The 72089-nt window shown below is 40.4% G+C and overlaps 1 protein-coding gene across 1 annotated transcript; it reads right to left on the bottom strand.

Annotated features, from left to right (window-relative positions):
• Window positions 1–37367: 37367 nt before the first annotated feature.
• Window positions 37368–64932, bottom strand: si:dkey-85k7.12 (interferon-induced very large GTPase 1). The gene is made up of 5 exons (XM_039769692.1): window positions 64883–64932; window positions 64024–64122; window positions 62965–63013; window positions 54276–54401; window positions 37368–43340 (listed from the first exon to the last, which is right to left on the bottom strand). Exons 2-5 carry the CDS (start codon window positions 64108–64110, stop codon window positions 38620–38622), a joined length of 4983 nt encoding a protein of 1660 aa, XP_039625626.1. The 5' UTR covers window positions 64111–64122; window positions 64883–64932; the 3' UTR covers window positions 37368–38619.
• Window positions 64933–72089: the final 7157 nt, after the last annotated feature.

Here is a 72089-nt window from a genome sequence, read left to right as displayed (position 1 = left end):
TCTTTCCTCTTCATGCTTGCTAACTGATGTCTTTTTTGCATTCATACTGTTTTCCATTGTTCTAGAAAAGACAGTGAAAAGACAACTTCTGCTAAGCTTGATTTTTTGAAAACAGTGATGTGTTCACATACACATGCACATTTCCAAAGTGATTATCCCCATTTCCCAGGGTCACAGCAATTTAGTAATACCTGGCATCATAGGGTGCTGGGCAGGGGACCCCCTGGAAAAGGTGCCAACTTCATCACAGGACACACAAAAACAGAGAGACACTTGGTGACACACACAACCAGTGTAGCCTCTACATGTCACCAAACATCCATATCTTTGGATTATGGAAGGAAAGTCATGCAAGAACAAGGAGAACATGGAAACTCCACCCAGACCGCATTTTACCCATTAACTCTGGCACTGAGGAGCTTTAGTGCTAAGCAATACACTGAATAATACTGAACTAAAAACACGAGTAGTGATGATTACTCTGCTTCCATTTCTTTCACTATAAAAAAGTGTTTCCTATATATCTTGATATTATTAGTTGCCAAATAGGCATTATGGAATACTAAATTGGCATTTCATAGAATGATTCAAAATTGTAATAACTTTAAAAGTACAAAAGAGAAATGGTGGCACACCATCTGCATAACAGGGCCTCAGTGCGTGGCAAAGAGGACCAAAGCAACGTGCAGGCACAAACTAGTGGCGTCACAGAGCAGTCTAAAAAAGGTTTGCAAAAGTGCATGCTGACAAAAAGGATACAGATTTGTCCTATTTTCAAGTACTAGAAGAAAAATATTTTAAACGTCCAACTATATCAAAACTTTTTGCGTCGTCCACTAAACAAGATAATGACGGATTACAAGCTTCTTATAATATTTCATTAATAATCGCAAAAAGCAGGAAAACCACACACAATTGGTGAGGAATTAATCTTAAAAGAAGTAATAAACACTGTGCTTCATAAGCCAGCTTTAGATATCATTAGGAAAATTCATTTGAACAATAATTCAGTGCAAAGAAGAATCGATGAAATGGCTGAAGACGTTGAAAAATCATTGTGCAATTATTTGAAGATAAGCCAATTTTCCATTCAACTCGATGAATCAACTCTCCTAAATAATGAAGCACTACTCTTATCATATGTACGATTCATACAAGAAGAAAAAGTTTGTCAAGAATTATTATTTGCTAAAAATTTGGAAGCGGATACAAAGGGAGAATCAATATTTAATACCATGAATAGAAACAGAAAGACATTCCTATTCATAATATTTTGTCTACGGCTACTGATGGTGCTCCAGGAATGACAGGGCACCACAAGGGTTTCATAGCACATTTGAAACAAGCAGTACCATATGTACTTGCTATATATTGTGTTCTTCATCGTCAACATTTGGTTGCGCAGAATTTAAGTGAACACCTACATACGTTGCTCCATTACGTTATTAGAGCAGTCAACAAGATTAGAAGCAGTTAATTGAGTGGCAGATTGTTTAGCAAACTTTGTAGTGAAAACGATGAAGATTTCAATTCGTTTGCTATTTCGCACAGAAGTTCGTTGGCTTTCAAAAGGTATTTGTCTGAATCGATTTTACAATTTGTTTGATTCAGTACTAGAGTTCCTAGAAAACAGAGACGATGGATTGCGGGCCAACCTAATTACATCCAAAAAATGGCATCACTTATTTGACAGACCTCTATAAAATATTTAATGAAGTCAATCTACAATTACAAGGTGATTAATCAAATTTAATTAAAACAAAATACGTTATTGCCGCTTTTGTGGGGAAACTTCTGTTCAAGAGGAATCTAGGCCGAGGGGAATATAGCCACTTTTCAAATTTATCAGCAGTGTTTCTTAAAAAGGAAGATTTACTTACATACTGTCAACACTTGGAGGTTCTCCATGCTGATTTCAATGAGCGATTCAAGGATATTCTAAACATGAATACAGTTATCCCTCACTATATCGTGCTTCGACTTTCGTGGCTTCACTCTATCGCGGATTTTAAATGTAAGCATATCTAAATATATATCACAGATTTTTCACTGGTTCGTGGATTTTTGCGGACAATGGGTCTTTTAATTTATGGTACATGCTTCCTCAGTTTGTTTGCCCAGTTGATTTCATACAAGGGACGCTATTGGCGGGTGGCTTAGAAGCTACCCAATCAGAGCATGTATTACGTATTAAATAAAACTCCTCAATGATATACGATGTGCTTCCCGAGCGGTGCTTGATTGTTTGCTTTTCTCTGTCTCTCTCACTCTCTCTGACGTTCTCTGCTCCTGACAGAGGGGGTGTGAGCAGAGGGGCTGTTTGCACAGAGGCTGTTTGCCTAGAGGATACGGACGCTACTCTAAAAATGCTGAAAGACTACCTTCACATTGCTCCCTTCTGTTGCGGCTGCTTTATCGCGGTGCACATACTTAAAAGCCCAACAGCACGTATTGATTTTTTGTTTGCTTTTCTGTCACGCTCTCTCTCTCTCTCTGAAATTATCTGCTCCTGACAGCGCTCCTTTGAAGAGAAGATATGTTTGCATTCTGTTAATTGTGAGAAAGAACTGTCATCTCTGTCTTGTCATGGAGCACAGCTTAAACTTTTGACTAAAGGGTGTTATTTAATGTCTAGAGGGCTCTAATAATGTTAACAGTGTGGGAGAGTTTACTGTATATGGGCTTAAAATATATAAAAAATAACCATACAAACATATGGTTTCTACTTCGCGGATTTTCACCTATCGCAGGGGGTTCTGGAACGCAACCCCCGTGATTGAGGAGGGATTACTGTATACCAAATTGGGTTCTAGATCTTTTCCCACATGTAAACACAACAAAATCATCAAATTTAGAAGTGGAACTCATCGAACTCACAACAAATGAAGAACTAAAAGTAAAATTCAAAAGTGGATACCAAAAGTTTTGGCTTCAGAAATCAGTACTGACACTGTACCCTGGATTATGGGAAATAGTGCAGAAATTTTTAATTGCTTTTCCATCTTCTTATTTGGCTGACCGTGGGTTTAGTGCTGTAGCGGAATTACTATCTAAGAAAAGGAACCGATTGCATATAACTGATCGTGGCGATTTATGACTGTTTTTAATGAAAGTTGAACCTGATATTAACTTTTAAAAATGCATCAGGTTCATCCTTCACAATACTTTGTTATTTTTTCTTTGTATTTTTACTTTGTAAGTTCGAAATAAACAATTTTTTAATACATTTGATGGTGTTTTAATTATTACAATAAGATTCTTACTAATGTAATACAATGTCCTAATATGAATTCCAAATATTTCATATTTAAATTATTGTTTGAAACTGTGCATAATGTTATTCGAGCATACACTTTACAATCTTTACATATGGGCTATGTTTCATCAAAATCAGTATAGCAATAACTGTGTTCAAGATGAAGCACATATTAGCCACTACTTTTTCAATAATTTAATGGCATTAGCAGTAATATATCATTAGTTGCTATTTACGTCGAAAATATAAAACGGCTTGAATGCGGAAAAATGTTATAATGGGGGGGCGTTACAAAATGTATGTCTTGCAAAGTGCGCGGTGGCCCGAAAAACTTTGGGAACCTATGACCTAGACCTACAACCAAGAGCTCTATGAGACAGTTTGCGCAAAAAGCTACGACTCCAGTTAAACAGAACACAATTGATAAGGAATTGTCTAAAATGATTGCACATGATTTCCAACCATTTTCAGTCGTGGAAGACAAAGGATTCAGAACCTTTGCTAATGCTCTCAATCCAATTTATGTAATTCCAAGCAGGAAAACTCTCTCCCACAAAATTATCCCAAACCTATATGACAGAAAACATGCTTCACTGCAAGAGAGAGTTAAAAAAAAGCCCCAGGAGTTTGCCTGACAACTGGCTGTTGGACATCCCGCACCACCACATCCTACATGTCAGTTACTTGCCATTTTATTGAAAATTACAAAATTGTGTCCTGTGTTCTGGATTGTTTTGTGTTCAGTGACAGACACACTTCTGAGAACTTAGCAGAGGAGCTGCTCAAAGTGGCAAAAGAGTGGGATGTGGAAAACAAAGTGTTTTGCTGTGTCAGTGAAAAATTCAGCTAACATAATTAAAAAAATTAAAAACCTGAAATGGGCCCACCATTTATGTCTTGCACACACAATTGACCTGTTTGTAATAGATGCTCTGAAGGTGATGAAACCCACTGTGGACAAAGTGAAGGCGATAGTGGAATTCTTCCACAGGAGCACAACAGCCACAGAGAAGCTCAATTCTGCCCAACGACAGATAGGCATGCCTGAGCTCAAGCTCAAACAGGAGTGCATTACAAGGTGGAACTTAACCTTTCATATGCTAAAACGGATTCTGGAGTCCAAGGATGCAGTCATCTCTACCCTGGCTGTTATCAGTGCACCTGTTGATCCTCTGAGCCAAGCGGAATGGGAGATCCTGCAGGAGGCATGCATGGTTCTGGTGCCATTTGAGCAAGTCACTGTGAAGATCAGTGCAGACAGGTACACTGTGCAAATGCTATTACATTATTATTATTGTTATTAATATAATTATTATTCTTATTTTTATTAGTTGTTGTTGCATTATTGGTATGAAAAGTAGATTAGACACGAATGGAAATAATATATACTGCTAAATAAAACAAAGCATCATTTTAACAGTTATTCTTTACTCATTTTCAGCCATGTTACAGCCTCCAAAATGCGGATCCTGTGCAAGGGTCTGCAGAGAGTGACAGCTGAGCACCAGACCAGAGTAACCACAGGGAAAGTGGCAGAGGTAGTGGCTGCTCTCTGTGCATCCATGGACAGAAAGTTTCAGAAACCACCATACTTGACCCAAGATTTAAAGGGTTGGCCTTTAAAGAAAACAGAGCAGTTGATGAAGCTCTTCAGAGAATAAGAGCAGCAGCAAGATATGGCCAGCCAGCTCCACTGCCAGGGGCCCAAGAGGCAGAAAAGGAAACAAAGGATGAACAAGAGGAGCCACAAACATCTGCTTTTTGGAGGTCCTTTGAAGAACGAGCAACTGGTCCTGGAGACACTCAGAAAAGAAGGAATCCCTCAGCAGATGCCATACTGGAAGTGAGATCGTATCTTGAGGAGCCTCTTTTCCAAAGAAGTGCAGACCCGCTGAGCTGGTGGGAGACCAAGGCTTCAGTTTACCCACATCTTACGCATGTGATGGCACGAAGACTCAGCATTGTAGCAACATCAGCCCGCTCAGAGAGAATCTTCTCCAAAACAGGGGAGATAATAACAGAGAGAAGAAACAGGATCAACCCCTCAAAGGTGAGGCACTTGGTTTTTCTTAATGCCAACCTTCTTTAAAGACTAGCTAAAACTGTTTCCTGGATGCTACTTTTTTGTTTTACACATTATTTATATTTTGTTTTTTGATTCTCAAAAGCTTATGTTCTTTCACTGTAAATAATTAAAAATATTGGATCTTTTTCTCAAATTGAGATGGTTTTGTTTTTGTGCCTTAACATTTATTATTCTATACCATGTTATCAGCCATATAGATAATAAAAATTTGATACAATGTATGTTTTGTATGTTAGTAATTCATTTCACTTATAATTTTACATTATTTTTGGTAATAAATTAATTTAAGCACCAAAAAAATCTGAAGAGCCACTTGGGAGCCGAAAGAGCCGGCTGTTTTAAGTGAGCTGATCCATAAGAGCCGACTCTCTTAAAAGAACCAGAATTCCCATCATTTGTGTGCTGTGATGTGTGAGTACCTGTCTTGCACCCCAAAACACGAAGCTGAGTCTCAATACTTTAGTGACACCATCTTTATTCAGCTTGAAACAGGAACAGCGTGATTATTTATTGTAGCGCGATCTGCCACTCTCCTATACATAGACACAGCAGTCAGGCAGTGTCTGTGTCGCCACAGATAGCATATCTATGTCTGATTTGTGAAACGGAGCCATGTGATTATTGTTACTACATCTAATTGGTGAAACGGAGTCTTGTGATTACTGTTGCTACATGTGATTGTGAAATAGTCATGCAGTAGATCCACGGGCGCTTCTCACTGGAAAAAATATAGTGTAATGTGTACATGGAAAAGAGTAACGAGTCGAGTGTCGCTCAATGTAGTGGAGTAAGAGTAGCATTTCTTTTTCACAAATGTACTCAAGTAAAAGTAAAAAATATGGTGCAGTAAAGCTACTCTTAGAAGTACAATTTTTGGGACCTGGGGCCTCATGTATAAATGGTGTGTACGCACAAAAATGTTGCATAAGAATGTTTCCACATTCACATCACAATGTATAAAACCTAAACTTGGCGTAAAGCCATGCACATTTCCACGGTAGCTCATACCCTGGTGTACACAAGTTCTGAGCTCGGTTTTGTAGACTGGCGGCACCCAGCGTCAAAGCAGTGCTACTGTTCCTGTGTGGTTACCCTTTCTTTTTTAGATCCACTTCTCTGACACGGCTTTATAAATACACTGAAATTAACTGCATATTGTTTATTAGTTTAATGCATGTGATTGTAATTAACCTGTAACAATATAATGGTCCACAGAATGGTCAAACTATTCTAAATACAATAGTTGCTTTAACGTTGTTACTCTCACTGCACCTTCTTCTTCTTCTTCTTTCAGCTGCTCCCGTTAGTGGTTGCCACAGCAGATCATCTTTTTCCATATTACTCTCACTGCACCACTCGGAGTATTTATATCATTGTATCTGAGTGGGGAACCACAGCTCTACAGCAGATAAGTGGAAAGAGATTATCAGTTTACAGCATCAAGCACATGCTGCCTCAGCCATGCTGTCTATTGAACAGCTCTCACACGGCAAACACTTCAGAGCCCTTCCTGTACTGACCTTGCGGTTCAGGAACAGTTTCATCCCAAGAACTATAAATGCACTCAATCAGTCCATCAAGTGCTCCTTGTAGAACTGTTTGTACTAAAAGTATAATTACCTCACTGTAAACTTGCGATACAGCTATAATATTGCACAACCTGAGCCACTTTATAAAGTGCGTATTTACATATGATAATGATATAATTTTTAAGATGAAATGTAGCAAAATATGTTTATTATATTATACAGATAAAACTTTAACTTCATTTAAATAACCTGTATTGTTAATAATTAAAAATGTGAGGACACGGTTCTGCAGCGCTAGCGAGGTACTGGCTCTCCGTTCACGGATTGTTCCTGCCTCGCGCTGTATTCCTGCTGGTGCTGACGTGACACTGGAAGGATAGATGGATAGAATAATTAAACACGTACTACGAAAATATTTCAATGTTCCTTAAAAGTTTTGAAGAATCGGCATTCTAAGCTTACAGATGGCTTAACATCTATTACAGAGCTGATTGCGTGGTGATTAGGTATTTGGAGAAAGAAAAGTAAGGAAAGGAATTGGGGATTGGTACATTTGAAAGAGACAGTACTGCTGCAATAAAGGATTTCATCAAAGGTCGCAAATGGCACAGCAGCATCTTATGTGTGACATGAACAATCACTGCGCCACCATGTTCCCATGTTTAATAACATGTTTTAACTCTTATCATCATGAAAATGATATCACGTATACATCTCAGTATTTTAATTATTCAGAGAGCTGTAATATTACGAATGTAATGGATTCTGTGCCCTGTCAGAGGAAGAGAAAGCCCGGAAGCACATAGTGATTCACACACATAGAGCACATAGAAGATCAAATACAAAACAAAGCATTTAATGTGCTACTTTAGTTACAATGGGATTTGAGAAACTAGTAAATTAAACGATTTTAAGATGAAGTTTATGATGTTCTGCTTTAACGACAAAATAAACTATGTGATTAAATTGGAAATTTTGAGATTAAAGTTGACATTTTGTGCTTTTTTTCCTACTGTGTGGCTTTTTTTTTTTTCTCTGTACCATAATAAGCTTTCATTTGACACTCAGAGGGTGGGCTATGACTCGCCTTTTCACTGCGACTTTGATATGGGACAATTTTTTTTATTTTGGGCACTGTGCGACTTTGTGAACTTGAGCTTCGCGTTTCTCTGACACTCTGTCACTCGATCAACTTCCTTTTGTTCTTTATACCACTGTTTAAACCAACAAATAGTACATTTTTCTTTGCCTCCACTTGGTATTCGCTGAAATTCTATTTTCCCTCGTGCTTTTGCCATTGTCTTTTCACAGAAGGCTGAGCTTAAGGGCTATTTATATTGATTTGCATATTCAAAGAAGCTTAATTCTGGGAGGAGTTGGGGCAGTACAGCAGGCGCGTGCACTTGTGTTACTTCTGATGCTGACCGGGATTTATGGAGCGGAAGAACGTGGAAGTTAGCATTCGCACAGATTTATGATTCTGGATTTTTTTGTGCTTGAGCACAATTCCGCATTTGTCCATACACCATGGTATAGTGTGAATTCTACGCACGGCATTATGCATGAGGCCCCTGGTTAGTTGGGCCCCCCCAAAAGCAGTTTTTGCAGCAAACCAGGGTCATCTTAATTCATGGGCACATTAGGTAGTTGCCCATAGGCCCACAAGCATAGGGGAACCATATTACTCTGTTTGTTGTGACTTGCTGAATGGTTGTGTAGGTAGGGGCTCCAGGGCACTGCTTTGCTCTGGGGCCTATAATGCTGTTAAGACAGGTCTGCGGCAAACTTGGTGGGTTTGGTGGCAAATTTTTCAGAGTTATTTCCTGAAAATTCACCATTCAGTCAACTTAGGCACACATTCTTTTTACTCCTTTTGATCCTGATGGTTTGTGATGCTAATGTGACACGTGTTGAGTATTTCTGGGTAGTGTTCTGGGATAGTTTGTTATAGCAATGGCCAACAACCACCCCAAAACCACAAACAAATATGTCATTGTGCCAAGGTGGTAAATTTAAACTTTTTTCATGTTTCCTTATAATAGTTATTTGTAGATTCCTTTAAGATCAAATGTATTGGAAAAATAAAGAATACTAATTGTAACAATAATGGTGATCAGTCCCTGTAGTCTGGTCATAGTGACAGAAGCCCGAGAGATGAAGGGTTCATACTAGCCGGGGTCCCCAACTCTGGTCCTGGAGGGCCTCAGTGGCTGCAGGTTTTCATTCCAATTCTTTTCTTAATTAGTGACCTGTTTTTGTTCCTAATTTAACTAATTTTGAATTTTATTTGACTTGCTGTTGAAGACGTAGACCCCTTAATTGTTTGTTTTCCCTTAATTATTAGTCAAACAATAATGAGATACAAAATAAACCAAAGCATGACCAACATTGTTGATCATACAATATCTGAAAATAAAGATGAGGGTCTCGGGAGTACTGATCTGCTCAGATCCCCAAAACATTTTAACGGTCACATTTCTGAAGTGTATGCCATTGTACATTGAGAGCAGCAACAAGCCATGAAATTAAAGATTGGGTTTAGTTAACAACGAGAATCAGCGCCTAATTAAGCAAATGATTGGAGTTTAAGACCCTGACTTAGTTGGTCTGCTGTAGGTTCACTGACTTTACATTTCATTTCTGTTTGGGTACCATTTAAGGAAAGAAATTAAACAATTCAGAGAAATGATAAAGAAATTCAGGGAACAAATCTTAAAAAAAGACAATTAAAATGTATTCAAAATAATTTAATTTGCAGCAAAAACAGATCACTAATTAAGCATTACAATGAAAACCTACAGCAACTGGGGCCCACCAGGACCAGAGTTGGGGAACCCTGGTTCATAGTGTACTGCTGTGCTATTTGGGGCTGTGTGTGTGTTTTTTTATGTATATGAAAGACGCATATTTTAATGTCACTGTTCAGTATTCTCCCTAGTATTTAAGTTGAGTGTGTTTTATTAACACAGCTTGTTTCTTATTTCCACCATATCACGCCTTGTGATATAGTTTAGAACAGGCAGTAATTGTATTTTATCTTTCGGTGTTCCTTCTGTTTTTCATTTTCTGACAATGGTCTTGCTCTGGGCAAGTAAGTTAATTCAGTACTAACCTCTTTATATTAGAGAAAGGAAAAAACACAAACTTTCAGAACATCTTCCTGAACATAGACAATATTTTCAGGCTTTTCGTAGTGTTGTCTGTAACAAATGCAGTGCTGAGTGATTGTCATCCAAGCTCTAGCTGGTGAAGAATGGTCTCAGACCTCCATGACAGACTGAATCATTTGACTCTGATGTCCACTGAGAGTGACCTGCTTTGCAAACCGTGAACTGTTTGAGGACTTTGTCAATTTTCTAACCTGCTTAATCCAGACCAGGGTCTTGGGAGGGTGGGGTTTTTAGGTTGGGGGTAAAGCTGAAATTTATTGAGTAATTGAGTAATGCAAGCCTTGTGTTCCTATACAGTATTTGCCATTCCAATGAAGGAATTTGTATTTGGGTCTGTAGTGGGCTTTTCAAACCTTGGTTCGTAACGGTCATCTGTGCTGTGATGGCTAATGAAGATCTCCACTTTGATGGAGCACAGATTGTCTCATTTTGGAGAGAAAGTACTTTATTTATTAGATTTCTGCCATTAAATCTAAAGCTAAGGCTCTGTAGTCGTCATCATTGACTTTACTTGGTGTGATTCTGAGACCTTGATGTGTGGAGTGCTCAGTGTTTTGGGTAGGTGGCTCCCCAAAAATGTATGCAGCCCAGGAGCCCTCAAACCTCCTTAATGTGGCTGTAAGGACTTCTAGAATGTCTATTGGAATGGCTGTTCTGTGTGCATTAAATTCACAGCAGATGTTTCTTTTGTTCCATTATGGAAGTGGTGATTTGGTTGTAATTGGCAGGGTTTATTAATGAGAAATATTTGAGATATTTTATGTTCAGTAAGTAGTTTAGTTTTTTTTTTTTTGCTATGAGACAATCCAGCTTCTCTTAATTACAGTATTTACAGTGGGGGAAATAAGTATACGATCCCCTGCTGAATTTGTAAGTTTGGTCACTTACAAATAAAGTCTCTGATTTTTTTGGTAGTTTTTATTTCAATGGAGAGAAACAGAATATCAACCAAAAATCCAGAAAAAACACATTATGTAAGTTATAAATTGATTTGCATGTTATTGAGAGAGTATTTGATCCCCTACAACCCAGCCAGAAATCTGGCTTCCACAGATTGGCTGTGTGCCTATATGGCACACAGATTACAATGAATCAATTACAGATTCTCCTGATCTCAACTAGTTATGTGTATAATCAGTTTCTTCCATTACAACCTATCCACCACCATTGGCAAGACCAAAGAGCTGTGAAAGGATGTCAGGGACAAGATTGTAGACCTGCACAAAAGCTGGAATGGGCTACAAGACCTTCAGCAAGAAGCTTGGTGAGAAGGTAACAACTGTTGATGTGATTATTCAGAAATGGGAGAAATGACCATTACTCTCCCTCAGTTTGGAGCTCCATGCAAGATCTTACCTCATATGATGAGGATGATCATGAGAAAGGTGACCTCCTTTGGTACCCCATTGGTAACACACTATGCTGTAATGGATTGAAATCGAATGTTCACTGGCAAACTCAAGATGGGGCTATACATGTACCACCTTGAGCAAGGGAACCTTGTTGGCGCTGCAATTTCAGTCCATTAAAAAGAAAAGCACCTATGTACAGTTGTGCTTGAAAGTTTGTGAACCCTTTAGAATTTTCTATATTTCTTTCTATATTTCTGCATAAATATGACATAAAACATCATCAGATTTTCACTCAAGTCCTAAAAGTAGATAAAGAGAAACCAGTTAAACAAATGAGACAAAAATATTATACTTGGTTATTTATTTATTGAGGAAAATGATTGAATATTACATATTTGTGAGTGGCAAAAGTATGTGAACCTCTAGGATTAGCAGTTAGTTTGAAGGTGAAATTAGAGTCAGGTGTTTTCAATCAATGGGATGACATTCAGGTGTGAGTGGGCACCCTGTGTTATTTAAAGAACAGGGATCTATCAAAGTCTGCTCTTCACAACACATGTTTGTGGAAGTGTATCATGGCACGAACAAAGGAGATTTCTGAGGACCTCAGAGTTGTTGATGCTCATCAGGCTGGAAAAGGTTACAAAACCATCTCTAAAGAGTTTGGACTCCACCAATCCACAGTCAGACAGACTGTGTACAAATGGAGGAAATTCAAGACCATTGTTACCCTCCCCAGGAGTGGCTGACCAACAAAGATCACTCCAAGAGCAAGGCATGTAATAGTCAGTGAGGTCACAAAGGACCCCAGGGTAACTTCTAAGCAACTGAAGGCCTCTCTCACACTGGCTAATGTTCATGTTTATGAGTCCACCATCAGGAGAATACTGAACAACAATGGTGTGCATGGCAGGCTTGCAAGGAGAAAGCCACTGCTCTCCAAAAAAACATTGCTGCTCATCTGCAGTTTGCTAAAGATCACGTGGACAAACCAGAAGGCTATTGGAAGAATGTTTTGTGGATGAATGAGACCAAAATAGATCTTTTTGGTTTAAATGAAAAGCATTATGTTTGGAGAAAGGAAAACGCTGGATTCCAGCATAAGAACCTTATCCCATCTGTGAAACATGGTGGTGGTAGTATCATGGTTTGGGCCTGTTTTGCTTTATCTGGGCCAGGACAGCTTGCCTTCATTGATGGAACAATGAATTCTGAATTGTATCAGAGAATTCTAAAGGAAAATGTCAGGACATCTGTCCATGAACTGAATCTCAAGAGAAGGTGGGTCATGCAGCAAGACAACAACCCTAAGCACACAAGTCGTTCTAGCAAAGAATGATTAAAGAACAATAAAGTTAATGTTTTGGAATGGCCAAGTCAAAGTCCTGACCTTAATCCAATCAAAATGTTGTGGAAGGGCCTGAAGTGAGCAGTTAATGTGAGGAAACCCACCAACATCCCAGAGTTGAAGCTGTCCTGTACGGAGGAATGGGCTAAAATACCTCCAAGCCAGTGTGCAGGAATGATCAAAAGTTACCAGAAATGTTTAGTTGAAGTTCTTGCTGCAAAGGTGGGGTCACACCAGATACTGAAAGCAAAGGTTCACATACAGTTAGGTCCATAAATATTTGGACAGAGACAACTTTTTTCTAATTTTGGTTCTGTATATTACCACTGTTAAACAGTGCGTGCATCAAACTGGTGCGTGTCTGTGGCACCAAATCCTAATCCTTGATAAGAAAGATGAGGCAGACCAGAATTAAGGTAGAAAGATCTCAATTAACTGCTGAACGTTGCAAAGGAAGGAATAGTTTTAATGGCTTTGTAGAACTAAATGTTTATTTGCAGCCAAATATTTATGTGTGGTTTCTGAAACAGAACAAATACAATAACATAAAATAACTCATAAAATAAAGGCTCAGAGAACGCTAAACAGGTAATGCCCAAAAAGGTCAGTAGATGGCAGCAGAAATTAACAGAGCTATGTTGACACAAGGCCTGCGGTGGGTTGGCACCCTGCCTGGGATTGGTTCCTGCCTTGTGCCCTGTGTTGGCTGGGGATTGGCTCCAGCAGACCCCTGTGACCCTGTGTTCGGATTCAGCGGGTTGGAAAATGGATGGATGGATGGATGTTGACACAAGGCACTAAATAAAACAAGAAATACGTTAGCACTGTACAGACTCAGACAAATCACTATTTAAGCAACAATTCCCAAGTCTGTTTTCTTGAAGCTCTTATATATTAATAAAGAAGCAACATTTCTGAATGTACTTATACAGTTTTGAACGTTAAACTGAACACACTTTGACATAAAGGGTTGTCTGAACTTGTTAGTAAAACAGCGTTACGAACTTTATCATTACTTGCAGAAAATAATTTCTAATAAAATAAACAGCAAAGCGTAACTTACATCAAACAGGCGCACACAAAGTCAACAAACAATTGAATAAATGTGGGTGGGTGCAGACTCCTGAAAGCGCTTATCAGAAACAACACGTGCGCATGCTCACGCATAACCTGTGAGCGTGTTGACGCAACAGTCAGCGTGCTCAGACTTTTTTGGAGGAAACCCAGCATCTGGTGATGTCCATGAGTTCAAGACTTCAGACTGTCATTGCCAGCAAAGTGTTTTCAACCAAATATTAGAAATGAACATTTTATTTCCACTTATTTAATTTGTCCAATTACTTTTGAGCCCCTGAAATAAAGGGATTGTGTTAAAAAATGCTTTAGTTGCCTCACATTTGTTTGCAATCTTTTTGTTCAACCCACTGAATTAAAGCTAAAGTCTGCACTTCAACTGCATCTGAGTTGTTTAATTTAAAATTCATTGTGGTAATGTACAGAACCAAAATTAGAAAAAAGATGTCTCTGTCCAAATATTTATTGACCTAACTGTACTTTTGCCACTCACAAATATGTAATATTTGATCATTTTCCTTAATAAATAAATAACCAAGTATAACATTTTTGTCTAATTTGTTTAACTGGTTTCTCTTTATCTACTTTTAGGACTTGAGTGAAAATCTGATGATGTTTTATGTCATATTTATGCAGAAATATAGAAAATTCTAAAGGGTTCACAAACTTTCAAGCACAACTGTAAATATCATAAATGTATATTTTACCACCAAAAAGCTGTAGTGCAATTAATTATTTTAAATTATTAAAACCTATAGGTGTATGTATATTTACATTTTAGCAGCATTTTATTGCCAATATCAATAGATTTTATGAGAAAATATATCTCTATATTAAAGTAATGGTGAAAACTACTTTTTTAATTAAGCCTTGTTTCAGATAGCCACATTACAAAAAATATCTAAACAATATGACAGCCATAAATTATGAGCTTTTTATTTTCTTTTATGCCATGTGTATTATGCATAAATTTTTGTACATTGTAAAGTATGTTGTGGCTTGCAGAGGTCGCTCCTGCCACCCAAAGCCTACAAAGACAGACGCAGGAAACAAAGTCAGCACACACGTTTTTATTTGGTTTTTCCCCCAGTAAGGAAATGCCTTCCGCAGTAGTGGCAGCTGGCTTCTTTTATAGAACACCCGGAAGTGCTCCTTGTGTCCAGTGATCTCCTTCCTGTGGCATTCCTGCCATGCAGGGCTCTGCTGATCCCACAGCTTCCCCTGGTGGCCCAGAGTGACCTGCGGGAATCCGTGGAACCACAACAACCCACAGGGCCTGCCCTCTAGCGCTCCTGGAGAGATGTCCTGAGCACACTATCTTCCCTGGTCCTTCCAACAAATAGGCAAGGGTCTCAGCTGTCAGCCACAATATACAGGATGAGCCAAAATTAAGTACCACATTTCTCAAGGTCATTGCATGAGAAAGAGGTAGTCGAGGGGTTGGGGTGGGGGTCCTTTGATAGGCGATCCCTTGTAGTTTAAATGATTCTTCAAAAACAACGAATCCATCATCACTACGCAATGCGCCTTCTGAATGCACTTCAGCATTCCTCCTAACAGTGACGTCCTAAATCGGGGAAAACACTTCTTCAGTGGGTGGCTAAATTTAGATAGATGGGTACAACATTGAAAAGAAAATCTCCAGGCCGTCTTCGGACTGTATAAACGGCTGAAAACATCCAAGCTGTAAGGGCATCAATTTTGTAGACTCCTAGATGTTCAGCACACAAACATGCGTTCTGCCTTAGGCATTTCCAAAACATCTTTAAGGAGGATTTTGCATGAGGACCTTAACTTCCATCCATACAAAATGATGGTAGTGCAGGAACTCACTGGGCGAGCCATAAAGAGCTGTGTGCAAACATTCTGCAAACCATTATCAAGATGCCACCATCATGTGCAGCAATGAGGCACATTTCCATTTGAATGGTTACATAAATAAGCAAAATGTTCGCTACTGGGCTGAAACCAAACCTCATGAACTTCATCAGACACCCCTGCACAGTGTGCGTGTTACAGTTTGGTGCTCCTTTGCAGAATTTGTCATTGTAGACCCTTACTTTTTTGAGATGGGGGACAAGGGTCACTGTCACTTCAGAAAGTTACATTGAAATGCTAGAGCTTTTTTATGCGGCCCCAACTGGAAGAAGTGGATGTGGTGGATGCCTAGTTTCAACAGGATGTAGCAACAGCTCATACGACGCGGAGATCCATGCAAGTTTTTTGCAGATGTTTCTGGGGAAGCTGATCTCCCTGTGCTGTGATGTCGGGTGGCCTTCACATTTACCTCATCTTGCTCTGTGCAGTTTCTACTGGTGAAGCTATCTCAAGTCGAAGGTATACACACACCGACCTCAAAATCTTCAAGCCCTTAAGGACGCTGTTCCCCTTGAAATGGCTGAATGAGTCATGCGAGCATTCAGAAATCATCTCTTAGTGTATCGCTAATGATGGCCACCACCTTGAAGACATCATTTTTAAAACACAGTAATAAAAATCTATTTTGTATACCCTTTCTTGTGTCATAATGAAATTTATTTTATCTTGTAGTGTTTTTGTAGACTAAACGTTTGAAATGTGGTACTTCTTTTTGGCTCTCCCTGTAATTTAAGAAAATTTTATTTTGGTATTTTATGGTTACTGAACAATTAGTCTACAAAATTTAGTTTTGTTAATAAATGAACAGTTAACACATGTGGTCTATAAATTAATTATAAAAATTAACTTTAATATATGACATAAAACTTCTTTTTGTCTGGTTATGCAAGAGATTAGTGTAAAGTTTGTTCTTTTTAGGCATAAAAAAAGTCTGTGAAATTTGTGATTGGTATCGGCCTTAAAAACATGATCGGAGCATTCTTATCATCAATACAGTGAAGTGCCTTTATAGCTGAATTTTAAGTCGACATTTCATCTGCTTTATACTAGCCTAGGGAGCCTGCATCTCAGATACAGTGAAATCGCTCATTCTTGCTTTTATTTCCTTTTTTCTTTTTGCAGATTTCCGTTGTGTCATGCTTGGTGCCTGTGTGCTTACAGTTTTTGTACTGATGTGTATGATGAGGTTTTGTCTGCTTCTGTATGTTCCATATGTGTTTAAAGGTGTTTTAGTACATTTTTAAATTTGTGTTATCAACTGATGAGTGAGACTTAACAGGTTTGTTATATTGGTCTACACTTGCATGTTTAGCTTAACACCCAGACACATGTACAGATCTTATCACACAGTTATAAATGAGTGACGCTCTACCTCCTGTCTCGCTATTATTCCACATAGGATCCTGTCCGTATAAGTACGTATGTGTGAGGACTACAATGCCTATCACTCCTCTGTACTCCACACAGTGACTCACTATCTCCCGCACTTTTGTTTTATATGCCTTATGCCAACCAATGATGTCTCACTTCTACTACTCTTGTCCAGTCTATGGGGGTGTGACCTCTCGGCCTTGATAACCCTGCAGGGATGAGCAAATGGCGATCTCTGCTGTACCTAGTGCCTGAATAATTGCTTTATTTCTTCAGTTACTGAAGCTATAATAACAAAGTTTAGAAATGTAAAAGCAACATGGTTATAAAGTATAATAACACCAACAGAAGAGTTTAATAGAAAATAAAATGGATAGCAAAGTGTGGAGAAATGGAGTCTTACTGAAAATCAGCATGTCCAGTGTGGATGCTTTTTGACTCTGCAGTTGGTGTGATGCATATGTTATGTTCTTGGATGTCTGCATGAATCCCCTTAAGAAGACGAAGTGGAACACTGGTAAGGAGTTCAGTGTCATTCTAATTGGGGTCAATGAAGACTTCACCACCACCACAAGGAAAAGGACTGGAAAATGCTGAATATGTAGCCCAATAATGGTACAGGGTGAGATTTGGTATAAATGCAAAATAAACCATGCTCCAATTCGTGGTGCCTATCAATCATGGAAGTGATTCTTTGGAACCATGCTGCAATGACAGCCATCTCCAGATCCAGGTGCCACCTTGAGTCAAGGGATCCTTTGAGTAGAGGTTTTTGTGCTGCCGTAGACAAATTCCTATTTCACTGAATGAACAGTATGAGGGTTGAGGGAGGGATCAGGAACATTTTGGCTTGACCCTTCCATTGCGGATCCAAAGAACCTTGTCTTGGGTAAACGTTGTCAAACTTAATGCTGGCTGTGAGAGAGAGAGAGATGTCCGAACACACCATGCCTTGTAGCAATCAAATGGGCACCATTTGTAAATATTTTCAAATTGTTGTCTAAGTTTTAACCTGTTATTGGAATCAACTGAGAAGGCATGTTTAATGTTTTCTTGTGAAAACACAACAAAATAAAAAACATTGAACTCTGAAGTTCATTCTATGCAACTAAAAGCAACTCCAATTATTGATGTAGAAGGGCGACTGTCCCTACCATCATAGGGTGTTTGGTTTTTAAATGCACTCACTTCAGTACACTTTTCAAACATTTCCTTCGCAAACTACACTATACTGTTACATGTAGCAAAATAAAAAATTAACAATCATAGAACAGTATTCCACAATCTGTACTGGACATTAGCCCAAAAGAACGCAGAATGGACTTTAAGAACATGGGAGGTAGACAGCAGATGAGCTGAAACAGATATTACAGTGCTTTGCCAACAGACAATATGCTAGGAGCTTTAGAGAACTCGAAGATGATACACAAATTGAACATTGCTTAGATCGAGATGCAGGCTTATCTGAGGGTGTTTCAGTTCCTCTATAAAGGATTAGGGCAAATCACGCTTGGTAACCAAGGAACCAAGTCAGCAAGAGACAATAGGAAAAGATCCAATAATAAAAGTAAGTTTAGATGGTGAGTTCCATAATTTTAAAATTGGCAATTATAAAAAGGCCTGATTCTAAGTCAATAAACCTGAAACACTAAAGTAATAGAAAATGTCAATGTTAAGACCCTCTAGGACCAGCACTGGTATGCTGCCCTCCTTGTGTTCATTATTGAGCTTTTAAAGCAAAAGCCAAAAAAATTAATAGAAAGAAAGCCGCTGGTCATTTCTGAGGTAGGACATGTCCTGATAATATGAAGATGTATATTGTATCATAATAAAGAGTATCATGTTAAGCAGGTTCATTTGCACAACTCCATATTTAATTATTAGGCCTCTTCTTTATTAATACCTTTTTATTAGTAGTAAGATATTAAAGATACAAAATGTTCTGAGGGTCTTCTAGTAAAATTTGAAACACTCCTAAAAGCTGATAAGTCTGGTCAGGCACTGGTCTTGATGATTTTATGTTTGTGCTTTCATTCAGTGTATTAAAAGTCTTATTTTTATCAATATTTAGTTGAAGCCATAATGTACTACGTCATCGGTCTGCTATAGACTTCTGCGCCACATCTCCTGGTTTCTCTTTTGTGTCATTAAAGATCAAATGTCTCATCTTGATCAGCTGCTGAAAAGACCGCCATTGTCTATCGCATGTTTTGCTATTTTATGACAGTCATATAAACCTTTCCACATTGTCCAATAACATACCATACACCCATCAGCTTCATGCTTAAAGTTGCAGGCACTCAGTCTTGACATGTTGCTTTCGGCTACTGTGACTTGGTTTTATAAGACTAGACATTTGTTAAACAATAACACAAGTTTTTGAAGAGCTGCTGACTTGTGGTTAAGTTTTGCTCTGCAGTTCCTCACGCACGATAATGCTTATTTCTACTGAGTTCTAATTTTTAAAATGGTGTACATGTCTGGTGGACAAGAGCCTTTCATTTCACTTTATACTGCTTGATCGCTCTTTACAGGCTCAGAATGGCAAGAAGTCTCATTTGTTGACAAATCTGGGATGAATTGGCAGGCTCTGAGTTGGAGCAGACACAGAAGGGAAGAGCACACTTGTGAGTAACCTTTTATGATTTTATAACGGTTTTATCAGCTTTGTCATGAGTGACACAAACATACGATGGATAAGTCAGCTGCTCATGGTCATTAACAGGTAGGCGCCATCCATATGATTCTCAACAGCACAAAGGGCAATGACATTTTTCAGATTGTTTCTTGGACACCTGCCTCGCACTCTCCACCTTGCATCTTTTAACTTGCACTACATTTTTATCACTCTTTAATTAATATTGTTTTTATCAGTATGCTGCTGCTGGAGTATGTGAATTTCCCCTTAGGGACTAATAAAGTATCTATCTATCTATCTATCTATCTATCTATCTATCTATCTATCTATCTATCTATCTATCTATCTATCTATCTATCTATCTATCTATCTATCTATCTATCTATCTATCTTGTACTTCTCTGTTGATTGCAAACTTGTCAGGCAGAATGAGACTATAGATATGAGTAGTGAACTATCAAAGCTCCAGAATATTCGACTCCTGAATGATCACACAAATTAGAAAAATATATCATAGTTTGAGTACAAGGTGTGTACAGCAGTCAGTACTTACGACAAGAACAAACACATTTATTTCTATAGCACCTTTTCATATAAAGAATGGAGCTCAAAGTGCTTTACAAGATGTTTAAGAGAAAGTTACAAGAAACAAAATACAAATAAGATTAAATAAGAATATTAATGAATAACTGTGGTGGGCTGGCAACCCACCTGGGGTTTGTTTCCTGCCTTACACCCTATGTTGGCTGGGATTGGCTCCAGCAGACCCCCGTGACCCTGTAGTTCGGATATAGCGGGTTGGATAATGGATGGATGGATGAATGGATTAATGAATAAGTAACAAATAAAAAAAACAAATCTATACAATCTTTTAAAACAGATATAGAACTAGTAGAAGAGAACCATCCTTGCCTACGGTATCATTATGTGAGTCTCTGAAAATGAATCGGACTGTTACAACAGCTTGAAGTGCTAATTAAGTTAATCGTATTTATCCTGCCATGTGTGGATTTTTTATTAAATAATGGCCCTTTGTTATAGTGCTAATACAGTGCACATCTAGGAGTGAAACAGTAATTTAGTCATTTGCATTTATACTGCTCTGTCCAGGTTTATTTTTGTTAGACAAAGTTCTGTTGTTATAGTTCTAATACGTGCACATCTATAGGTGAACCCACTACAGAGTTGTCACATTCTAACATAGATAGATAGATACTTTATTAATCCCAAGGGGAAATTCACAAGGAATTCACATGGAATTATAGTAAACATTAGGAATAAAGATACATAGTCTAAAAGAACGATTGCCTTTGAGATAGCTTCTGTCCCCGGTTTGACACTGTTTGGATACAGGCTTTTATGTTTGGGGAAAAAAGCAATCTCTCCCAGAAGAGGTCCCCGTTCTCAAAGAAGCCGATGTTTCATCTGCTCACTATGGACAATCAGTGGGCGAAACAGCCACACAAACCGACAGACAGGCAAAGAACATGTGTAGGTGCAACGTTCGGGACTATAAAAAAGCAGAAACACAGTTATCTTCTACTTTTCTTTCTTTCTTTGCCTCCACTCTTCCTCCAAGAATTTGTGTCCTCTTCCACCCAACTCTGGCTCTGGGAGAAGTGCCTATTATGATCCCAGGATGACAACTTTGATATTATTTTGAAGCCAATCATACCTCCATTAAAAGAAACTAAAGAAAGTTGTCTGAATGTTTCGATTCACCAGCAGGAGGAGACTAATTAGGGCTGTTTTGTTTTGCGCTCCCATCACATGCCGTCCCGTTTAAAGCAATAATGGCCAAGTTTACTCTAAAGAGCTAGAACCCAGAGCTAAACGAACCCATTCCTGTTGTTGATCAACCTGCATCCTCTTATTTAAATACTTAGGTTTAATTGTGAAGTCGATGAAAGAAGCGGAGCCTTCCTACACGTGTTTTAAGGATAAGCGCTGTGAGACTTAACACGAGTGTCTATTGCTATTTTGCGAAGTCTAGAACTGCCCACAAAACACCGGGAATGATGCGTTTGGGTTTCATTTTGAAGCCAGTCATACCTGCTTTAAATTGAACCTAGAGATACGTTTGTGGCTGTTTCAATACACCAGTAGGAGGAGACTACTTAATGCTATTTTGTTGTGCATTCCCGTCTCATGCCTTCCTGTTTTAAGCATTAATGACTGCGTTTACTGTAAAGAACCAGAACCCAGAGCTAAATGAACCCATTCCTGCTCTTGACCAACGTGTCTCCTCTTAATTAAAGGCTTAGTTTTAACTGTTAAGTCGATTACAGAAGCTGAGCCTTCCTAGATGTGTTTATGGGATAACTTGCTGTGAGACTTGAAACGTGTCTGTTGCTATTTTATGGATTCTAGACCTGCCCACGAAACACCAGGTATGACGCGTTTGGTTTCATTTTGAAGCCAGCCATGCCTGCTTTAAAATGATCAATCTGCAATGTTTAAGGGAACAGTTGATCAACCTGAGAATTTTACACATCACCCAACTCTACCTCATGCACTCTCTTAAATTGATAGTAGTTACCAACAGATACTTCAGAGATGGGACAGTAACAGTAATGTACCAAGTCTTTCAGGATGATGTAATAAAAGAAAGGCTGTATTCTCTTTGATATGAATGAGTCTGTTATTTTTAAAGAGTAGTTAACAATGCTGCTTCATGGTTTAATTCCTGTCCCAGGAGTTGGCACATCCTCACTGTCTGTACAGACTTTTGTTAATTTTTCCAGTTTCTTCTCCCATTCTACAAATATGTGTTGCATTAGCAACTAATGCTGTATTTTATAGAATGCAAGTGTGCTACTTTTAATAGGCAGCTTGTGCAAGGTTAGCTTCACCCTTGCAACTTATGTCGCTGTAACAGGGTCCATCACACCAGTAATGAAAAAAGCAGGTGTAGATATTTAATAAATGTCTCCTATATATAGTATATGGTAGCTACATAAAGCTACATCTGTTCATTTTTTAATTCCTGACGTCTGGATGCCCCGAGAATGTTCAAATGCACTTCCCTTGTGGTACTAGCAGGCTTATTGTCAGAACCTTCACCTGCAGGCTCCAAAGACTATGAGGCCATGCTACCCTGTGGCTTTGGTACCTGAGACCTCTTTCCTGGAATTTGAGACAAAAAGTACACCATTTCATTGATTCATTAGATTTTTAAGCCTGCTAACCCCTTTGTATAGCTGCAGGAACCTGGAGTATTACATGCAATGTAGCAGAGCAGCACAATGTCAGTAAACCAGCATACAATCAGTAGCCTATAAATGATTCCCAATCTTGAGATGTTTTACATTAGTTTTTTTTTTTTTTTTGTTCCTGAGCAGAACTGCAATGCCAAGGAGTGCATACTCTACTGGTGTCACACTATTAGACTTTTCCAGTGATTTTAAATCATAGTCTTTATTTTACCATAATCATAAGAAAATCGGTGTGTTAGAGATAGTCAGAGCAAATGTTCATTACTATCACTTGTGTAGTGCAACGTCACCAACGTGTCCATCATAGTCATCTGTGACTCGCAACAACAAGATCAAATTAGTTTGATTTTCTAATACCAAGTTTCAAGTCTGCGTGGGTTTCCTCCGGGTGCTCCGGTTTCCTCCCATAGTCCAAATCCAAAGACATGCAGATTAAGTGAATCCTAAATTGTCCCTAGTGTGTGCTTGGTGTGTGTGTGTTCACCCTGCAGTGGGCTGGGATTGGCTCCAGCAGACCCCTGTGACCCTGTAGTTAGGGTATAGCGGGTTGCATAATGGCTGGATGAAAGTTTCAAGTAGTAGAGGTGGGCTTTGTGTCAGTGAGAGTTGGAATAAGCACTCGGCTGAACGTACAATACATACAATGCCCAAAAACAGTGAACATCACCAACAACGACAAAGAAAGAAGGAAAGTGAGTGTTTTGGATTGGCCAAATGGAGGAAAGGATCATCAAACTTTGGAGGGGGCACAGATGTCAGCTTAGTCTTTCATGTTTGTCATATCATGCTAGACTAGAACAGAAAAAAGGCTGACCAAGTTCACAGTTCTTGCTTGTTTGACTGCCCAAAATGGGTGACGCTGCATTACTTTCAAAGTACAATACTAGACTTACATCTTTAATGAAAACCCATGAGGTAATGAGCCACCTCCTGTGATTCCTAGTCATGTAGCCAACACCCTCAGAGGCAATGAGATTCAGTAACTGTAGTTGTTTCTTTTCACACATTCTTTTACTATTAGTCAAGTCGAGTCTTTCAATTTGGAATCATTTTTCAGATCTGTTCTTGTTTTGTGATGCTGCTAAAAGCTGTAACTAATATCGACATGTGTAAGACATTCAGTTATCATACATTTGTTTCTGTAGTCTGTTCTCAGGGAGACAAACTGAGTCCAGTGGTGAACTAATATGAAAACTATAGATTTTTGCATTTTTGTTTTCAGCAGCCAAGCCCAAGTCTCCATTTTGGGCCATGTTCCACGCCACTACCCCATGTCATGTTGCTCCTTCTTGCAGATTCAACTCCTGTCATCCAACCTAGCATCACTATTCTCTTACACATCCACCACCTGCACCAGTTCTGTCTCTCTATTCTGCCATACAGTCTGAGATATAACACTTCTTTCATTCCCCAACTAGTCTTGCCAGGCCAGGATTCTTCCCAAGACTCCATGAGAACCATACACAAAAGGCGAGAGATTTTAATGGAGAAGGGCTTAAGAGGAAGGTGATCTTCTCCTGCCTCTCATTTCCATGGTCTGCAGTGGCTGTTTTTGTGGCCAACTTCCCATCATGGTTTTTAAAATTTCTGATAGTCCACAGACGTCAATGTGGGAGTCCAGCTTTCTCAGGTCCAGTCTACATACATTAGAATACAGTCTATGCCTAAGTAATTTCTGCAATATTACAATTATGTGGCAATGTGAAAACAAAATATTTTAAAACTTAAACATTGATGTGGCATTAATCCTGATCAATAACTTGAAATATGTATTTTTATTTTTTGTGTACATTTTCATTACACAAGGATATGTGTAAATGTAATTATCCTGAAACAATAAAGTATTAATTGCTGGAGTGTACTGCATGTGAGGAATAAAGAATACATCTTTTAAAAAAACAGGAATCTATGGGACAAGAGGTTATTACCATAGAGATTATATTAAGTACCAAAATGCTTATCTGAATTTTTTTTATATTTGAGGGTTTTTTTTTTCTCATTAGCCCCCCAGATATGGTATGCTTCCTGAGTCTCCTCACTCCAGCTCGGTAGGTGGCAGTAATGTACCATTTATGTTGGTCTTCCAACTAGCATAAAAAGAAGAAAGGGGGAACAAAGGGAAGATTAAAGAAGTATGAGAGAAACAAACAAACAGAGGTTAAGGAAGGAGAAAGAGGCAGGATGGTGAGGAGCCTGTGTCTTAAAGAGAGGTGGCCGGTATTTGGGAGTTTGCCATGAGGAAGCAAGTGGCAGGCCTGCACCTGAGTGTGGGGCTTTAGAATAGACTCTCCTTAGTGAAACAAAGAGGAGTAGGAGTGCCCCTGTTGTGCAGCGTCTCCTTCTTGACGCCGAAAGACTGACTGAGGAAGTGGGATGTAGCAGGGAGTCCTAAGGGCGCCTATGGACTGGTGGTAGGACTGCAAACCTGAGAATTAATTAACTGCACTAGTCGGAAGGCGTCTCTTCATGCTGCAAGGTTCTGTTGGGATAAGCTGAGGAGACTCTAAATTTTAGGAAGAGGCATTGAGGTTTGTGACTATTTAAATAAGGAAACCTAATTTTTAATGGATTATTTATTGAACATTCTGATGTCCATGTTTTCACATTTTAGTGGATTCTTTATTTATAGAAGATCTTGCACTGCACTATTGAACACTGTTTTTTTGTAGGGTTTTATTAAAAGCACTTGGCACTTTTGTATCAATCCCTTCCTGATTCTGTGTGTCCTTATTTGCCCTGATCATGTTGCTTAACAACAATCGATGGTTCTGGGTTTAGGAAGCTCATGGAAGTAACCAGGGAGCATGGAGCTGACATAGACCATCACACTCTCCAATGACTGAGTCCCTCACTATCATTATCTGTCATTCTGGGGACTGATTTTGTAGTGATCCATTGCGGCTTGTCATCCCATACCTATTACCTCAGAGTGATCAGAACCATCACCCAGGAAGGATGTGAAAATGGTTGGAAACCTCAAACTTTGGGGCTGATGCCCCCATATAGAGTACACCTCTTTCCTTTCACATATGTATAACTGTGACCCACCTGTATTTAGATCTGGAATCTCCTCCCAGGCACGTACTTTGAGGCACACTATCTCTTAAAGGACATCTGGTTGATTTTTTTTAATACAATGCATAGACTTACCAATACCAGGTTCATAAGTAATAACTTCCAGAAATGTACATCATAATATGGTTGTGGCAAATGTATGTAAAATTGTAATCAATTAACCAGTAAAAAAAAAAAAAAGGTAGAAACACATTTTTTTTTTCACTCTTTTACTTACCACAATGTCTTTCACCTATTTTTGTATTGTAATTTGGAGTCTTTGGCCATCTGACCATAGCATCAGAAGAGACGAAGAAAAGTGCAGAGTTGTTAATAGCAATAACATGCTTAACTCTGTTAAGAACTCTTCCTTTTGTATTTATATAACTGCTCTTATTATTTTTATCTGTCTGTTTATCTATTCTGCGGTGGGTTGGCACCCTGCCTGGGATTGGTTCCTGCCTTGTGCCCTGTGTTGGCTAGGATTGGCTCCAGCAGACGCCCGTGACCCTGTGTTCAGATTCAGCGGGGTGGAAAATGGGTGGATGGATGTTTTTCTTTTTATTTTGTTTGTGATTTTTTTCTTTACTACCTATAATGCACTTTGAGTTAAACTTTTTGCATGAAAATGTGCTACAGAAGTAAATATTGCAGTTGTCTTTCTTATCCACCTTATTATATTGTAAATACTAAATACGTTAGAAAATTGCAAGAAATTAGCAGAATTATTTTTGTATTAAAATTTTGAAATAACAATTTCAAATAAAAGCTTTGAAAAAAGTAAGTGTCTTCTCTTCCTTGGTTCCTCTACCACCAACTGGCACAATGTCTAACTGGCATACGGCAGAGTTTAAGAAATAATGGCTGAGGAACCTATCTTAATTTCTACATTTTAAAATAAGTGTCTATTTTTAAACAATAGGAGTACTATTGCTCACTGCCCCCAAAAAAAAAAATAAAATCTGAGCATCTGTCTGTACATATTCCACCTATTTTTATGCTAAGTTTTGCACTGGAGGGGTGAGAAAAAGTATGACCAACTGATTTTCCTGTGTGCATTATACAATGGGCTATTCTGCACCAGGATTATGATATTACAAAATTTAGGGTTAATATATTGGTTAAAGACAGATATTTGGAAAAACAAAATTTTCTACACATATATCATATGACTTTTTAAGCCTGCTTAATCGAAAGCAGGGTTATTGGCTGTCTGCACCTACACAGATATATTTATTTATACAAGTATATATACATTTTTTATATCGCACCACACTGTTACCAATATTATTCAAATATGCCATTTATTCTGTTAATTCTGCTGATGTGCATTTAGAGCAGGGAGCTTCAGCTGGGGCTGTTGCACATTTTGTTTTGGGAAAGCAGCCCAGCGTCATAGATAAATTATTTATACACAAACAACGTTATCTACACATACCACACCATTCCATTTTCTCGGCCTGCGTAATCCTGAGCAGGGTCACAGAAGTAGGGGTTCTACACATACAGTGGCCTCTATAATGTATGGGACAAAGACCAATTTTTCCTTGATTTACCCCTTAGCTCCACAGTTTAAAATTACAGATCAAACAATTCAGACATGGCCAAAGTATACATTGCAGACTTTAATTTAAGGGTATCAGCATACATTTCCGTAAAACCATGAGAAATTGTGATGTTTTTTCTACCTTGTCCTCCCAATTGGCGTCACAGGTATTTGTGATTACTCAGGTGTGTTAATTTCCTTCATTAGTGCGGACATAAAATACCCCAGTTTGCTTTTACAATTTGGAGTCTGTAGCTGCTATTGTTCAACATGAGAGCAAGAGCAGTGCCAATGAAAACCTAAGAACCCATTATGAGGCTGATAAGCAAGAATAAAACCATTAGACACATCAGAAAAACCTTAGAATTGCCTAAATCAAATGTCATTAAATCAACTATCATTAAGAAGAAAGAATGCACTGGTGAGCTCAGTAATCGCATGTATCAGAGACTTCAATCTGTAGACAACTTCATGAACAGAAATACAGAGGCTGTACTGCAAGATGCAAACCACTAGCTAACCACAAAAACAGGATGGCCACATTACATTTTGCGAAAAAGGACTTAAAAGAGCGTGTAGAATTCTGGGAAAAGGTTTTGTGGATTGTAATGGATGTCCGGCGAGAGTTCCCGGCCCTCATCCCCAGGCCGCCAGGAGGAGCTCTCCCGACAGCATGGATGTGCCCTGAATTCCAGCAGGGCCTCATTGACTTTGTAGTTTTTTTACACAGCCCTGCTGGATACCTTGGGGACCACAGGGAGTTGCTGTAGGGAGGCTCTTGGATTCTTATGTGCCCTATAACCTGGAAGTACGTCCTGGTCACGTGAATAGGAGAAATGACGTACTTCCAGGTTGAAGAGAAAGACTTTTTACCCTGACCCGGAAGTGATAAGGACTGGTGGACTGTGGGGCAGGAACACCTCCGGGTCAGTGGGTATAAAAGGACTTTGGGAACTCCCAGACGACGAGCTGAGCTGGGTGGTAGGAGGGCAACGCGTCTGGGATTGGAGGATTGATTATTGTTGGTATTATTGTGTTTATTTGCGAGTATAGTGTGGAGCGGAGGGTGCTTAGTGCACATAATTATTATAATAAAAGAATTATTGCACTTTTACCTGGTGTTTGACATGGTACCTGAGGGTTCAAGAGAGCAATAGCGCCCCCTACTGCTACACTGGCGTAGCTGGCAGGATCATCTGGCCGTCTGTTGGCAGGGGACCTGCATTTAAAACAAATATTGTGTATGCAGACGATCCTAAGAAGGTCCCGCTCGAACGTACGGAGGTGAAAACGCTACCCTCTATAAAGAGCGCTGTGACAGTGAGCCTGGTTTTACTTCGGACTATGATGGGGAAGAAATTGGCGAAAAAGAATGGGCATACCCAAGAAGTGCAGGCCCTAACAGAGGCCGAGAAGGTATGGACTTACCTAAAAGGCGGTGAGGAATACCGGGTGCGGTTTAAAATCGAGCAAACCCAAGCGGGGTGACAACTGGAACGTTGTAGGATGGCGACTCCAGAAGATTATTATAATGAACTGAAACTGGATCGTTTACTTTCCGAGGTAGGTGCTAAAAACACACCCAAAGTGCCAGGAACATTTTTTTCATGTTTTGCAGAGACCTGTCTACACAAAGCAGACGAGGAATCGGACGCCTGCCTCATACCTAGGGAAGATGGCCACGATACAGAGAAATCGGACCGGTCTAGGAGTCTGCAGTGGAGAAGCCCATACGAGGAAAACAACCAGGTGACCTCGCAAGATAGAAGGTCACTTTGGGTCCTTCGGTGAGGTCATACTTACCCCGACGGTTCCGAGCTCCCTGAAAGGGAAGGGGGAAGCGAGCAAAGCAGCGCCAACAACAAAAAAAGGTAAAGAGGTGCAGGACATGACTGAACGGTCCGCCGACAAATTAGAAAAGGCAGATCGCAGTCAGCCGGTAGCGGCCACCCAATCCTCTAGAGACTCCAATTCCCAAGAGCCTCCATGAAGCCCTTCAGAGCACATGCCGACAACGGACGTGCTCATTGGCTCCCGGCCGGTCGGTTAGGAGAAAGTGGAAGTTAACTTGCCTCCGGCCGAATTAAATAACTTTATGGACGTGCAGGTACTCGAAAAGCTAATCGAGCCCGTGCATAGTTTCTTGCAGACGCTGATGCCGATTAAAAAGATTATGGAGGAGCTGGGAGCGACGGCCGAAGCGCCGCTGAAAAGGGTACAGGAATATCTACAGCGTTTTGGTCGGGAGTCTCCCGTCATGATTGATGCGGTGGTACAGGTGAGTGGGACCTGTACCATACATTATAAAGGGACGCAGTGAGATCCAGGCCCGCGATTAATAAGTTGTGGGTGCCAAGTCACTGCAAACCCAACAAGAGAGTGTGGCGTGATGACAGACGGAGCGAGGGAAGTGCCGATCGAACCGGTACAGCTGAAAAGTGCTGTTACCCGGAGTGATGAGGTGCTGATGACGTCGCCTCCTAAGAAACATAAATCAACGGGCGTGCAAACAGCAAAGGGGCTCTCTTTTCCCAATAGAGAGACTCGAGCTGTGCACCGGCACCAGAGTAAGGAAATACACCGTGGGTCTCCTGACAAGGTGGAAAAAGGGCAGAGTATATAGAGATGGCCAGTAAACCTCCCTTGGCGGAGGAAAGGGTGGAGCTGACGGAGTTCCCACGGTGTTTTCAGCCTCGTGGAGGAAGACTACAACGTCGGTGCTACAACTGTTGTCGGCCGGGACACGTGTGGCGATGCTGTCCTCAGAGGACAGGAGATCGGTGGGACAGAAGATACACCATTCCCCCAAGGTTCTCTGGGGGGCCTAGACAACAGAGCCAAGGTCCGACTGAAGTGTCCTCCTGGAGGAAGACGTCCCTCGCGGGAATACATGAGACAAAGATGAATCTGTATTAGAGTGATGGCAAGAGCAAAGTAAGGAGACGAAAAAGAACTGCCCAACATCCAAAGTATACCAACTCATCGGTTAAACATGGTGGTTGGGGGTATTATGGCTTGGGTATGTTTAGTTGCCACAGGTACTGGCACACGTATCTTCACTGATGATGGAATTGCTGACGGCTGCTACACAATGAAGTTTGAGTTTGCAGTGTCCTCAAGTAGTCCTTTAATGAAAGTGTTTAAAAATAAATGAATATTATGAAATGTTGTTCCATTGTGATCGCTGTCACAAACTCCACAAAGAGCCATAGCAAGGTTTGGGGCAGCCACCTGTATGTTAATTTCCTGGCTGCAAAAGTTGCAAAATAAATGACAGCACTGCTGTGCACAAACTGGAGTCCAAAAAAGAACTGATGGAAAAAGGAAAGGTAAAGGCTTTTAAAGGTCAGGATAGGAAGTGACATCAAAGGGGTCGGGATCGGAAGGGTCTTCAGCCATAGGCTCGAGTCCAGACGTGACATCAAGGGGTACGGAGTCGGCAAGGCCTTTCTCTATAGGTCCGGACTCGGAAGTAACATCAACAGGACCAGGTGGAACTTCCCATGAATGGTCTGCAGGAAAGCGAGAAGAAGTGTCAGTGCACTCTGCTACATCTGGTCAGATTCGGAATTGCCCTTACTCAAGCCCTTTAGCTGCCTCCCATTTGCAAATCTGTGACATCACTTATACTGTAGGTGCTTCACCAACCAGCACACAAAATCTTTGAATGAATTTCATATCTACAAAATGTACTGCCTCGCTTATTTTAAAACAATAAATGACAGACCAGCCACAATATAAGCAAAACTATCACTCTGCTTTCATGGTAAACACTCATGCATTCTGTCGCCTTTAAGCACCATGGCCACTTGGCTTTGAAGCAGGACTCATTTTATAAGATACTGGGGGTCAGCTGACAAGAAGAGGCTCTCCCCAGAGCCATCTTATCACATGGGCACGCTCGGCAGTTGCCTGGGGGCCCCACAAGCTTTGGGGCCCCATGCTAATCTGTTGTGACTTGCTGAGTGGTTGTGTAGGTAGGGGCCCCAGTAGACTGCTTTGTCTAGGGGCCTATAATGCTGTTAAGATGGCCCTGGCTGTCCCTTTTCTGTTTATGACCTCATTGGGCTGGCAACCTCCTGGGCATTTCTTGGTGCATCCTCAGTAAGATACTACCAGTGCTCCTGTAAAAGAGAAAAGAGCTTGTTGTGACACATCTAAAGTTTTTCACCCTTTCCTTTAATGATTCCTTTATGCTCCTGACTTGGAGAAGATGAGGTGAACTGTAACAAAAGGAAGAACTACCCTGGATCTGGCTAATGACTTGAAAAAAGTATGTGAACAATGTGATATGTTGATGACTTTCATACTGTATAATACTAAATGTGATGCATTTTTACTCTCATATCAGTGGACATCTTCCAAAATGGTTGAATTTTCATCATGATTGTTTGCACAGTTACAGTTTGCACAGTTGTTTGCCTTGAAGATGCACAAAAAATCAAGTATAAAAATTGCAATATTATTTTCCGCATATGGAAATACAGCTGAAAGAAAAGAAGATATTCTGTGAATGGAGAAATAATATACAACATGTGAGTGGTTCTGAGCTGTCCAAAAATTGCCTTGGACAGGGGCACCACTAGGGTGGCACAGTGCAGAGTTCAGTCCTAGAAGCAACCTCAATGTAAAGAAGAGGACCATAATGTTAGCACAGTGTCCGTAGTAGGAGAGATGCTAGAAGGATGCACACAACGCTCCTTCAGGACACTGGGGATAGCAGTTTTCCAGATTTTCTGAGAGATGTGGCAACTAACTCCTTGGGGGCAGATGATCCAAAAATGTAATAAACAAGATGGCGTTTCACTTCTGATAATGCAGACTAGATGGAAAGTTGCCTTGGGCACTTGGCCATTTATGGCCAGCAAAAGTCTCCATAGAGCAGGGACACCAGGATCTGCTAGATACATTTCTAACCTGGTCTCCTTGGTGCAAGTCAAAGGCCTCTCTGATCCCAAAGCTGATTCCAGGACTAGGCTGAAAGTGAACTCAGGGTGGGGAGAATGGGAATTAAATTGACACAGCCAATTGCAAAGTTCAGACACGAGTTTGATGAACACTTGGGTGGTTAGAAAAAGAGTCCAGGATCAGAATTCAGAGAAAGAGAGTCTGAAAAAGAGGCCGGAGATAAGAAGGCAATGATGGACACATAGTAGTCATTTAGGTAGTCTGTGTGAGGATGTAGATCTGATTTTCCTGCTACTTTATAGTTTGTGTACTGTATATTCTTCCTAGTTGTTAGTTTTGTGTAACACAGACACATTCCTACTTCAATTCAATCTTCCTGGTTTTGCCATAAGGTCTCTTCTTTTATATAAAGAACTCATTATCATCATAAAATGTCAAAGTGTTACAATGTGTCCATTTTGTCATGCCTGTTTTTTATTGTTTAATTTTGGCTGTTTGTTTAGTTTTAATTGTGGTACTTATAGCAATGAATGGTTATGGCATCATCATGAGTGCTGTACCTATGAACACTGGCTTGTGAAAACAGGGTGTCATTTTGTATATAAAGCAGCATTGTTGGGATTTTGTCCTCTGAAGGATCTGGTAGATGCTGCTCTTCTGACCAACAACCAAATTCTCATTTAATAAAGCTATAACTGAAAGAAATGCTATTAGTTAAAAGGGAAATAAAATGAAAGCATTTAGTATTAAGATGGGTTACACTGGGTGCAGGTCACAAATTATCCCTGGATAAGGTATTTACCTATCACAAACCACATTTTGAAATATATGCACACATAAACAGCATAGTCACTTAAAGATCACAAACAGCCTAACATGCAAATCTTCGGAATGTAGAAGAAAAAACAGAGTAGCTAGAGAAAAGCAAATGCAGACATGAGTATGACATGCAAATTCCACTCAGACACACAAACCATAGTGCCTAGAGCTAGACCTAATAAGTTGTATACATTTAGCTATGGCCATAACTGCTGCTTGTGCACCATCTTAGACACAAGGCCAACTGTGAGATGTTCTGCCGTGAACTGCACTAGCTACAGTGCAATAGAATTGTCAATTTAGACAAACATCATGTCTTTAAATAATGGAACAATCCTTGGAAGTTTCAGTTTTGTTGACAAAATAATAGTAGAGTGACAGTGAGGGACATTAAATGACAAAATTAGGAGAGCCCTAAGTTAATGGATTGCAGAAGGCAGATTTGTCAGTTTATGCAATTCCATCTGCTACATTTTGTGTAAATTGGGCCTCTGCAGGACTGACTGGAGAATTGCAAGAGGGAGCTCTAGGTGGATTGCTGCAAGAGTTTCCAATTACTGTACATTCCTGACCCAAGAAGGGATCCAGGAAATTAAAATGGATTTGTTCCAGTCACAGGTCTATGAGCTTGGAGTTGGATATTTTATAAAAGTAATGACAAAGGTTAATAGTATTTTGGATTACACAGCGTGCTGTGTTTGACTACAAGTCAACGAAGGTTGTGCTTAAGTTATTCAATGCACTTGAAGCAGTAGTATTGTCACATGTAAAGATTACACTTGAATGTTCACCCAACATGCAATATGTGTCCATTCTTCAGTGCCATGAAAAAAATGTGTGACCCATTCAATCAATTTTAGATTTTTTAAAACACCCAGAGGATCATTTTTGGCAACTTAACACAAACAATTTTGTTCTTTTTAAGTGTGATGTTTTCCCCTGGGCAGCCTGCCATGCACACATAAGCAAAATTAACAACATCTGTAAGTTTCAAGATTAAAATCCCTTGGGATCTTTGTATATTTGGTAAGAGAAGAGTCTCAGTGTTGCTCTGTGTCATCATTTTGCAAACTATCTTGATTTAAACTATCTTAATTTTGAGCGTGATCTTCCGTGTCTCACCTGTGAGACACATCTGGACTACTGAGTGCAGTTTTATCCACTGTATTACAAAAACCGCATAACAATATTAGAGATTGTTCAGAAATGTAAGACTACATTCTTTCCAGGACTGCAGTGTATAAACTACAAGGAAAAATTAAATAAGAAGATGAATCTTTTCAGTGTTAACAATCTAAAATGAAGGGATGTTATGATCAAACATTCAAAACTCTGAAGACGGTTCTTTGCAAGAAATCTTTCATATGATACTGCTGTTACTAGAACATGGGTGCACAAGATGGTTATAGTTACAGTAAACGTCACACTTATGTTACAAAGGATTTGTTCATGAAGAGAGTGATAGATTTTTATATTTCAAGCAGTTTAGTAGACAGAAGAACTTTTGGAGCCTTAAAATCTTAAATCAATAAAATTTTTTAAAAAGTTAGTTTGTCAATCCATTTGCACCTATGTTGGGCCAATTGGTCTGTTCTTGTCAACACTCTTCCTGTTTTTATGCCATACTCATATCTGCAACTTATACTCGTGATCTCATTTTCTTTTCAATTATTACTCACAACTCATGACCATAGGTAAGGACAGGGATATAGATCCATCCATCCACTATCCAACCTGATATATCCTACAGGGATGCAGATGAACCAGTAAATCAAGAGCCTTGTCTTTAGACTCAGATCCCGCTTCACCACCATGGACTGGTATAGTATCCACAGAACAGCTGCCACCACTCCAGTCTGTTTGTTGATCCCACAAATTATGAACGCCTCAATTAAGGGCAGTTGTTCTCCCCTCACCTGGAGGGAGCAATCATCTCTTTTCCAAGAGAGAACCATGACTTCATACTTTGATGTGTTGATCCTCAGTCCGGCCACTTCACACTTGTCAGTAAATCACTCGAGTGCTGGCAAAGATAACATTCCAATGAGGCAAAGAGGACAAAATCATCTACATAAAGCAACAATGGCCTGCCACTCCATGATAGGGTGAGAAGCTCAGCGATTCATGAGAGCCTAAAAGTAGAGTCACTGCTCTTCTGGTTCAAAAGGAGTCATTTAAGGTGGCTTGGGCTTGTCATAAGGATGCCCCTCTGTTGGTTCCTCCTAGAGCTGCCCTGGACATACAGGGCATAGACCCTGCAGCAGAACCAGGACATGGTGAAGGAATTATATGAGATCAGCTAGGAATTCCCCTGTAAGACCTGGAATCTGTAGCTGGGGACAGGGAAGTATGGGCTGACGGCTGACTGCCACTGCAATCCTCACCAGGAAAAGCAGCTTCAGAAAATTAGATGAATTGACAAGATTACATCATTGCCTAAGCAAAAAGCAGAGCACTCTCATTCTCTTTCTACCATAGGTAGATTTGTATAGATATGGGCCTGTACAGTATACTGTACCCTACTATTAGAGAATTCATTAACTTTTATGAGATTGTGTCACTGTGAGCTACAGTCTGACACAGGAGCGTAGGAAAAAGGTATTTATCTCTGTCAAAAAACAAGTGTGGACACTAGGGTGTGCTCGAGCTTTCCAAATATCCAAAATAGAGGCCTGCACACAAATGTAAAGGCACTAAGAGTCTTTATTGTGGGTAATTCCATACAGGCCAATGTTTTCCCACACCACAGCCACAAGTACAACACTATTGTCTTCTTCTCTGTCTCAGTCACTGCCTCCTCTACTCCTCCTCCAGCAAGCTTCATCCCCGACTCTGACTCCTGGTGTAGTGGTAGGCAGCTCCTTCTAAGTAATCCCCAGAAGTACTTCTGGTGTTCCAAAGGCTTGGCCAGGAAGCACTTCCCGGGTAAAGCTGGAGCCCCACAAAGCAGTGCTCCCCAGTCCCAACAGTAACCCCTGGCGAAACCCACAGCACCCAACAGGGCTGAGTTACAGAATTACAATTCCCATGATGTCCTGTGGGAAACCATAATGCTGCTGCCACAGGGGGGTTGCCAAAGAATGCTCCAGGGGAGGTACTGCCTTTTGTATGTCCAGTTCCCCCAGTCCTTCCATTATGGAGGCGTCACATTTCTTACTGATAATTTGCTATATTCTTCTTTACATTTGCATGCTTGGCCAATCAGGAACAGACTCTTATGTCCTTCTTTAAATACATTTAATTCACTTTCATACTTTAATTAAGGCCATACTGTACATGTAATTTATCAGTTGGGTGGTGTTCAGCTCTATGTATACTTAAATAGCAGAAGTAATTTGTGACAACCCTTCTTAAGGAAACTAGAGGACAAATTTTGTTCAGCTTTTACCCAAAACTAGCCTGCTATTTGACTATTAACTGTTCTTCCAACTAGTGATTTGATCTCAAAAAAGTCACATTCACATTTTTATAGTTTACTTCCACTGAACAGTGCACTTGAAGGGAATCACATTTTCCAAAAGAAGTTAAATGAATGTTGATCATGTTTTTTATATGTAAGAATGAAGCTTCCATTTATATTTACTTACTTTATTGTTTCTGCCACCATCATAAGAAATGTGAATAATATTTTCAAAGTACTAGGTATACATAAAAAATTGACATTGAATAAAACAACAAATATATTCAACATATGAGTAACATAATATAATTCTAGAAAATTGATTCTGTTCATCTGGACATAGTTTTTTTCCGATACGTTTCATCACTCCTCCTAGTGACTTCCTCAGTCTCAGTTGACTGCAGGTTTCTCCAACCTTACAAACAGTACCTTGATCGAACTAGCACCAATAACTAACAATGATGTGCAAATAACTGAACAATGATATGCAAATTGTCCATTGATCAATGGCCATGCGTACCATTCACAGAGAGTTGGGGAATGGCTGCAATCTCCACATTGTAAGATGGTGAAAGATGTACCCTTAGGCCCCCTCCTCGGTTCAGAGATGGTCGTTCCTTTTTCACGTAAATGGCCTTACTATTAGGCCAAGGTACTGTTTATAAGGTTGAAGAAACCTGCAGTGAACTGAGACTGAGGAAGTCACTTGGATGAGTGATGAAACATATCAGAAAAAAACTATGTCCAGATGAACAGAATCAACTTTCTAGAATTTCCTTACCTGGATTATTGAGAATGCATCGAGACAACATAATATAATGTTTTAATATTTCTTCCCCATTAAAAAGACATTATTACATGATTAGAAATGACAAAGATTTGCCCTTAAAGTATAGGTAGTATCAAACAATAAACACAAGCACATATTTCATTTTGAAAGAACCATCATTCCATTTCACTAAAATAAGGTTTATAATCGCTAGTGCTAACAGTACAATATACTACAGAAAACAATGTTTAATCCAAAAAGCTTTATATTGCACATAAACTACACATTATTTGTAATTCCAGGAGTCATAGGCAGCATTGTAGTCCATTGTTTAGTGTTGCTTATTCACAGTTCTAGGTTACAGAGTGCAGATCCCAGCCTGGTCATTGTCTGTGTGGACTTTGTTCACTCTCATTGTATCCTTGTGCCTCAGTTTTCCCCATCAGAAAATTGTGTGTGAAAGATTAATTGGGAACTACAAACTGACCTGCTAGGTGTGTGTCAGTGTGTATGTGCATGCATGTAAAATGTGTCCCGTAACTGATGTTTTCTAGGGTTTTTTCCACTCTTTCTTCTAATACTTTCAGGAAATGCTTTGGTTCCCCATTAAATCTTTTTTACATAAGCTGGTCTGTTAGATTATTTTTTGTTTTGTAATATTATTTGCTAAATTATTACAATTAGTTGCAGAGGAGTTAACATTACAGCACAATATGATCTAAAATGCATTTCTTAAGAGTAATAAACAATGGTTTAAAAGCTTATACAGAACTGGATTAGTGGCTGAGCAACTGTACAAAATTGATGCTTATCTGTGATGTAAGATTTTTCTATGGCAGTCGAAGTCAGTCACATGGTCATTCTGTGTTTTGTTCAGCATTTTAATGGAATTTTGATTAATTTGAGGTTGAGGTAGGAATGTAGAATTTACAAAAATGAGGTGTAGGTTTATCAAAGTTTAAATAATCATTTGATATGAGTTGTCCTTGTACCTTAGCCCACTAAAATATCTATGAGTGAAATATGATGTTAAAAGAAATAAAAAACTACTATGAAACTACTAAAAAACTACTAAATGAAAATTGTTCAGTAGAGTGCATTTTGATATGGTTTACTCTGAATGATTGCAAACACTCAATCATTTAGTTAAGAGAAGCCATACAAGCAAATGAATGATGCTGGTTAGTGCAAATGCTCCATAGCATTTTAATGCAATTCGGTGATATTGCTGCTTTTATTAAAGTTGAACGAATCCTTTAAACTCTCCAGAGCCTGAGAATGTGTTACTGTTTTCCATTGGTCAGGTATATTAGCTGGTTTAGCATGATACTCCTTTGCAAACTCGTCATTGTACAAATGCATCACATACTTCCAGTATTTAGATGCCTCGATGCTTGTGTCTTGTGGGATGTTCCAGTTTGGGTAATACGTACGGTAGTCTTTGTAAGGATGATACTGCCCCTTTGTATCAATATTCCGAAACCTAACTGTTTCACTAGCTACATCAGTTGTGCATATATTTTCCGCAAGCTTTTCATTTGTCTCAAACCTGTACCTTCCTAACCCTTGGGGTCGGTGTACTGTTGCATGATGCTCTGTGTGATCACCACCTCCTGCTTCACAAGGCACTTTGCAAAATGGACATTGCTTTCCACAGCCAAACACTCTCCTGAACAGCTCATCCTGTGGTTTAAATAAAAGATTTTTAATTTTCTTCTTGATATTTGTAGATTGGTCATATTGATTCAGTTCCATATATTCTCTTTGTAAATGTTCTCTTAATTCAGGTAAGGACAATTCTACACGTTCAATAAATTCTTCTACCTTTGCATCATTAAGAGTGAGGGTAGCCCTTATGTTATCAATGGGTATTACAAGGTCTGTCTTCAGGTGTCCACAAATCTCTTCAATGAAGTCTGCTATGCCTGTACTGCTGTTAGGTAAGATTGTTTCGAGAGTTTTGTTCTTCGCTTTGAGGAATGCATCTTGTATTTTAATCATTATTTCATTGAGACTTAATATCTCCAAATCCCCAAAACTTTTCTGACATGAGAAATGTTTTTGAATTAGATCTAAAATCCATTCTTTGACAAAATCTTCATATTGGTTGATATACCTAACATATCCTTCAAATTCTTTTTTATTTAGAAGCTCTTCTAAAAGTGTGTATTGGAAATGCGTACGAGAGCTGAACTTCACAGAAGAGCCACTTGACAGAATTTCATCGACAATTTTTACACCAAGATTCTTCTTTATATAATCTCTAATTGCAGGTTCCAGACACATCTCCATAAAGTCTGTGGCTTTCCTATGACACTGATTTTTTTCCCGGTAAAGATCAATGAAATCTAAAAAGTAGCTTGGTTTGAGTTTCTCAAGATGTTTCTTGGGGTCATTTTCTGCAATGAAATCATCATGAATTTTTTGAAAACTTTTGGCAGCAGTCTTGCAAATGTGAACCTTTATGTCCACTTCAAATATATTACTGGTTCCGCTGTCTTTCACTCTTTCATCGATTATACGCAGCAGTTCTTTGGTGTACGTGTCATGGTAGTCAGAATTACTCAGATGTTTCTCAGTGATAAACTGAAGACAATCTGAAATTACTCGATCTGCCAGTTTCTGAGTTTTCTCCTTATTTTGAGTAAAGAAGTTCAAAAATTTTCTCCCCAAATGCCAACCCTCCATGTGTAAATCTTTTACATTAAATGTTCCATCTGATTCTGTATTGTTTGCCATATTCAGTCTCTCTGTGACGGCACTTCCATGTCTTTCTAAGTTAACTCTTAGCTGACTGAAAACATTGGTGAAAATATCTTGCCTCTTTAAACCTTTGAAATCCAGCTCCAATACAGTTTTGCCCCACATGCGTTCAAATTCCTCCTTTAGAGTCTCATCGGATAGTTCCATATTGTTTTCTCTGCATTTTTTCAGCAGCTCCAGAACTTTCCTTTCAATTGTCTGTGCATGTTCCTTGTGTATGTCAACCAATTTTTTCATCCCTTTCTGGATTTTCACTGCCATTTCACATTTCTTGTTTACATCACTTTCAATTTCAGACTTAAGACTGTTAATGCTGCAGATAAAGGTTTGCCTGTACTTCTCCACTAGCTGAATATGCTTGTCTTTACTCTTATAATAATCATCCAGATGCTTACGAAATATTTCCTCTTGGCTTCTCAGTTCCTTAGTGGCCTCCACTTTAAGGATGTTCAGAAAATCATCAAGATCCCCAATGTGGGGATCATCATTGTCCAAATTTTGAATTCTGTTCTCTGCTTGCTGTGTCCACATGAGCATGTGCTTCCTGAATAACCATTCCCACTGGTTAAACTCAACACACAAGTTATTATAAGCATCAGCAACTAAACAGTTTCTAAAGCTAAAGATGAAATTCTCGTGTTTTACTGCTCTCCATAGACTCTCCATCCATTTGGTGAACTCTTTAATGTTCCCCAGAGGTTTTTTATGGTTGCATCCCTTAAATACCTCAATCAAGCTCTTTTTAAACTCAAACACAGTCTCGCTGTACCCGGTTGACACGGGTGCCATAGGAGGCGTTCCGTGCCACAATCCTGGGACATACCAGTTGTTCTCCTCTGCATCATATTCAATAACATCAGTGAATCTCACCTGCTGTTGCTTTTTCTCCATTCTTGCTGCCACTTTTATCATCTCATTCAACTGTTCAAGCAAACTTCTCCTGTCCCGCATGTTTTTTTCATGAGCTGATACATCTCCTACATTCTGATGCACAAACTGGCATTTTGGTTTTTTGCCAACATCTTCCATTCTGAGAAAAGCATGAACAACAGTCTGCAGAATGTCCTTCATCTCCGTGGAGTTCTCCATTGCAATGTTGACTACAGTTACATCACTTAATCCAACAACCAGTGTGGCCAATTCATTGTCATGTTCATAGCTGTCCTCTAGCTGGGCAAGTTCGGGAGACTTCAAGCCCTCAGTGTCTAACAGTAGTATAAAATCACAATTCAGGTCTTTCTTGAGGTCTTCTTTAATTTTGATTAACTGCATGAATGCCCCACGTGTGCATCGACCACTGCTGACAGCAAACTGGACTCCAAACATCGTATTAAGGAGTGTAGATTTGCCTGTGCTTTGTACCCCTAAAATTGTCACCACCAGAACTCGACTGTTTTGGTTAACTTTGTTGTGGAGAGTCATCAGGACATCAGTTATCCATCTTACAGGGATATGTGAGGCATCACCATCTACTAGCTCCAGAGGAAAACCATCCAGCAACAAAGTGGCACCCAGACTGGGAAGGTAGCTGAACTGTTCACAAAACTTTTCCATCTCAGGACGGGAACAAGTAGCTTCATAAATCTGACCCATCTCACGTATAAAATGTTCAATTCCTAAGGAACAATTAGAAATGTCTTCATCCAACTTTGCAATATCCTTTATGTTTTCTTTTAAATTGGAGCACTTTGCTTTATATTGGTTTTGAAAACCTGAGAGATCTTTTCTTGCCCTAGCATCCAAATTTAACCTCATCCATTTTAAAAAATAAAATCGCCCCTCTTTATCCAAACTTGACAAAGCAGTAATAAACCAACACATGGAAGTAGCAATTTGATTTCTGTTTTGCTCTTCTCTTAATTTGTTCTTGTCTGCACTCAGTTTACTCCTATAGTGCTCAATTGGCTGGTCTCCTGCTTTTAACAATCGACATTCCTCTTTCTCTAATTTTGCCAGTTTTTTCAGAATATCCCCCTGCCGCGGAAGTTCCGATTTCTTGTATTGGGGAATATCTCTGATTTGGCAAGTGATTTCTTCTGCCAGTTTCTTTCCATTCTGACAGGCAGTTCTTTCCTCATCTAATGCTATGCCATATTTGGCTGCTGTCTTAGGCATGTCACTTATTCTCACTTTAGAAGTATTTTGTAGCACAGACTTAATTGCTTGCTGCAAGCTCATCACAAACTGAGCATCATTCATCTGTTTGCTTTTAAAAATGACTGGGTCTCTCCAAGCCAATTTTGTTAGATGCACCATTGTGTCTTTCTCAGTGTTTTCATAAGAAACAGCAATCAGAACTACTTTTGCCTTTATGTGTTTCAACTGGGATAAAACCTTATAGTTTTTAGGCAGTGTGCTGTCAAAAAATATGAAAACACCTGAAGATACTTCACCTAAAAATGAAACCTGGGAATGAAATGAACTGCTGTCTCCACGCAAATTGGCAATGGCCACAGGTTCTGTAAAGATATCGATGTTTTTCTTTCCGCAGGGCAGGTACCACATGATCTCCACAAGTCCATCTGAAACTGTGCGAAGAACATTCCCACCGTCCATTTCAGAGTGAACAAAGAAATCATGGTGCTGCTGGGAATTACTGAGAACCTTATTTAGAATTTGAGACTTGGAAAGTCCACATTTACCCAGTCGAACAAATGACATTAATGGCATATTGGCAAGAACAATACCTTCTTCACAAAACCCTCTCGTCAATGCCAACGAATGGGGTCTCCACTTTTTCACTATATCTCTCATAGCCCATAGCATCAACATACACTGGTTAGTATCATTGTTTGGCAGCAAAAGAGGGACAGAAAACTGACATTGTGCCATTTTATAAAAAATCTCCTGTTGTAGCAACCCGTCCGAGCAATGTAGTACTGTTATGATGAGATCCAGAGGATGAATTTCGCAGTTGACTTGGCACCTTGGGAAATTAGTGTCCCTTAAAGTTTCATGATTGAATTCAGTGTGATTTTGCATATATCTAGTATCTCTGGCTGTTGCACTGGCCATCATGAGTCTTCTCAGAAAGCGCCATGGCAGATCTTTTAAGGATTGTGCGGGTTTGTCTTGTAAGCAGACCAAACCAATATCAAGGATGGAGTGAAGCTGAAGTTTATTTTTCATGTAACTTTCAAGCCCCAAGGCTTGTAATAGAACAACTGGAAAGAAAAAAAAAACAACTTTTAATTTCAAAGGTGACATATTTCTTCATATCTGTCAGTGAAAACACACTAAATAAACAAACAATTGTATACATTGTCAGGGATGCCAGGGGCCATGACCCGGCCGGGACGACATGAAGGACCGGATGTGGGTCTGCACCCACCCTGGATCACGTGGGGGTTGCCTTCCGGGTTGCTTTGGGGGCCACGGGTACAGGGCATGGAAGCCCTACCCTGTAGGGACCCGTGGTCACCGCCAGGAAGCGCCCCAATGCCTTGGGGACCTGTTACCCCAGCACTTTCGCCACACCAGGAAGTGCTGGAGGGAAGATTTATGACGGCGCCCGGAGAGCAGCCGGGAGGACAGCTGGCACTTCCGCCACGCTGGGGCGTGGCCAGAGGAGGAATGCCGAGAACACCTGGTGCTCATCCGGGAACTATATAAAAGGGGCCGTCTCCATTCATTCGAGGCTAGAGTCGGGAGGTGGAAGGACGAAGCTCAGGAGAGCTGTGGAGGCGGCCCGAAGAAAAGGCATTGTGAGGCCAGGACTGAGTGTTTTGGGGTTTGTGCACAACTGGGTCTTAGTGACCATTATTTGGGTCTGTATGACCATTGAACTTATTGTTAATAACTGTAAATAAACGTGTTTGTGGGTGACATGAACGTGTCTGTCTGTCTGTGTCTGGGTCAACTTCCACAACATGTATTAATAATGTCAAGTAGATGCCCCACTTTGCCATTACCCACGTGAGCACCTAATTCCTAGTTCCCAGTAATCCCAGTAGTTTATATATGTCCTTAATAGTGGCATATTTACCATCTCTAAGAGAGACATCCTTCAATTTCCTCAGCCTACAAACTCAATTATATTCCATCAACATTTGGCTTAATTTAGGAATAAGCCCAGAATAGGGGGTAGTTCCAGGCAACACACAGTCGCTCAAACCGTTTCAAATTGTAACATCCACTTAGGAGACAGGCCCACATTGACACAAGGCGGAACATGCTAACTCCACGCGTACAGATTCTAGGTTAGCACATAGGGTTCCCTATGGTCACATGAGCACTATGCACTGAAAACAGTCTTATGGTTTGAGAAGATTTAGGGAACAAAAGTGAAGAGCTCAGTATCATCTCTGATTTGAATTATAACTAGTTTTTGCAGCAGCATGAGTGAAGGTACAGTGGCAATCAAATTACCTTAATGACTTTCTTTGCAATTTGTAATACTAAACCACTGAACTAGATTAATCAGGTACTGTCCTGTTCTACCCTACCTTCTTATAGGACAGAAATAGGCCACAATGGTCCTGATTTACTGAACTGGCATGATTATTTAAAAAATAAGAATAGCATTAAGGAATTCTTGCCAAATTATGAAAGAAAAAAAGCTCTCACGGAGAATTAAATTTTTTCAGTATAAGACAGTATAAGGCACCAGTTTCCTACTGAATTATTGTAGGTGGGTTTAAATTCTTCAGTTATGCAATGAGTTTTCATACATGGAATATAGTGTAGGATACCACTGTAGATTTTCCTGTGAATAACTAGGGGGCTTTGCCCCCTGCTCACTTCGCTCGCCAACCCCCGTGTTTGGTTTTCCAGATACACACTTTTAAGATTTTTTTTTCTTTGAATTGTTGCTATTTCATTAGTTTCACTTTTATCTCAGAACTTCTGTAAAAACAATATTTGGAATCTTTCGAGTCCCAATGTGCTGAATTTTTTAAATAAGGTCAGTGAGACATGTGTTTAATGACTTTGTACCATAATTCAGGATAGGTTTCTCTATTTGGAATTTCAGCACAGACAAAACGATCTACATCATCAGAAGTTAATAATTTTTTTAACAAAGTAACCAATAAATGCATGTGAGGTAAACCATGTTTTCTGACTTAAACTTCAAAGCCTTACAATATTTACATACTTCTGACATATCACCTATGTCCATATATTCAATCTCTATTCGCCTTTTTGTTATTTCTCCGAGTAATAATTTCTCTTTTTTTGCACTAATTTACTTTCTTTACTTTCTTTGTTATGACACTGTCATTTTTTTCTGCTTTCATATTCTGTATCTTGCTCAGCATGTGTGTCACGCCTGTGTTTTTTTTTAGTCTTTTGAATTCCAGTTTTCATTATCTCTAACCTGCTCTGCATGTGTTTGGCCCCCTTGTTTTTTAACCTCTTTATGATGTTTTACTTTGTTTTCTACTCTGTCTTTTATTTCTGACCTCGCTTTATCCTGCTTTTTTTTCAATGACAACTGGTCCGTGGTGATTATTTTCCCTTTTTTAAGTAATAATTTCCATTTGTTTGCGCTACTGCGATCTTTAATTTCTTTTTTATAGTTGCTTTCATATTCTTTAACTTTCTCCACATGTGTATCGCACCGTTTTTTTTTTTGAGCCTTTCGAATTCCACTGCTTTCATAATCTCTAACCTGCTCTGCATGTGTATAGCGCCAACATTTGTGAACGTCTTTATGAAGTTCTACTTTGTTTTTTACTCTCTGTCTTTTAATTCTGAGCCCGATTGGACATGCTTTTTTTCAATTTCACTTGTTCCGGGCTGATAATTACTTTCCTTATTTTCTAAATTTGCACCTAGATTATTTTTTTTCTTTTTTGTTCTTTTTCTATCCAATGCTTTTGAGTCTCTTTTCTCCACGCTGCTTTCTTCTTCGCTTAGTCATCGACGTTTCATCTATAACGTATTGCCCTTATACAGTGGAACCTCGGTTCACGAACATCTCGGTACACATTGTCAGGGATGCCAGGGGCAACGACCCGGCCAGGACACCTTGAGGGACCGGAAGAGGGTCAATGCCCACCCTGGATCACGTGGGGGCTGCCTTCCTGGTTGCTTTTGGGGCCACAGGTAAAGGGCTTGGAAGTTTGTGTGCACTTGTGAACATTGTATATATTTCTAAATAAACGTGTGGTGGTGGAAAACAACATGTCTGCCTGTCTGTGCCCGGGCCACGTTCACATCTGGCATAGTCGGCAGGATGCTCCGCCCGTTTCAAGGCGGAGACCTGCACAAAAATATCTTGTTGTGGACGGCCCAGCGCAGCAGGGGATCCACCCACGTGCCACGGAAGCAGCGTGCACACAGCCGCACAGGGTAAAAGTACCCCACGGACCGCCAGGGGTCCGCAGGAGAGCCATTTTCCCCTGTCGCGGGCTGGCGGCATGCATGGCATGAGTGCAGCGGTCTCCGAGGAACACGCCGTTGCTGGAGGCGCCTGGGACGACATTGCGTCCAGAGAGGCCACGCCGAGGATGTCTCCTCGGTTAGATGGGACCCCGGAGGTGAGTTCCCTGCCTATCGGCAGCAGCATATTTTCTGTTTTCCAGGCAGGGACTTCCCGGATCCGCGTCAGTGGCGGGTGCATGCCGGTCTGCGGGGCTTCGACAGCGGTGGCATCTGTGGGAGCTGCGGAGAAGGAGACGCTGCAGCTCGAGAGGTGCTGGCAACAGCAAGGCTGCCGGCAAGCACGTCGCCGCCGCAGGAGGGGAGCCAAAATGGCGGCGGGCCAGAAGTCCCTCCCCCGACAGGCACGCGATTGGATTGTGTGTCTTGCGTGCCCGCCAATGACTGTATCGAGGCGGGACCAAGGAATGTCCATCACGTGCAGGGGGGAGACCCGATTGGGCCAGAGGAAGAGGCCCACAGGAAGTTGCCAGCGTCCGGGGCTGACAGAAAGGTAAGCTCCGCGTCGCTTAACTTCCTGTCTTTGCCAGCTGCTCTGTCGGAGTTGGAGGCATGCCTTCAGCCCGCAGAGCAGCATGTCGCAAGTGCCACGTGCCCTCCGGGCAGAGTTGCGGGTACTGGAGATGAAGGCGGTCGCGTCTATGGAAGAGTTGCTGAAGGCGATCAGATGGCGCGAAGCTGGATTCTTCAGCCGGAGGTGTACGGCGGGGAAGGTAAGTTCCGGCGTCCCCATACAGCATGAAGAAGGGTCTGCTGAAAACGACTGTGAAGCTAACGATCAGTTCCAAGTAAGCAGTCCTCCGACAGTGGATGCGGCACAGGGGGTTGCGCGTGCAGTGAGGGGAGAGACAGCGAGGGGGCTGGCAGGACACGGGCTGTTGAGTGCCCCAGGTCCTAGTGCCCTCCACCCCAAGTCGGCGGCAGTCTCACGCCGCTCTACAGGGACGCAGACGGAAAGGAGTCTCTTTCTTTTCCATAAGGAGACTCAGACTGTCAGGGCGTCCCAGAGCGACAGGAGGAATTGAAGGCTGAGTGCCGGTTCCTCCGATATGATGGGACATGGTGCTGGGTGCACACGTCCGGGTGCTGGCCGCCCTCTGCGGGGCCAGAGGAAATCCTTGAGGTCAGCGGAGAGGAAAGGAGTGTAGGCGGTTCCGTCAATTCCAACCACAGGCGGGACACGGAACCTGCGGAGGGGGTGCCGAACAGGCAAGTGCCGGGGTGCCGGATGGAGGGGGGAACGCTGCCAGTGCGTGGCACAGAGGGACGCCAGGGAAAGGTCTCCAGGCAGCGGCTCTGCCCCTTTCTTTCTATCTATTTCAGGGCCGGACCCCGGACAGGCAGTAGGACCCACTTCATTGGGGACCTGCCCTCAGGAGACAGGCCGTCTGTGGGAAGGAATCTCCGCTGGCTGACGGAGCGAGTGGCGCCAACCAAAGGGGCACGAAAACCTCGGAGAGGGTGCCGAAGGAGTGGGCACCGGGGTGCCGGTAAGAGGGGGGAGCGCAGCCTGTGCGAGGCACAGGAGAGCACCAACTGGAGGTGTTCAGGTGGCGTCTCTGCCCCTATCCCTGTTTGGATAAGCTTCAGGGGTAAGCTGCCCTCGCGGGACGTGTCGTTCCTCCTGAGTGGTCTTCGCTGGCTGTGGGGCACTGTCAGGGATGCCAGGGGCAACGACCCGGCCGGGACGCCTTGAGGGACCTGAAGAGGGTCAATGCCCACCCTGGATCACGTGGGGGCTGCCTTCCTGGTTGCTTTTGGGGCCACGGTTAGAGGGCTTGGAAGCCCAATCCTGTAGGGACCCATGGTCACCGTCAGGGGCCGCAACAATGCCTGGTGTGGCGGAAGTGCTGAGGGGAAGAAGAAGAGGGACACCCGAAAAGCTTCCGGGAGAACAGCCGGCATTTCCGCCACACTGGGGCATGTCCAGGGAGGAATGCCGCGACACATCTGGAGCTCATTCGGGATAATATAAAAGGGGCCGTCTCCCGTCAGTCGAGGCTGGAGTCGGGTGGAAGCAGGACGAGGCAGGAGAAGAGAGAGAGGAGGCGGCCCGAAGGAGAAGGCATTGTGTGTTGGCCAGGACTTTGGGGTTTGTGTGCACTTGTGAACATTGTATATATTTGTAAATAAACATGTGGTGGTGGAAAACAACATGCCTGCCTGTCTGTGCCTGGGCCACGTTCACAACTTACAAATCGGTTTACAACCAAAAAGTTTGCCAAACTTTTGCCTCGGTTCATGACCACACACTCGGTATATGAACAAGCCAGTTTCCCTTTCGGTTTGTACATGTTCAGTCTCTCCCTGTGCATTTCCTGTGCAGCGAGCAAGAGAGAGAGAGCGACACACACAGGCGTGTGAGAGAGAGAGACACACACACACACGAGAGAGAGGCACACACACACAGGTGCGCGACAGAGGCACACACACACACACACATACACAGGCGCACTCAAGAGAGAGGCACACACACAGGAGAGCAATAGAGAGAGACACACACAGGCGCTCCAGGCTCGTGAAAGAGAGAGCTAGCAAGTGAGCGAGAGGGAGGGCTGGACGCATAAGGTAGAAAAGGCTTGTTTTTGTTTTCAGTTCTGTTTACAGCGATCGGTTCATAGCGTGCATTGTGGCAATGTTACTTTTCTTGGTGGTTTATTAAATTACGGATTTTTCAAATGTTCATTTTTTTCCCTGTGCTTAAAACTCATTAAAAAAAAGTGTTTTTAGCAAGCGGTTCCTAGCACTAGCACGAACTATTGCAGTGCTAGTTTTCTCTGTTGTTCAAGGTTTTCTCAGTGTTATTCAATGTTTTTACATTTAGTTTACTATTACGCTGTGCATTCTATGGTTTAATTAACTATATTTGTGCTTAAAAACTAAAAAAATATATATATACATACAGTTTGTATGGTCTGGAATGGATTAATTGTATTTACATACAATCCTATAGTGGAAATTGCTTCGGTTCATGACTAGATCGGTTTACAACCAGACTTTTGGAACGAATTATGGTCGTGAACCAAGGTTCCACTGTACGCTTTATTTGCCCTGGATCTGTATGTGCTCAAAACCTTTACACGACTGAGTGTTTTGCGGCCCGTGGTCTTATTTGATATTGGTTCTAAGTAGGGCGTGTCTTGCAAGAATCTCATGTTCTACGTCATCGCGAGATGGTCCTGGGTCAATCTCTTGGCACAAAGTCTCACGTTTAAGGTCCCCGCAAGACGCTCCGTGGCCAGTCTCTTTTGTCTTGTGGGTCTTTTAAGTGTCTTCCGTGATCTTACCATGAAGATCACGTCTCGTCTCCCGTCTTACTCTCCCAGGATTTTTTTTTATAATAGAGAGATGTTACTCGATCTGTTGTTATGCCAATTATTGCTGTTAAAGTACTGAGAATGATTTCAGTTCTGAGGCAGCCAAGAGATACGCAGATCTTAAACTATCATTTTTCTTAATGTGGAAGAATAGTAAAATACACTACCTAGTAAAGAGGGCACTTGATTACATCATTCACATTTTCGACTTTGTCATTTACACAAAATATTTTCATGTGATATACAGTTTTAGTAAAATTACGACATGGTTTGCACAGATTGGGAAAGAATATATTTTATCTTCTTCTTCTTTCGGTTGCGCCCATTAGTGGTGGCCACAGCAGATCATCTTCTTTCATATATTTCTGTTCTCTGCATTTTGTTCTGTTACACCCATCACCTGCATGTCCTCTCTCACCACATCCATAAACCTTTGCTTAGGCCTTCCTCTTTTCCTCTTCCCTGGCAGCTCTATCCTTAGCATCCTTCTCCGAATATACTCGGCATCTCTCCTCTGCACATGTCCAAACCAACACAATCTCGCCTCTCTAACTTTGTCTCCCAACCGTCCAACCTGAGCTGACCCTCTAATGTATTCATTTCTAATCCTATCCATCCTCGTCACACCCAGTGGAAATCTTAGCTTCTTTAACTCTGCTACCTCCAGCTCTGTCTCCTGCTTTCTGGTCAGTGCCACCATCTCCAACCCATATAACATAGCTGGTTTCACTAGCATCCTGTAGACCTTCCCTTTGACTCTTGCTGATACCCATCTGTCGCAAATTACCCCTGACACTCTTCTCCACCCATTCCACCCTGCCTGCACTCTCTTTTTCATCTCTCTTCCACAATCCCCCTTACTCTGTACTGTTGATCCCAAGTATTCAAACTCACCCACCTTCGCCAACTCTACTCCCTGCATCCTCACCATTCCACAGACCTCATTTACACACATGTATTCTGTCTTGTTCCTACTGACCTTCATTCCTCTCCTCTCTAGAGCATATCTCCATCTCTCCAGGGTCTCCTCAACCTGCTCCCTACTATCGCTACAGATCACAATGTCATCAGCAAACATCATAGTCCACGGGGACTCCTGTCTAATCATGTCTGTCAACCTGTCCATCACCATTGGAAATAAGAAAGGGCTCAGAGCTTATCCCTGATGTAATCCCACCTCCATGTTGAATGCATCCGTTGCTCCTACCGCAGACCTCACCACTCTCACACTTCCCTCGTACATATCCTGTACAACTCTTACGGATTTCTCTACCACTCCCGACTTCCTCATACACTGCCACAACTCCTCTTGAGGCACCCTGTCATATGCTTTCTCCAGGTCTACAAAGATGCAATGCAACTCCTTCTGGCCTTCTCTAAACTTCTCCATCAACATCCTCAGAGCGAACATTGCATCTGTGGTGCTCTTTCTTGGCATGAAACCATACTACTGCTCACTAATTATCACCTCACTTCTTAACCTAGCTTTCACTACTCTTTCCCATAACTTCATGCTGTGGCTCATCAATTTTATTCCCCTGTAGTTACTGCAGTCCTACACATGCTTGCTGTCACCCTTACTACATCTGCTGTAATTTCCCAACTGTCTGGTAACTCTTCACTGCCACCCAGTGCCTGTCTCGCCTCCTCCCTAAACTCAACCTTGCAGTCTTCCTTTTTCAACTTCCACAATTTGATCCTTGGCTCTAACCTCACTCTCTTCCTCTTCTTGATCTCCAACGTCATCCTACAGACCACCATTCTATGCTGCTTAACTACAGTTTCTCCTGCCACCACTTTGCAGTCTTCACTCTCCTTCAGATCAATTCTGCATAGGATGTAATCTGCCTGTGTGCATCTTCCTCCACTCTTGTACGTAACCCTATGTTCCTCCCTCTTCTTAAAATACGTATTCACCACAGCCATGTCCATCCTTTTGGCAAAATCCACTATCCTCTGACCTTCTTCCTCTCCTTGATACCATACCTACCCATCACCTCCTCATCTCCACTGTTCCCTTCACCAACATGCACATTGAAATCCGCTCCAATCACCACTTTCTCTCCCTTGGTTACACTGTTCATCACTTCATTTAACTCACTCCAAAAATCTTCTTTCTCACCCATTGCACACCCGACTTGTGGTGCATATCCACTAACAACATTCATCATCACACCTCCAATTTCCAGCTTCATAATCATTACTCTGCCTGACACTCTTTTCACCTCCAAAACACTCTTGACATACTGTTCCTTCAGAATAACTCCTACCCCATTTCTCCTCCCATCCACACCATGATAGAACAATTTGAATCCACCACCAGTCCACCTGGCCTTACTCCCTTTACATTTAGTCTCTTGCATGCACAATATATCAGCTTTCCTTCTCTCCATCATATCTGCTAACTCTCTCCCCTTACCAGTCATACTGCCAAAATTCAAAGTTCCTACCCTCAGTTCCACTCTCTTTACTTTCCTCCTCACCTCCAGCCTCCGGACACGTCTCCCACCTCTTCTTCTCCTTCTTCTTCTTCGGCCAAAAGTAGCCCAAATTCCACCAGCACCCTGTTGGCTAGCAGTACTGGTGCCGGTTGTTGTTAACCCGTGGCTCGACCGATCCGGTATGGAAATTTTTATTGTTGTCCACATATTGATTTGGCAAAATTTTACACCAGATACCCTTCCTGATGTAACCCTCCCCATTTATCCGAGCTTGGGACGGGCATGAAGAAACACACTGGTTTGTGGATCCCCTGTGACTGGGTTGAGAAAGAATATATTTTATGAATGGTGAAATTTTTTTTTTTGGATATTCTAAATGAAAGATGGATTTTCTATCCATGCTTGTAAAAATGTCAAATGTTGTTGAATAAGAGTAATATTAAGCTATGCCATTAAATGACATTAACAGCAAGAACTAGGTTCTAATTGAAAAACCACAGCTTCTGGGGCATTTCAAGAGCAACCTGAAAGTATGTTTTTGCCAAGTGTAGTCTGTCATATATCTTATCTGTAGCAAAATTCTTACTAGCTACTGATGCAAAGAGGTATGCACATGCACCTCACCTTTGGCTTTTATCTCCAGCTTTCAAACAGATATGAGTTTCAGTAGATTGTCACATTAAGACATTCACAGTGGTGCAGAATATAATCAGAATGAGTGAAAACTGAAAGATCCCAGATATCAAGAACTCTAAAGAAGGAATAACTTGAACATTAATTATGTGAAGATAAGTGATGAATATTTGCATATACAGTATGTTCACATAGTTGAAACTACTGTGGCGCTATTTGTTATTTTGGTTACTTTTTATGAACTCTACTTTAACATTTCATTTATTTTTAACCAGCATATTCAGTTAAGGTCAGTGAAGATGTGAAAGGTACAGATCAGGAAAGAATGTTGAACAGATGAACAGCTAATCAAAGAGAACACATGCATTCATTACATTAAAGTGTCCAATTGATCTAATATGTACATCTTTGGAATGTATGAAGAAAACTTCATTATCTAAGATAAAAATCATTGAAAACACAGGCAGAATGTGCAAACTAAACTCAGACAGTATCTGAGCTCAAATTAAAACTGGGGACTTGAGAGCTGTAAGGTGGCACTGCTAAGCATTCTGTGGTGAGCTCTCGTTTTAGTTTGCACTTGACTCTGACCTTATGCCAGATGCTGCAAACTCCAGAGCCTGGAATAGGATTACTCAGATTTGAAAATGGATAGATAAAGCTTAATAAAGCCTGCTTGCATTGCTTTATCTATGGACCTTGTATAATTTAGCATTTTGTCATAGTTTATTGTGGAACACTTTTATTAGGTAAACAATGACATAAATTAAAGCACAATTAATGCTTCGGAGTTCATAAGATTGAAGCAGAGGCTCCCCACTATAACAAACTGACTAAATGATCAAAAAAATGGTGGATGGTGGATGGATGGATGGATGGATGGATGGATGGATGGATGGATGGATGGATGGATTAAAAAAATAATATAAAATGTGAAAAAAAAAATCAGTGAAACAATTTATAAAAACTTTGAATAACTCTGTAAAGCATCTGGAGAACATTTTAAAAAAGTTTTATCTACTGCCAAATTAACATCTTGAAAAAAAGTTCTCTTTCCATTTGACACACTTAAGTTACTATTTTCTGAACACTTCTCAGTAAATATATTTTAATAGCTTGTGCAATAAAAAAATTTGGCCATAAAATGTTGTTTATAGAATTTAGACTACAGCAGGCATTAAAACCACGAAAACAAGAAAATGCAGCTGCTTCAGATATCCGAAAGCAAATGCCCCTCAAAACACAGTCTGTGAAAATGGCAAAAAATACTTAACATCTTTTAATTTTTTGTTGAGATCATAGATAAAAAGTATGTCTGCCTTACCTGAAGCAGGTGGATGAACAACCCTCTGGGGTGGTTTGTAATTTAACATGTAACAAATCCAAAGATAAAAATAAATCATAATGCTGAATAAAAATGTTTCTGACTGACTGGAGGTCATTGCCACGTCTTCCAAAGATAGTTGGTATCAAAAAAAAAAAAAGAATACAAAAACATAATTAGTTACCAGAAGACTAATCAAATTATCAAATATCCTGGTTTAAATTTAAAAATTACTGAATATAACAGATACATGCAGATATTATATACTGGTATAACATATAGCAAGTGAAAAGTAGGAATTGAACCTGCAACATTCAGGTTCAGAGTCCAATGCCTTCCTCACTACACAATAGTAATGTGATGGTGGCTAATGTTTAAATAAGCACTGTAGTAATTATTTTACACCATTTTACATTCTAACATCAGCTTAAAAAGTAATAACTGCCTTTCAAAATGCAAATATTAAGTTAATTTTAATTAGTCCGCCTTAAAAGGATTCAGTTTCATGTTTGCTGTTCTTAAACCCCACCGCTCTGTTTCACAGTGTTCCTACTGCTAGACTCCACTCCTATCTTTCTCAAGAAGTCATATTCTCCTTTTCTCTGCATCTACAGTACCTACAGCTGTAATTTGAAGTGTACCTCTACTCAAATGGGGTCCAATGTAACCGGCCCCTCTTGCTCCACACCTCCTTCAACACATCCACGTTAGCATTACAACTGCACAGAAATCACACACCACATAGATATCAGCATGCACAAAGTTTTGCACCAGCCAAAGCAGGATCTCATTTAAGACTGCAGGTACAGCATTTTTAGTCAACTAATTTGGACAACAAATTAGCTGTGGATTACAGCTTTTCTCTAAGGGCATGTCTTTTTGTCACATTGTGAGTTTAATTTCGCAAAATTGCATGTATAATGAAGTTTAGCCTCAATTTCATGGAAAGAAAACTCTGCTGTTTTACTCACCACTACCTATTAATTTGTGATGTTACATTTTACATAACCTATGGTAGAATATTTATGCTGCCAGCCAAGGATAGTGAGCAGCCTGGTTCGTGTTGGTCAGGAGTGCAAACAAGAATTTAAATGCACAGTGTATATGTAACGATAGTTCTGAAGTAAACTGATGACACAACATTTCACATCAAAGCATAACCTTACATCTCTCTACAATATAAAAAAAATCCTGGGACGAGACAAGACTTTTTTCAAGAGATTTTTTTCAAGTCCTGCGAGACGAGGCTTTGGCCATGAGATTTTTTCAAGTCACACCATCCTCTCAACCATATTCAACCACGCACACAGTTCTCTCACCTCTCATTCGAGTGAATGCTTTTAACAGACACAGTTCTTGCAAGACAATTAACAAATCTCAGAGCCAAACATTTGAAAAAGTCATTTTATTTAATAGAGAGAAAGAAACAAAATTCAATCACGGGCAGTTATATGTTGCATTGTCATGATGAAAGTCCAAACACAGAATCAAAATTCAATGTGATATTGACAAAAATTTTATTAAAAAAATTGTTTTTACTGAAGTTTTACAGTAAATGTGTATGTTTAAAAATATTTGAGTGTTAATTTCAAAGCCAAACAGAATTAAATCGTATTACGCAATGAATAACTCTATCACAACATGAAACATAGTTTACTTTTAAATTATTGCATTTTACTATTTTTTAATATGGTTAATTACTCACTGTAATGTAAAATAGTTAGTTCTATTATGCATATGGAACATGTTCCAATGAAAATAACAATCTGTTTAAATTGTACATCCGCATCCCCATATGCAAGCAGCAGAACCGCAAGGAGGCTAGCACATAGCGCCGGCCCGGGGGTTGGCAAGCAAAGCAAGCAGGGGGCCAGGCCCCCTAGTTTTTGAAAATAAAAACAGCACTATTATACACCGGCATATTCTTGCTAAAGAATAAACCATGATGAAAATAAGATTTTTAAGCTCATGCTCAGATTGCTATTCAGGATATGACAAAATGAGCAACTAAGGACAGTGTTGCTAACTTTTAAAGTTGCTTGATGGGATACATTTATTCAAGTCCATTTTATAATGAAGCACTTACAGTTTTAGGAATTGTTGCCAACAGAGTGTTGTGATTTGTAGCAATTTTAAATCACTTTTGAATTAATCAACTTTGCATTAGTATTAATGAATAACACTACACCTGAATGTGTCCTCTAAAAATACAGAGTCCTGCAGCAATGTCTGTGAACTCCAATACCCCTGCAACCAATGGAATTTTATTATTCAACAAGACATCCAGTTTATTAATGTAGGGTTAAGCAGGAAGAATATACAGGGAGATTCACTCGGAAGAGGCCCTGAATATTTTGTAATAACTCTCTCTAGGATGCAACAGTCTGAATGAAACAACATGCAATGTCCTCCACAGTATATGGATCTTCGAACAAGCTGGGATGCCCCTGCGTCAAAGCGATGAGGTAGGTGCCAGACAGCTGTCACGACATTTAACCTCCGTTTGCAACTTCTGGGTGCATACCGCCCATACTCCTTCACTCAGTCACTCGACTTCTCATCAGAATGGTGGAATACAGTATTGAGCAGCGCATCTTCATGGTGCAAACATGTAACAGTGCTGCTGTGGGAAGAACTTCCCAGCAGCCCAAGGGGGTTACCTGCATAGGATGACGGGAATGGAAGTAGGGGCTACTGGGGACGAAAGAGGCCAGCGGGAAAGTTTAAAAGGGAGGCCTGACGGAGTGAAATAAAGGAAATTGGTGTTTTGCGTTTCCTGTCCAACCTGTTATCTGAAAAGTCAATTGTGCCCTGGATCATTTCACGTTAGGTGAATGGACTGTCTTGTGCCTCACTGTCGTGCTATAGTGGTGGATTAATTGTCGTGCATCTTCAAAAGGAGCGCTCCTGGAAATCTCACCTCTCACCATTCAGGACTACCGGTAGGACTGTTTCATTCATTTCTACGGAAGCTGTTCACAGGATTCTCATCTTCACACCATATCATTTCACCTGCTTTTGCTGTATTGGACTGTATAAGGACTTTTCTCCTTCACTCCTCCTGGCAAGTTTTGTCTCAGCCACTTTTAGCCCAGCTAAACCTCTCTCTCTCTCTCTCTCTCTCATTTCTCCTAGGGCACGAAGCAGAAGCAGAAAATGGCCAACGGTGGGGTAACTCGTGTTGAAATCGTAGTTGAAGAACTCCAGGCACTCGACAAACAGATTCAGAAACTCCTGTCCCGACGGAGATACCTTAGAGATCTGAAGGCCCGGCTGTTGGATAAACCGTCCTTGCCATCTGGAACCGGCAAAACATCAACCCCGCGTTGTGCCGACCTCACCCCCGCGTCTCGTAGGAGCGACGCTGCTGATGACCTCGGTGGATTTCAGCTATGCGGGTGGGGGTTCAAGGCCAGAGCACCTCCATCGGCACAGGCAAGCATCCTATCTCAGAACCGGTTTGACCCTCTCCGCGTCCCCAGTTCGCCTTCAGCCCCTGGTGATGCAATAGTGGTAGGTGATTCTATCGTTAGAAAACTTAATGTCGCTTGCCCTAATGCAAAATCATTTGTTTCTTGTTTTCCCGGTGCTCGTGTCCGAGATGTAATGAGACGTGCGCCAGCAGTCTACGAGAAACACAAGGAGAGGGCAGTTGGAGCAATCATTTTGCATGCTGGCATAAACGATATAAGGCACCGACAATCAGAAATCCTGAAGGATGACTTCGCACCTTTGATTAAAGACACGAAAGAGAGGACCCCATCGGCAAAGATCTTCGTTTTGGGTCCACTACCTCTCGTCAGACGATCCAACGAGTACTACAGTCATCTGCTAGGATTGAACAACTGGCTACAGGGTTTCTGCAAGAAGAAGGATGTCGGTTTCATCAACAATTGGAATCTCTTTTTGGAAAGGCCACGTCTCTTCAAGCGTGATGGCCTGCATCCGAACAGTTTCGGCGCCGGGTCCTCTCCGAAAACATATCGAAGGTAATTCGTTTTTCTTGACTATCTATCTCTGCTCTTAACCCCTTCCGAAATAATACTGTTGTGCTAGGACATGATAAGTGTTTAATAGAATCTTCCATTAAAGTGCACACATTAATACTGTAATAAGCAATCTCAATGCACGTAGAAAACCTAGGAAATACGGCATAAACTCCAATAATCTAATTAAAATCACTATTTTAGAGGAACAATGTATTAAAACTATAAAACAGATCACAGATTAAACAAAAATACACACAGAGCGCGCTAATAAAATAATTTAGTTCCTATTCCAAATATCAATAACGCACATAGTACTCATCTCTGCACCTCGAAACATTAAATATGGCACTATTAAATGTTAGAGCTTTAACTAACAAAACGTTTTTTATCAACGATCTTATTAGTGATAAAAAAATAGATCTTATTGCACTAAATGAAACGTGGCTTAATTCAGATGCGCTGTTTTAATCGAATCTGCCTCGGATTACAGTTTTACTCATGCAGACCGCCAGGGAAAAGGGGGCGGATTGGCTAACATTTACTCGAGCGATTAAAATGTAAAGATGTCAGTTTTGGTAAGTTCAAGTCCTTTGAGTATCTCGCCGTTGTTATTCATGGAGATTCTCAAGTTCTAGTACTATCCGTGTATAGACCTCCTAAATATAACGTCTTTTTGAGGAATTCTCTGACTTAATGTCAATTTTAATTACTAACTATGACACACTCCTAATAGTTGGCGACTTTAATTTTCATATAGATAATCAGTGTGATCTAAAAGTAAAAGAATTTATGAACCTCCTGGATTCTTTTGATTTGAGACAACTCATAAATCAGCCTACACATAAAGCAGGTCATACATTAGACTTAGTGATTACTAAAGGACTGAAAGTTGATATAAAACAGATCATTGATATTGGTCTATCAGACCATTTTCTTCTACTTTTAATATAGAAATAATGATAAAAACACTCATGAGAAGCATATTGTTAAAAACGCTTCTTTGACTCGCAGCAGCTTTAAAACTTACAAACATTTTAAGCAATCAGTCCGTTTATAGTGCCAACTATAATAGCGAGGATAATGTAAATAGTAAGGTGGAAAAATGTAATACTAAAGTGAGAGTTGCTGTTGACATAGTTGCACCTGAAAAGACAGTGAAATAATCTTCTAGCATTGTTATACCATGGAAGACCCAAAGAGTGTCTGATTTAAAGAGAACATGCCAGAGCTGAGCGTCAATGGAGGAAGACTAAACTTACTATCCACCATGAAATATTAAAAGTCAAAATAACAGAATACAATAACACTGTCCGTCTTGAGAGCGCTGCTATTTCTCAAGATTATAAATAACAATGCTAGTAATCCCAGAGTCTTATTTTCTACAATTGATCACCTACTAAACCCAGGTAGCTCAAAGGAATGCCTCCTAAGTGCTTCCAGTGAAACCTGTGAGGTTATCACTGTATTTTCAATCAAAAAATGAATGATATTAGAAATAACATAATATCCTCCTAAACCCCAGCATCCTGTTATAAACAAATTAAACTCTTTCACTAGGATAGATTTACCTGATTTACAAAAAATATCTCAATTAAAACCCTCCACCTGCGTCCTTGACCCAATACCACAAGGTTTTTCAAAGAAGTATCAGATGCTAATTGATAATGTTCTTGACATAGTAAATTGTCATTAGATACTGGGGTCTTCCCAGACTGTCTTAAGACTGCTGTAGTTAAACCCCTACTTAAGAAACATAATCTTGACCCTCGCTCTTGAAAATTTTAGACCCATCTCTAACCTGCCTTCTTAAGTAAAGTTCTGAGAAGGCAGTCATTATGCAGTTAAATGACCACCTAAATAAGATTTTTAGAACAAATCACAGCACAGAAACTGCACTCGTTAAAGTAGTAAATGATTTGCGAGTGAAACGCAGACAGAGGCCATTTATCTGTTCTCATCCTCTTAGATCTGAGTGCTGCATTTGACACCATTGATCACAATATTCTTAGAAATCGCCTTAGTCAATGGGTGGGCCTCTCTGGCAGTGTCTTAAATTGGTTTGAATCCTACCTGACAGGGAGAAAATTTTTGTTAGTTGTGGGAATTACAACTCAAGACACATGATATCCAATATGGTGTTCCACAAGGCTCTATCCTGGGTCCGCTGTTATTCTCAATCTACATGCTTCCGTTAGGTCAGATTATCTCAGGGCACAACGTGAGCTACCACAGCTATGCTGATGACACACAGCTGTACTTATCAATAGCACCTGATGACCCGATTCTATTGATTCACTAACACAATGTCTGACTTGTATCTCAGAATGGATGAATAGTAATTTTCTCAAGTTAAAAAAAAGAAAACTGAAATTTAGTGATCAGCAATAATGGATACAATGAGGCTATTAGAAATAAACTGGATACATTAGGATTAAAAGTCAAGACGGAGGTAAAAAGCTTAGGGGTGATTGTTGACTGTAATCTGAATTTTAAATCACATATTAATCAGATCATTAGGACAGCATTTTTTCACTTAAGAAACATAAGTAAAGTTAGACCTCTTATATCACTGAAAGATGCTGAGAAATTAGTTCACGCTTTGTTTTCAGTCGACTAGATTACTGTAATGCACTCCTCTCAGGACTACCAAAAAAGATATAAATCGTTTGCAACTAGTGCAGAATGCAGCTGCTAGAATCCTAACTAGGAAAAGAAAATCAGAACACATTACTCCAGTTTTGATGTCACTACACTGGTTACCTGTGTCATTCAGGATTGACTTTAAAATTCTGCTTATGGTTTATAAAGCCTTAAATAATCTCGCCCCATCTTATATATCGGAATGTCTGACACCTTATATTCCAAATCGTAACCTCAGATCCTCAAATGAGTGTCTCCTTAGAATTCCAAGAACAAAACTTAAAAGAAGTGGTGAGGCGGCCTTCTGCTGCTATGCACCTAAAATCTGGAATAGCCTGCCAATAGGAATTCGCCAGGCTGATACAGTAGAGCACTTTAAAACACTGCTGAAAACACATTACTTTAAAATGGCCTTTTTATAACTTCATTTTAACTTAATTTAACTTAATCCTGATACTCTGTATGTTCAATTCATCATAATAACTATTCATGGTGGCTCTAAAATCGTACTGACCCCTACTCTCTTTTCTGTTTCTTTTTCCGGTTTCTTTGTGGTGGTGGCCTGCGCCACCTCCACCTACTCAAAGCTTCATGATGCTCCAACAATGATGGATGGATTAAAAGGCAGAAGTCTACGTGACCATCATCATCAAGTCCTTCCATGAGAACCCTAAATCCAAAGAGGACTGTTTCATTTATGTTAGGTAGAATGCCCAGAGGGACCGGGCGGTCTCATGGTCTGGAATCCCTACAGATTTTATTTTTTCTCCAGCCGTCTGGAGTTTTTGTTTTTCTGTCCCCTGGCCATTGAACCTTACTCTTATTCGATGTTAATTAATGTTGATTTATTTTGTTTTTTATTGTGTCTTTTATTTTTCTATCCTTTATTATGTAAAGCACTTTGAACTACTGTTTGTATGAAAATGTGCTATATAAATAAATGTTGTTGTCGAGTGTTTTTATTATTGCGGTTTGTCTATGTTTATTGTACATTGCTGTAAGGGGAACTGGGGTAATATCATTTAGTGTGTACTTATTTTGTTTATTAGTGTTTAATACATTCTTTAATTGTTTTCTTATTGGTTGCTTTTTTGTCTCTGTTGTGAGTGTGTGCGGGTCGGGCCAAGACTGGGTGCATCCCTGGAATCTCCACCAAAAAAATAAATAAATCACCATCTCTTTGATGGTGTGAATCTTAGCAGCACTGGACCACTACAAACCTACTGGGTCACCTATTTGTTTAAGCAGTGTCAGAATCAACTGGATGATTGTGAGTTAATGGAAGGTTACTTCCAGCAAGATGAAGCAATGTGTCACACGTTAGCAAGGAGCATGAAAGGGGCTTTGACCACCACGGTTGCTGAATCTGACACCACCAGACTTCTTCCTTTGGGGTATGCTCAAAGAAAAAGTCTTTCCAAAGAAGCCTCGCACTGTGGAAGATTTGAAGGAAAATATCAACGTGAAATTGCTTCTATTCCCCCAGAACACTTGCCAATACGTTCAGGAACATGGAGCATCGTGTCCACATGTATCTGCCAAAAAACGGAAACCACTTCCAGCATCGCATTTAATGCAATCTATTACACATACGTCAAGATATATAGGGTATTTTTTTTTTTGGTTTAGATTGCTTTATCCTAATGTGAGTTACAACAGAATATTCTGTGCCTCTTTCGAACAAGTAATGTTCATCGTTCCAACCAAGCAAGGAGTTAGTGCAATTATGGAATCTAATCATACACACGAAGAACAAATTCTCAACTCGCAGAAATTGATATGTATCAGAAAGTTAATGTGGATGACTGATGGGGCATTTTCATTTCAACCAGCAATGACATAAGTATCCACATTTTAAAAAACTTACCTTAACCCATTATACATACTGTATATATTTGGACAATGTCAGATACTTTGGGGAGTATAATATAAAACCAACCTATTCTCCATTTTCATGTTACAGTATCCATGAAGAGAAATTTGTTTTAATGAATACTTAAAACAAAAAAGCAAACAAGAAAAATTGATGGAAATATGTAACAGAACAACAGTATTCTTACCGTTCATTTGGCCCTGTCTTCTGTTCAAAATCCTCTGTTCGCCTTGCTCCTTTAAATTAGGTAAAATGACAACACTGATTAAAGCTATTTAGAAAAGTCAAAAGTGAAAATCAGTTTTTCTAAAATTAAAATCAACAGTATAGCATCAGTGAAATAACATATGAATTGAAATAAAACCAGAAGAACAAGTTCATATTACTGTCGATTCCTGTTAATCGGACCACATCGGGACGCGATCATTTTGGTTCTAATAACCGGCTGGTCCGATTACACGAACATGCCCTATACATGTGCAACCAAGACGGGACGTGCTATAAGTAACATATTAAAATGTCATTATGACTTTTATTGGGCTGCACACGCGTATGGCGAACGTACAAACAAGAACTACGTACATGTACGGTTGCTTACAACTTTGTTTATTGAAAAAGAAATCTACAAATTCTTCGAAACGATCTACATGATACTCAGCATGCGAAGCACAATAAAAAAAGGTTACATTACCAAATTCCAGTCAACGTTTGAAGAACTTGTCGAGTAGTGAACTGACGCATTCTGTTGACGCACTGCACTTGAACAAAATCACCACAAACATCTAACGCATCAATGGGACTGCCTTCATTTCCCTCCTGCATGAAATAGCGGCGCAAAGTTTCAATGCATTTCCTGGCGTCCTGTGTTGTCACTTGCACTAACTCATTAGGGTCATCATCATCACTTTCCTGGTCTTCCGCTTTACGCTTACATCCGCTTTCTGCGGGCGACTTGTGGCTTCTTTTTCTTATTATCTGTCACATTCTTTGGTCCAATTAAACGGAATTTTGGTCCAAATAAGCGAACAATATTAGACTTATGTAATATGATTTGTTTCGGTTCTTTAGGATTCGGTCCGAATAAGCGGCTGGTCCGATTAACCGGTGGTCCAATTAACCGGAATCGACTGTATTGCAAACCATAAACTCAAACATGTGAAAACAGTATAGCAGCCATTTTAATGGTTAAATTACACATGAATTGAAATTAATTCATAACAAGCTTTTGGAGGCCTGTGCTCCATACCTGCAATGGTAAACCATTGGGTTTCCGTTCAGCTGAGTGGACTGAACCTGATGTTGTAAATTTAGGAGGACGCCTTGCTCCTTCCATGGTCTTAGGCACCTAAGTGATAAGCAGAAAATAAAAGAGATGTGAAGAAAACAGCACATTTGTAGCAATCTAGTAAACAATACTAATGCATGCAATTTCCTGCTGTTACATATCCATGGTGTTCATTAGAGCTTTGTTTTGTTTGTTTTGAATGTTACTAAATGAAATTTGTATTTCATACAAGTGGGAAACACATACATAACCTACACAAGCTCTAACTAGATATAAAGATATATACAGTAGATACCACAAATGTGGTTACTGCTAGACCTACTTATCACGTCAACACTAAGTGATACATTGAAGATGCCACGTGTGAAGCTGAGCCAGCGGCTGAGGCCAGTACTAGCTACTTATAAAGCAGTAAAGTATAGCAGCCAAAGTCCAGCTTGTGCAGATATACAAAGCTAAATTCATTCTGGAAGAGACCCCCAGGAAAATCATTAAAGAAAACAGTGCTACTTCACCTTGAATTTATATACCTGGTCATGTCAGCTTTATTCAGATAGAATCTGAGCTTTTTGTTTCAAAATGTAAAATGTCTTCTTAATAAAAATAACTCAGGATATAGAAAAAAGTGTATATAATTGATTTCATTTTAATTCCAGTATATGCAAATTATAGGTACAAATAATCAGTACCTTATTTCTTTCAGACAGGAGATGCTCCCGTCCGTCCCCTTTTTTTTTTTAAATGGTTCACATCTTCATATAAATATCTGAAAAACATGCATGTTACAACAAAGAACACACGAAAACTTGCATCCACTTACCAGTCGCTCTCTCAGTTGATTCTCATAATGAGCTGCTTTACACGAACCTTTTTGTTTGTATGTTAAAGGAAAAAAAAAAAAAGCAGGTGTGGTTTTTATTGTCACTTAGAGGAAGAAGTAACTTTCAGTTTCATATTACTGTGAAATAACTTAAGAAGTAAGCTTATTATTTAGGACTGTACTGTAGTTTTAATCCAGAAAACCACTGAAACTAAAAATAGTAAATAAAGAACATGAACAGGAAGAGTTGTGTGAAAGTTTTATGACTCATTATGCTTGGCAATTTAGATATGAAAGCTAATAGTGATGTTTGCATTGAGTGTGTAACAAATGGACATCTTACATTTGCAGATATGGCATAAATGTAAAATATATAAATTCAAACGGCTTTACATTTTGTATTAATAAGATACAGCTCACAACAAGATGCCCAAGAGAAAAAAAAGAATGTGTATCTTCAGCCTTACAGCAGTGCTTTCCTTACGTATTACTTGTTCCATACCCTTTTCCTAAGTTATGCTACATTACAGATTTTTTTCTAATTATTGACTGAAAGGTTATGATAGTGCAAGCTTTCAATTAATACAAGCAAATACACATTTTTGGTTTTTTTTTTCTAAGATTTCCACAATGTGATCATAGCACCTCAGAATTATATTTTCAGAAATGCATTAAGGTGGCACGGTGACGTAGTGGTAGCGCTGCTGCCTCGCAGTTAGGAGACCTGGGTTCCCTTCCCGGGTCCTCCCTGCGTGGAGTTTGCATGTTCTCCCCATGTCTGCATGGGTTTCCTCTGGGTGCTTCGGTTTCCTCCCACAGTCCAAAGACATAAATTGTCCCTAGTGTGTGTGTGTCCTGCAGTGGGCTGGCAACCTGCCTGTGGTTTGTTTCCTGCCTTGTGCCCTGTGTTGTCTCCAGCACACCCCCGTGACCCTGTAGTTAGGATATAGCGGGTTGAATAATGGATGGAAGAAATGCATTCATTCTAAATATAAGTAGATATACAACCCAAAATTACAATCATTAAGTAACAAAGTAAAAATACATCATTTTTTATGTTGTTTGGAGGTTAATCACTTAATAATGATTGCATGGAGATTTAGTTAGGAATTTAGTTAAATATCAGTATTTAGTAGAAAAAAAAACAACATGGGGGGGTGAATGGATATTGGGGGTGAGAAGAGGGTGGGTCACGGAAAATCAAACACAACAAGTTTTTCAGAAAAAAAGAGAGAGGCACTAAACTGTAAATGGAATGCCTGAAGCATGCATTGTAAATGGCTTGCCTGTTGGGGAATTTACAGGGCTGGCTGCCAAAACAGGACAAATGTTCTTAAAGAGAAGGATCAGGTAACACCTTCATAGTTTCATGACATCATTATTATGTAATAACATGCCATTTTCTAAACCTGCTTAATCTTGAGCAGGGTCGTTTGACAAAAAATGGAGGTTACAATAATACATTGTGGAATATGAAAATAACACATTCAATAAGAAGTTGAAGCAGCTAGGGTAGGTTGAAGAAAATAACAATAACAAGTAGGGATATATATTTCTGTTACACTAAAACTAAGTGAACATCGGAATAAGTATTAAATAATACAGCTACATTCCAACAAGAAATGCCTGAAGTCTATTAGGGAGCCAATGAAAGTAATATTCTACAACTGCAGCCTTATTTCAGCAAAAGGTTCAGAATGTATGTTCACTTTAACATCTGCAGCTTGAGCGATTATTATTATTATTATTATTGTTTACTTATTGGACTGATGCCATTATCTAAGTACAAAACTTGAGTACAATCTGCTACATTTCTTTTGTTTTTCCAAATTAACTACAGGTAAGTGTATTACTCATGGTATCTAAATTGAAAAACTGTAGATATGACTATAAGGCAAACTGAATTACAAATAATGTTAAAAAGGGCTATTTTACACCAAATAATAATAATAATAATTTTCCTGACCATCATCGGCCCTCTCATCTGGGTGTTGACATAAGGATGTTTACCCTTAAGAAATACCTTTTTTATTTTGATTATTGACTTAGGACTGTATTTCTAAAAATTAACGGCTGGAACCCAAACTGCATTGTGGATATTTTTACGATGGGTTGTTGCATAACTGTGTAATAGATTTAGCAGAGTTTCTCCAAGTACAAATTCTGTGGCAAGTGTTACATGTCCTTTATTTAGTGTACTATTTATTTTGGTAGCATCTAAGATGTAGCCTATAAACAACTCTGTTGGTTCATCATAGAGAGCCTTTGTTTCAATTGTGTGAAAATATAATATTCCTAACAACGTAACCATCTCTCTCACAAACTGAAACAATCAAACTGAGATGACTGACAGTAATGATGCATATAAGCAAGAAATAAAGAAAGAAATGAAAATGACAAGCTTGTGAGATGAATGTTGCACAACACTAATTTGAAGTATCAAAATAAAGTAAATAAAGTTAACGGATAGAAAGATCTGATTTTGTTCGGGGTTCTTGGGGGAATAAGTCAATGGGGTGTGGGCATATATATATATATATATATATATATATATATATATATACTGCTCAAAAGAATTAAAGGAACACTTTTTAATCAGAATATAACATAAAGTCAATGAAACTTATGGGATATTAATCTGGTCAGTTAAGTAGCAGAGGGGTTGTTAATCAGTTTCAGCTGCTGTGGTGTTAATGAAATTAACAACAGATGCACTAGAGGGGCAACAATGAGATGACCCTCAAAACAGGAATGGTTTAACAGGTGGAGGACATTTTTCCCTCCTCATCTTTTCTGACTGTTTCTTCACTAGTTTTGCATTTGGCTACAGTCAGTGTCACTACTGGTAGCATGAGGCGATACCTGGACCCTACAGAGGTTGCACAGGTAGTCCAACTTCTCCAGGATGGCACATCAATACGTGTCATTGCCAGAAGGTTTGCTGTGTCTCCCTGCACAGTCTCAAGGGCATGGAGGAGATTCTAGGAGACAAGCAGTTACTCTAGGAGAGCTGGAGAGGGCCATAGAAGGTCCATAACCCAGCAGCAGGACCAGTACCTGCTCCTTTGGGCAAGGAGGAACAGGATGAGCACTGCCAGAGCCCTACAAAATGACCTCCAGCAGGCCACTGGTGTGAATGTCTCTGACCAAACAACCAGAAAGACTTCATGAGGGTGACCCAAGGGCCCCATGTCCTCTAATGGGCCCTGAGCTCACTGCCCAGCAGCATGCAGCTCGATTGGCATTCGCCATAGAATACCAGAATTGGCAGATGCACCACTGGTGCCCTGTGCTTTTATAGATGAGAGCAGGTTCACCCTGAGCATGTGACAGAAGTGAAAGGGTCTGGAGAAGCCATGGAGAACATTATGCTGCCTGTAACATCATTCAGCATGAGCAGTTTGGTGGTGGGTTAATGATTGTCTGGGGAGGCATATCCATGGAGGGTCACACAGACCGCTACAGGCTTGACAAAGGCACCTTGGCTGCCATTAGGTATCAGGATGAAATCCTTGGACCCATTGTCAGACCCTATGCTGGTACAGTGGCTCCTGGTTCACGACAATTCCTGGCCTCATGTGGTGAGAGTATGCAGGCAGTTCCTGGAGGATGAAGGAATTGATACCATTGACTGGCCACCACACTTTCCTGACCTAAATCCAATAGAACACCTCTGGGACATTATGTTTTCGTCCATCCAATGCCACCAGGTTGCACCTCAGACTGTCCAGGAGCTCAGTGATGCCCTGGTCCAGATCTGGGAGGAGATCCCCCACAACACCATCTGTCATCTCATTAGAAGCATGCACCGATGTTGTCATGCATGTATACAAGAACACAGGGGCCATACAAAGTGCTGCGTACAATTTTGAGTTGCTGCAATTAAATTTTGGCAAAATGGACTAGCCTGCCACATAATTTTTTCACTCTGATTTTTGGGGCGTCTTTGAATTCAGGGCTCTGTAGGTTGATCATTTTCATTTCCATCAAACGATGTGGCATCCTTTCGTTCCTAACACATTACCCAGTCTATATCAGTATAGATATCCAGGAGGATTTCTTTTTCCCATTGAGATCTGATGTGTTTTCAAAGTGTTCCTTTAATTTTTTTGAGCAGTTTATATGCTGTATATATCTTGTCACGCTTGAGTCACAGATTTGTACAGAAAAAGAGGAGGTTGAGATTGTAGAGACAAGAACTTTATTCAAACACTGCAAACAAACATATGTCTCTTTCAAAAGTTTAAATGTGCTCCATGACAGGTGAGACAGTTCCGTCTCACAATTAAAAGTATGCAAACATATCTTCCTCTTCAAAAGAGTGTTTGTCAGGAGCGGGGAATGCCAGAGAGAGAGAGAGAGAAGCAAAACAATTCAAAACTGACAGGTGCTGTTCAGGCTTTTAAATATGCGGAGTACTGCACAGGAAGCTTATCTCGCAACAGAGCAGCCACAAATAGTCCAGCAGGTAAAGGAGCAATGTGAAGGTAGTCTGTATCCTCTAGGGGTGCGATCAGCCCCCCAGCTCACACCCAGTTCAGCTTTATTCACATTTTCGTGAATGGAGCGACTCTCCAAACCAGGTTCAAACAGGCGTGACGGGACATCAGCATTAACATGTTCAGAGCCAAGTCGATGCCTGACTGTACAAGGTAAGGTTACAAGCCCAAAAACCATCTCATGAGACAAAAGTTCATATCTTTCTGACTGTATAACCACTGAAGTGGAGCGTGATCAGTCACTAATGTGAAATTTCGACCCCATAAGTAATAACAAAGCACTTCCAAAGCCCATTTAATCACCAAGCATTCTTTCTCAATAGTCAAATAATTGCGTTCCCTAAGAAGAAATTTTCTTCTCAAATATGTGATAGGATGGTCTTCCACATCAAAAACCTGGGACAGGACAGCGTCTACACCAAATGCACTTGCGTCCATCTGTAGAACAAAATCCTTAGAGAAGTCGGGATTCCGCAAAAGGAACGTTCACAAATTTCTATCCATAAAATAGGGAGGTTGGCAGCACGGTGGCGCAGTGGGTAGCGCTGCTGCCTCGCAGTTAGGAGACCCGGGTTCGCTCCCTGGGTCCTCTCTGCATGGAGTTTGCGGTGGGTTGGCGCCATGCCCGGGATTAGTTCCTGCCTTGTGCCCTGTGTTGGCTGGGATTGGCTCCAGCAGACCCCAGTGACCCTGTGTTCGGATTCAGCGGGTTGGAAAATGGATGGATGAATCTTCTGTAATAACCAGCAAGCCCAAGAAAAGCGCATACCTGCTTCTGCGTTTTTGGACGTGGGTAAGCAAACATCTCTTCCACTTTTCTAAACTGTGGCCGAAGTAAACCCCTGCCGATGGAAAAACCCAAATAACGAGCCTCAGACATACCCAATTTTACACAGAACAAAATTTGGATGTGCTGCTATATGACAACACATCCTGCAAGAGTTTCGAAAACCCGACAGATCCAGGCTCATGCCAAATCGTCAACAATTACATCCGGCTAAACGAGTACACCACGTACGAGAAATACCCCCCGCGTCTGCAAAGCTCGGTCCATGGGCTGTTGTCTCGATTCCTATCCATTCCTCTCGTACAACATCCAGGATGCCTCGCTGGCGCCTGCCAAATAACTCGAAAGGACTCAAGCCAGTGGACGCCTACGGCGATTCCCGCACCGCGAACATAATAAACGGCAGGACAGAGTCCCAAGATGTAAGATGTACAGCGCAGGAATTGGCCTTTTTCAAAGCAGCCACTTCCGTATATCGTGTTGCATAGTCAGCCAATACCAGCATATATCGATACCTGTTTTTACTCTTGGGAAGAGGACCTACAATATCTAATCCCATCAGTTGAACGGGGACTTCTAGAATTGGCATAGGATAGGACAAAAGGGAGCCCGAGGAGGTTTATAAGCGGAGACGATCTGGCAATCAAGACATGAAGTACAGAATCGCTCAATATCTTTTCCCATATTCAGCCTCGATCTCTGGTCTTATCAGCCCCGAAGTGCCCTCCCAAGATGTGAGAGTGGGCTAACTGCAAAAGAATGCCCCTATGTACTTCAGGTACAACTAGTTGTTCAATAAATTCCCCCATTAAATGATCTGAAATCACTCTGAAAAGGCTGCCGTCTTTTTCTAGAAAGTGCGGGGTTTTCAACCCCCCGGATTCACGCTCTTGGTAATAAGAGTCACTAGCAGAGCAAGCCTGTTTAAATGCATATTTTAATGAGCTATCAGCTTGCTACAAGCGCACAAAATCCGACTGCTCGCTAGTGCTCGGAGGCATTTGCAAGTTGAGAAGTTGTAAATGGGCCAGCCTGCCACTCTGGGAAATTGGAAGTGTCTCTCTCGGTCTCGCTTGAGAGATCGGGTTCAGTATCTAATCGGGGCTCGAGATCTTCCCCAACCGCCACCAGTTCCTCTTCCTCCCTCCCTCTAAGCTCGACACGGGGCTCGATTGATGGTGCCGACATTCGGTAATTAGTCTAGGAAAAAGGCATTCCTCCTGCCTATCAGCAAGGGCCAGGAGCAGGAGTCCAAAACGGCAGACCAGACTTTAAAGTGACGACCTTTATAAGTCAAAGGAAGAAGCAATGTCTAATAGTCTTTAACATCTCCATGTAAACAACGTATCTTTTAGGGAATCCATTCCCGGACGGGTTTATCCATTCCCGGGAATTCGGGAATCCCGCATGTCATTCCCAGGTATCCCGGGATGACACAGTGCACGTGCATCTCACATGTGAACGGTTTTAGAACGACCGACACTTAATTTTAATAAAACTACTGCAGTATGTTGACACCAATAAAAGACTAACCTTATCAACAAGCAGTTCATGCTGTCATATAAGTACATGTATCTAGTTCAGGGGTACCCAATGCGTCGATCGCGATCGACCGGTAGATCGCAAAGGTAGTGCAGGTAGATCGCGTTGCATTCAAAAAAAAAATTTTTTTAAAACGTTAGTCTATCATATAACCTCCCTATGGCATTTGCCACTTGAACATACAGGCCAGTCTGAGTTCTCCTTTCTTCTAAGACACTGGTCATCCCGGAAACACGATCAAACGCGCGAGCTACAGCAAAACTCCGGCTGTGATATACTGTAGTTAGCCTTCCAATTTATATCGACTAAAGAAGGGACTAAAAAATGTTTGGGAAGGGTATGGGCTTTATGTGTAATTAGAAGAGGATTTTTTTTCTCT

Source organism: Polypterus senegalus, chromosome 11 (genome assembly GCF_016835505.1).
Source record: "Polypterus senegalus isolate Bchr_013 chromosome 11, ASM1683550v1, whole genome shotgun sequence".
In the NCBI taxonomy this organism is placed as follows: Eukaryota; Metazoa; Chordata; class Cladistia; order Polypteriformes; family Polypteridae; genus Polypterus; species Polypterus senegalus.
The sequence above is the reverse complement of the archived record's forward strand: the minus strand, read 5'-3'. Positions and strand labels throughout refer to the sequence as shown.

Coding starts and splice junctions, on each gene's coding strand:
- si:dkey-85k7.12 (XM_039769692.1), bottom strand. CDS start 64,110: ATGGAAGGAGCAAGGCGTCCTCCTAAATTTACAACATCAGGTTCAGTC. Junction 63,014..64,023: donor CCAATGGTTTACCATTGCAG/GTATGGAGCACA, acceptor CCTAATTTAAAG/GAGCAAGGCGAACAGAGGAT. Junction 43,341..54,275: donor TGTTCATCCACCTGCTTCAG/GTAAGGCAGACA, acceptor TTTTCTTTCCAG/TTGTTCTATTACAAGCCTTG.